At 37.8% G+C, this 72089-nt stretch overlaps 3 protein-coding genes across 3 annotated transcripts in view; 2 read left to right on the forward strand and 1 right to left on the reverse strand.

Annotated features, from left to right (window-relative positions):
- LOC145988109 (uncharacterized) overlaps positions 1-3956 on the forward strand; it is a 6288-nt gene extending 2332 nt beyond the window's left edge. Inside the window, exon 2 of the mRNA XM_083122944.1 lies at positions 3832-3956. Coding sequence (XP_082979070.1) covers positions 3832-3956 — 125 coding nt within the window. The remainder of the gene's footprint in view (positions 1-3831) is intronic.
- Positions 3957-15418: 11462 nt separating this feature from the next.
- LOC145991026 (uncharacterized) lies at positions 15419-28969 on the forward strand. Its single transcript, XM_083126700.1, has 4 exons — positions 15419-15540; positions 20508-20663; positions 26441-26611; positions 28699-28969. The coding sequence occupies exons 1-4, from the start codon at positions 15460-15462 to the stop codon at positions 28879-28881; spliced, it is 591 nt and encodes a 196-aa protein (XP_082982826.1). The 5' UTR covers positions 15419-15459; the 3' UTR covers positions 28882-28969.
- Positions 28970-35418: 6449 nt separating this feature from the next.
- LOC145991030 (uncharacterized) lies at positions 35419-54617 on the reverse strand. The gene is made up of 4 exons (XM_083126714.1): positions 54506-54617; positions 40739-40891; positions 37113-37283; positions 35419-35739 (listed from the first exon to the last, which is right to left on the reverse strand). The coding sequence occupies exons 1-4, from the start codon at positions 54554-54556 to the stop codon at positions 35521-35523; spliced, it is 594 nt and encodes a 197-aa protein (XP_082982840.1). The 5' UTR covers positions 54557-54617; the 3' UTR covers positions 35419-35520.
- Between the last annotated feature and the right edge of the window lie 17472 nt (positions 54618-72089).

Consider the following 72089-nt stretch of genomic DNA (forward strand, 5'->3'; position numbering starts at 1 on the left):
TTAGATCAAGAATTAGGAAAGCAAATGTGGCATTTATTCAGCTATATAAAGTTTGGAAAGCCAGAGAAATTTCAATAAGAACTAAGCTGCGAATTTTTAGAACTAATGTGAAGTCGGTTCTCCTTTATGGATGTGAAACTTGGAAAGTAACAAAGAAAATTACTAAAGACCTACAGACATTCATAAACAGATGCCTAAGGAAACTTCTGGGAATATATTGGCCAGATATTATCTCAAATGAAGATCTATGGAAACGTACGCAAGAGGAACCGGTGGCAATACAGATCAAAAGAAGAAAATGGAAGTGGATTGGCCACACATTGAGGAAAGATCCATCGGCAATAGAGAGACAAGCATTGAGCTGGAATCCACAAGGACAACGTAGGAGAGGAAGGCCAAGAATGAGTTGGAGAAGGACAATAGAGCAAGAAATATGTGAAGCAGGAAAGACCTGGAACGAGATAAGGAAGATGGCTGGAAACAGAGTCCGTTGGCGATGCTTCGTTGAGGCCCTATGCTCCGTAGCGGAGTAACAGGAAATAAGTCAAGTAAGTCAAGTTGCTGCGACGAACAACAGTCAACTGCCTTTCTTGTACATTTAAAAAGTTGGAGAACACGTTTCTAAGAGGTAGGGAGATAATTGATCAAGATAGATATCGGAGAAAAGAGAAAATTTGTAAGCGGAGGATAATGAAAATTTTACATTTTGAGTTCCCTATCGTGATAAACGGATCAACTTTTGCAACATTTTTTTTTCTTTGCTATCATGTCAACCATTTGCATTATCATCGGTTGGATTACAAATAATGTGGAGTTCAAAAAATGAGAAAAGGGGCATCCAGTTTTGTATCGAATAACACACTTATAACCCAAAACAAAAATACATTAGAATCTTCGATACCAGGTGTACGTCACTATAAAAACTGCATGTTCCGAACAATTCTATCAATTCATCAAGTTAAAGGATGCATAACTTTAAGTTTTCACCCTCAGTCTCCTTCGTTTCAGCCCTCCACGCTAACAATCTACTTCCGTACCACATCACGCCAAGAGTATAATTCGCTAACTGTCACAAACATTAAGAACAATCACTGGAAACTACGGGGTGTGAAAATATATTTTTTTATAATTTTCCCATAAAACTACAAAATACCATCATCGAAAAAAATGATCTGTGAAATTGCTACATGAAAAATTATAAAAAAATCTTAAAGAAGAATAATCCATTTAAAAAATAATCACGAACGAAACTATATTTTTTTTAAAAAAATAAGGATTATTGACATTATCTAACACGGAACACAAAATTTGACGGAATATTTTTTTTGTGCTTTTTACACCAACAACGGAAAAGAAAAATTATTCACCACCCTTCCACCTTGAACACACACAATATTTCTTTTTGTTGCTTCTTATGAATTGTGCGCTTCTTTTACAAATCGGTGGAAATCAAAGAAAGACGGATCTCGAACATGGACACCCTACTCCTTCATCAAAATTAATTCTCCACCAAATCTCATGAAACATCGATAAAGGATGCGCTTTCTATTGAAAATATAATTACTTATAAACGTGCAATGCGTGATATTCTCGAAAAACTCAACCCCCTCCGTCTCTTCAAGAATTCGAATCCAAGCGATATCTTAAATAGATGGAGGATCTACTTAAATGTTCATGTAGGAGATAAATCGGAAGTAAATGAAGTACACACAACAGAACCTAATTTGATTGAAGTTAAAGATGCTATTAAAAGACTTAAAAAATAAGAATGCACATATCATTGATTTTAATACCAGCTGAGTTAATTAAATATGATGGGAATTCGATAATATGTCAAATTCATAAATTAATTTGTTTAATATGGAATAAAGAAGAAATCTCTCAACAGTGGAAAGAATCCATAATTGTTCCTGTGATAAAATGAACTGCAATAATTATCGTGGAATTTCTCTACTCTCAACAACATATAAAATATTATATAACATTCTTTTAACAAGACTAACCCCATATACTAATGAAATAATATATGTGATTATCGATGTGGATTTAAACGTAACAGATTAATTTTTTTCATATCAGACAGACACTTGAGAAAAGTGGGAATATAATCAAAATGTCCCCATAAGCTATTCACTGATTTTAAAAATTAGTCGATTTAAAATACCTAAAAATCTTGTTAATATGTCTGACAAATGTACAATTCATGATAGGTTATAAAAGAAAGATGCATCATATCTATTGCTCTTTTAATTTTGCCTTAGAATATGCTATTAGGAAGGTAAAAGAAACTAACGAAGTACTAAAATTAAATATAATGTAAATACAATTAAGAATAATGCTAAAATATTTTTCAAAGCAGCTAAGGAAGTTAGTTCGTGATTATTTTTTTAAATGGATTTTTCTTGTTTAAGATTTTTTATAATTTTTCATGTAGCAATTTCACAGATCATTTTTTTTTCGATGATGTTATTTTGTAGTTTTAAGGGAAAATTATAAAAAAAATATATTTGCACACCCCGTAGTTTCCAGTGATTGTTCTTAATGTTTGTGACAGTTAGCGAATTATACTCTTGGCGTGATGTGGTACGGAAGTAGATTGTTAGCGTGGAGGGCTGAAACGAAGGAGACTGAGGGTGAAAACTTAAAGTTTTGCATCCTTTAACTTGATGAATTGATAGATTTATTCGGAACATGCAGTTTTTATAGTGACGTACACCTGGTATCGAAGATTCTAATGTATTTTTGTTTTGGGTTATAAGTGTGTTATTCGATACAAAACTGGATGCCCCTTTTCTCATTTTTTGAACTCCACATTATTTGTAATCCAACCGATGATAATGCAAATGGTTGACATGATAGGAAAGAATAAAAGAATATTGCAAAAGTTGATCCGTTTATCACGATAGGGAACTCAAAATGTAAAATTTTCATTATCCTCCGCTTACAAATTTTCTCTTTTCTCCGATATCTATCTTGATCAATTATCTCCCTACCTCTTAGAAACATGTTCTCTACCTTTTTTAAATGTACAAGAAAGGCAGTTGACTGTTGTTCGTCGCAGCAAGGGAATAATAATATTGCTCAAGGAAGGGCGTGGTGATTTAACACATACTCACAAAAAAAAAATCGTAAAATATGCTAGTGTGTGTGTCAGTTTCCAAATTCAAGTACTAACAAATGAAAAATGATATTATTTCGGAAAATGTGTGTTACTTTTTCTCTGTCTTCTGAAAGTTAAAATATATTCAAAGTATTAATTTTATCCATGGATGCAAAAAAACTTCGTTCCTTTCATTGAAAGAGGTACATACATTAAGTGTGTTTAAAAAATAAAATCATGTTGCATTTAACAAAAGAAAAAATATAAGAACAACGTTGTTGCTTGTAGAATTGTTAATAAGAATATGAAACTAGATGAGAGAGAGAGAGATAGTTAATGTAAAAGGGAAGAATAAATAAGAGAATGAATATATGTATAATATCGCAGAAACTAAAATTCATATATTATATATACATAAAATCCTAAGAAGTTGGAAGTTTGTGTCTCCTAACAGATCTAAAGGGGGAGACAATAATATAACCAACTAATAATATAACGAAAACTCACATGGAAAAATCTTATCCTCTTTACATCGCAACGTTGAGGATAAATAATGATGGTCAATTCAAATGTTGCTGAGCGATCTTTTTCTTTTTTCAGATGCCGGAATCAACTTTTTTCCTCCCATCAGACGAGAAAACTTTAGTTATCACACATTCCATTCATCCATGTTAATTAACCAAGAATATGCTGTTTTTCGTTAGGTTTTATTTTTTCCCATACACGTCCAGCGAAGAGGATACAGGTGGTGGTCAACGATCGCACCAACATCAAGATCGTGTGCGAATTTCACAATGCACTGCCCGACGACACCGTGTGCATCGTCATCCTAAGGTCGCCGAGATGTCCTTCGTAAAAGATGTGAAGAACGAAAGGGTGACGGAACAGTTCTAACGCATCAAAATTTGTGAGGGTAACATAACACACGCACAACCTTTGAAAATTTTACAAGTCCAGCGTTAAAAATTGCAAATATCTCGAAAACGGTATGAGATAGCGCGAAAATAAATCGAAAAAATCTCCCCCGTTGACCCCCTCGTCGATTTTGGTGATGCGGGTACGAAATTTGGAGGTCCAAGGGTGGGCCAATTGCCGATCGTTCGTAACTTCGAAGGTTGTGCATTGACATGTTCGTGTCCTCCCTGACTGGAAATTCAAAAAATAACGTAGGCTCTGAAAATTTTCCAAGTCCAGCGTTAAAAATTGCAAATATCTCGAAAACGGTGAGAGATAGAGCGAAAATAAATCGAAAAATCTCCCCAAACACCATCCCTTGTCGATTTTGGGGATGTAGAGTACGTATGCCAAAGTTTGGTGGTTCTGAGTTCAAGGGCAAGGGGTGTTTGCAAACCCCCTCCCAAAACTTTGATCGCTCGTAACTTCCGATAGGATCATCGTAGAGGGGTCTGGGGTTTAGTGTGTTGGTCGCGTCTCGGTATCCGGCGTCCTCCCATACCAAAAATTTAGTATAGGTCATCATCATAGAACCAAATTTTCATCAATCGAAAATTTTCCAAGTCCAGCAGCCTCTCTGTCAACAGGTGGTGGTGTGTCAAACAAGCAATTTGGGCCAGGGAATACAAAAAAAACAACAACAAAAAAAAAAAACATTTGGTTTACAACTCGCAATAAAGAAATAAGAGAGGCTGGGGGGAACATTAGGTTTACAAAGATCACGATATGGAAACCTCTAATGTTCCGAAATAGGAGGTGCGAACAGTAGGTTTACAAAGGTCACGGTATAGAAACATGAGGAAAACAACATTAGGTTTACAAAGCTCACGATATAGAAACATGTCTATGTTTTAGAAAGTTACAACGCTGGAGCGTGCGTACTTGAAAGTATGAGTTTGACACTCACTTTTCAGAGCCTTTTTGTCGCTCTTTTAGTTCGTCACTGTAATAAAAGAGCCGCGAAACGTAGAGAGAAAGTGAGTTCGTGCACTAAAATGACAGGTTTTTGAAGGGTATAAGTTGGACTTGATCTCAAATGCACATTTCTGCCCTACTAATGTTAATAAATGATACATGATATTTAGTATTTTGCAATCTTAACAATTACTCTTATTTAGTTAATTTTTAGTCTTAGGTAATATTTAGTCTAATATTTCTAATTATTATTATTATTATTATTATTATTATTATTATTTCATATCAAATCAAGCTTTCAACGCATACAAACATTGATAACGTAAATCCTTTCATGTGGCTGCGATTTCACTCGGGATCTCGCAGCCGTGTCTGTCTGCACGGACATTGACCCTTGCATTGTCGCTCAGCGAAGATCGCTGTTTCAGCTGGCGCGTGCTTCCTATCGTATATGCCGAATGCCTTACCGACGAGCAGTGACGAGCAGTGACGGCGCCAGTCTTAAATAAAAGGGAAGGGGCTACACATTTCGGAGTCAAATTCTCGGGAGGCTAACTAATACCGACTAAAAAGTACTACTTCATACTTTTAGGATATTATTTTACCGCTTGCATATTTTGCAATCACAACTCAAGATAAATCGATGAGATGTTGCATTTTGTTCCATCATATACAAAAGTACTTTTAGGCATGAATCTTTTATGTCAAATAAAATGCAATAACTATATTGTTTCTTTTTCTAAGCCATTATTGAGTGGAATAATATCAGAGTTTTACTATTCATGTGAATAGTACAAAATACACCATGGAAACTACACTCATTACATTATCAACTCGCTGGATATTCGTATAAATACTACGCGTAACACTATTTCTATGTAAACAGTGTGACTAACTTGTTGCTAAAATGAGAAAATGAGCCACAGCAAGAAACTACGATAAGATACGTCTGTTTTATGAGCAGCAACCAGGCCCGTACCCTGGATTTTTGTGAAGGAGGGGCCAAAACCGAAAATGTGCTGATATATTCATGTTTTATCTTTATTTTGTGTATGTTGCTAAGGCTTGTACCCAGGGTTCCTTTAAGGGGAAAATTGTAGATTCGAATATATAGAGTTGAGTTGGTGTTTTAAGTCCACTTTATGCACAGTAAGGCTAATCGGGACTGGACCTACAGTTTAAAGTGGGATCCGAACCACTTGTGCCTCCACCGGGTATCGAACCCGGGACCCCTTGATTACAAGGCGGCGACGATGGCACTGCGCTATCGGGGAGGCCTCCCGAATATATGGAACAAAGAGATCAGAAATGCTGTGAGGTTGATTGAATTAGAATTTCCTTTAACTGATTTTCTTATACCAACAAATGTTGCGTATTAACAATTGTTATTAACAATAAAGAGAATGTCTAAATGTAAGTAAACAAAAATAAGATACATCTTTGCATCACGACTGCAGCTCGAAAAAGTCGGAACAGGAATGGAAAGTAATGGACTGTCCCGACTGAATCTAAAACTACGTCTGGTAGCCTTGCATCAATGACTACAAAACTAACTACCAAATATTGCAGACTACATACTTCTACATAACAAACATTCATTTATGTAGGAATAAAATTGAATTTTTTGCAAATTTAAAAAGTCGTCCATGATGTTGTCGTCGCTTTTATAGGTTCACATTTAAATATGCCATGGTTCGAGGGGGGGCATGGCTCCCATGGCCCCTCCCCTGGGTACGGGCCTGGAAGCCACAACCTTTTTTAAATCCAAAGATTTTGCAAGCTTTTCAAAGGACAGAACAGATAGAGCACTCAACCTGTCGTCACCAATTAGATTTCGAAGGTTTGTCGCAAGCAACCGTTGATGGATATGAACATTTCAATAACACAAAGCTTATAAAATTCGTAAATGGAAATTTTGAATGTTTCAATCATTGCAAGCAGCTGCTAAAGGTCTTTATTTTGACTTCCATTCTGCCTCATAATTTGCCACGACTCTAAACTGTGCAAATCACAAGAGTAGAGAGCGTATAAATATTGTAGCTTTCATGCTTCAGAAAAGTGGCACTAACTTAATAAAGTAGGCATCAAATAAGCGGAAAACACCCTTGAATAGAAACTGTTTAATGATACCATTTTCTCTTCCATGATGAAATATCTTACTTTTCTTGTTCAACGACTGGAATTCAGAACTTAGGGCTAAAAATGAGGAGGATGTGAGAAATATCGTCCACTTTGGACGAACAACTCTCAAGGAACAAAAATATTTTCACTACAAATCCACTTCCAATACGAGACAAATATATTGGCATAAAATCAATGAATATATGTAGTTGCAACTCTTACACTGGGCATTTTGGTTAGAGAAGTGACTGCTGAAGATTATAATTCTATTTCAGAATATATTATGCTCTGAATATTGATCAGAATTGGATCAATAGTTATATGAGATGTGCTTCAAAGATTGATTCTTCTACACGGAATCAACTTTGGCCACTTTGACGGCACTGCAGAAATTATTTTCTAACATCACAAATAATAATTAATTAGCATGTAGGCCTAGGCCTGCGAAGAATGAAATTTGCCCAAGCGTGCTGATTTTTGCATAGTATGCAGAAATGTTTACTTGATTGGATTTGTATTAAGATCCACTATATACACAGAAGCTAATTGGGACGAGACCTACAGCTTATTGTTGAATCCGAGACACTTAATGATATGTGCCTCCACCGGGGATTGAACCCGGGACCCCTTAATTTCTCAAGGCAGCAGTATTGTTGCTAGATAACCAGGGCGGGGAGGTCCAATTTCAATATTTCTAATTCTTAACATTTAAGAATTACTTTGTGTACTCTTTGATTTATTAACGTTCTATTTCTCCCTCTTGAATATTTGCAACGATAAGGATAGATATAACAATGAAAACAATGAGAGAACATCGATAACACTTATACCATTGTCGATACTCGAATGAGGAACTAACAAACAGAAAATAACATTGACGGCTCTTTAGATGTTGAACGTTGACCTACTTAAAAAAATCATTTTACACAGCTGTTAGATTTATTCAGAAAATAGCAATACGATTTATGGAGCCTAATAATGTACACTTTTAGCTGCATATGCCGACAATTAAAGCACAATCGCGCAGCTACTGAATACGTCGTCCACTTATGAGGCAGGTAACAGATTTTGTAGCAAGTTTGGCTGGCACTTATGATTGGCCCATTACGTAGTATCAAATGGTAGCCACTGCTATCCAAGCATATCTGCATATACCCCCTCCCCTTGATTTTAGAACACATCGTATTGAAAGTAACTTTGCGATCTAAATGAACTAGAAAATGTACTTGAACATTGTACTTGCCTCAATGGAATTTTAATAATGGAAAAATAATAACTTAAACTTTTTACGTTTCCGGTCAAAATGCGCCTACCGTACTACAAAAATCTTGGGGGGGCTGCAGGGAAGCTGAGGCCGGTTTTGGGGGCTTCAGCCGCCCATAGCCCCCCTGTAGCGCCGTCCCTGCCGACGAGGAATGCTGACGCCGATATCTTTCGGAAGCGCAACCTCATGAAACCTAATCTGGAAATCAGACTGGGTACTATCGTCCGTGCAGAATAATCAAAGCCAATTCCTGGAAGAAGTTTCTATAAAATAACCCACATCTAAACCCTCACCCCCCACAACGCTATCATCTTAACCACTTAAACCATTAACATTAGAAAATAAACCAATTTTAAACTACATTACTAATATCTAATACATTACTAATTATCAAACATTCTAAAATCCTTAAATAATAATAATAATAATAATAATAATAATAATAATAATAATAATAATAATAAAAACATACTTTGTACTTTGCCAAAAACCTGTTCTGGTTACCAGAATGGGTCAATACAATAATATAAATTTGAAGGTTTTCTAATTTTATTCTCTATTTTTTGCGTATTAAATTGATAATAAAGATGCAATGAAGGAGAAAAAAGGCGGGGAATGTTAAATTCAGAAAACTGACGTCCTGGTTTATTTAAAGGTACGTACCAGGACTTTAAGCGTATACCCGCTAAAGTATGCGGGTGGAAGCGGGCTTACTTCGGGGGTTCTCCCCCTTTAGATATGTATATGTGTCTCAAAATGTATTATCTTATATTAACTCAACATGTTCTGTACTACTGTATTTCTCATGCTCTAATTTAAGTATTGTATTACGATTCATTCCGTGAACTAGTGTATCTTGTACATCAAATAAACTCATAAGGAAAAGTTTCTAATGAGATGTAGTGAAAATGTGGTCCAATGGAATGTATGATAAAGTTATGAATGTATACATTCTAAAGGTCAATAAATAGTTAACGTTGTCCAGCTTTGGAACTTATTTTAAGAGGGAAGCATACACTATAAGGGTGAAATCCTTACGTTCATGTCCATATGCGTATTTTTGCCCGTCCGCTTGGCGGGGGTGGGGGGTGGGGTAGCTGGGGCTAACTTTATTCATGCTTTTATCCGTTTCAAAAATCATCACAGGCATTCTCCTTGGGAGACAGGTGATCCCCACATAATCTTATACAAAAGAAATGGAATTGATAAATGGAATAAATACGCTATTAAGTTATGGTTGTAAATTTATTAAAGAACACATTTCTTCTTTAGAATAAAGAAGGTATAATTTTACTTGTGGTAATATTACTGGGTAATCAAATGCACATGGTACTGAGCAAATTATAATCCTGTAAGGCATTTAAAAGCACAATTTACATAGGTAATGGAATAGTAAAAATTTCAATTTCCTTAATTTCTATACAACGAGACTTGGCATTTTCCTTATTTTGCTAGAACTGAGAACCACTTGCGAATAGATTCATGAAGAAAACTTTAAGATGAACATAGATAGGAGAGAGGGGATGAACTTAGTTGGTTTGCCATCTTAATAATCTTATAAATATTTGCAAAGAGCTTCCCAGAATACTATTTAGTAGGCTGCAATTAGTTTCCATTTATTTAAACCTCACATGCAGATTTCTTTATTTGCTTAATCATGGCCACCCGCAAAATATTTCTCGGGGGGGGGGGCAGAGGAACTTTAAGTGGAGAAAAGGTGGGGTGATGCATTTCCCCAGTTTAGAGAATTCTCATATAGCATCCGCACCACTAGAATAATTTGCATAAGCACTTAATCTGCTGCCTTTCACCGCACCCCTCGTCCATGTTTTCACGCTACAATTTCAAAATTTGAATTGTATGAAGTGTTTCCAGATATCTCCACCCCCCCTCTGCAGGCACCCTTGTACTTAATATCTAATCGAACAAACAGAAACCAATGCCCCAATGCCATTCTAAATTTCTTAAATTCAGATTACAGTCCAGTACCGCCTATTGGTAAATCGGAAACCAAGTAAGAATGAACAGCAACGTATAAGTTTTGCCAACATTTAATGAGCAGCGACGTATCTTTAGGAAATGCTTAATGAAATAATCATTATTTTTATATGTAAATACATATGGGACTCTGAAATTAAGTGTACTAAACTGGAACACTATAAGATTATGACGCTTTCTAATCTTAAGAAATGTCTATTGAAGAAGTGAATTAAGGAAACGAAGAATTACGAACTATTACAAAATTACGAACCTCGCAAGTTACTGAATTAAAGGGAAAGGTGCACTATTCTTGGTATCTATGTAGGCTTAATGATAAATTCAATTTTTTTATTAAAAGAATTACCATTCGTGCCTGAAAACAAATTCTGAATGAAACAAATTATATAGAAAAGGATATACACTAATAAGTAATGGCATGACGGATGTAGAAAGTTGCTATCTATAGGCGAAATATTATTTAATTATCCTGAAAACTAGGCTTTTAAATGAGGATCGTCGACCAAATAACATTTATATAACCCTGGCCAAGTGACTTCAAATGAAAAACGATTATGACATTTGAAGCAGGTTTTACTGATCACTTTGCCTATGGATTCTTTAATTTCTTTTTCTGAAATTCAATAGTCTAAGCTTGTTTGATCGACGTCTGACTTTTACTATTAATAAACTCTCTATTAAAAGGAATAATCATTCTGTCATCTGTGTCTTAATTTCACTAACAGTACGAGCACAACATCAAATAATGATTTTCCGATAATTTCCAATCTCCAAAAGAAAATTAAGATTTCTTGCTGTTGTTCAACCAGCATAAGCACGTGCCCTTCCACGATAATCTTCCTGTGGGTTACTCGAAACATCAAATAAGTTTCTTCTTACCTCCAGAAGAATGAATCTATCCCGAGACTCCAAGAGATACCTGAGATTCCTAGAGCAGCATCCCTAGAAGTGATCCACAAGATTCGCCCGTCACCAGGAGAGTTGAACGCAACTTTCAACTGCACCGCCTTCGTGCAATCAAAAATCCAAATAAACCTGGCACATCTGCATGCATACTGGTGACGCGGTGCAACTCACACAAAAGACTTGGAAAAGAGTGATTTCACCAATGAACTGTAGTGATCACCACTTAACAAAACAATTACGCACGATTCAATCGTTTCTGCAGGATTGCGACACATTCATGCGACATTTGAGCGTACCTCCGTACCTCTTTAAATGTACCCCCCCCCCTCCCACGATACAAATCCACAGAAACTAAATTCACTTCTTTGAATTAACGACTTTTCCTTATCAAAACTACTATTCTATTTAAGTCTCTACAATGACGGCTTTTATTTCTCATGTTAACAAAACACAATAGCAGAAACTCATTGTTGAAAGGCTATATTTATATAAACTGGTTGCAACGCCACTATTTTTGGAATGTAACAATACCTAACGCTCCAAGGTGGAAGATAAAAAAAAAAAATAATGGGGATATATATTCTTTGAAATCTTGTTTCGGAACATATGGTTCCCGTAAAGAGGCCCACGCACATCAACTTTATTGTACATCAGGACATAATTTGAAATTCTTTCCTGAACTGTGACTGCCACACCACAAGAGCAATACGTGAAAGTTTCATGAGAATTATCTAATTTCTGTGTGCTGTTTCTCTTTCCTTAATTATTTTATGCATATGTCACATGCATTTGGGGGGGGGGCTAATGGCTGGTTCCGGGGGAGCTTAGCCCCCCCATAGCCCCTGCCTAACTACGCCTATGTTCATGTCGTGGATATAAGCTACCTCTACAACGGTTGTATAATAATAATAATAAAAATAAAATCCATTCGTGTTATCCATGACAGTATTGTGCTTTTACTTCTCTGTGCTGTTAATATTGCCTGTGGCTGTATCTAGCACTATCCCTGTATCTGAGACAAGTCTGTGCTTCAATGAGTATCATTGTCATAGGCGTAGCTACGGGGTGTGCCGGGTGTGCCTAGGCACACCCTAATGGGCTGCTTTATCAAAGAGAATTAAAGACAGATATTTCAATAAGAGAGAAAATAAGCGGCAGTTTGTAAGAAGTTGAAAATGTCATTACTTAGTACAAACGTGTGCATTGTCGCTGATGAAATGGGTGTCTATAGATTTTCCATTTTTTGATGTCACTGGAGAAAGAAGATATTTACTGCATTCTACTCTGTACTGCAGCGCCTTTCTTCTATACCTGTCACAAGCTGCACGTGTGAGAGAGCTTTCTCCAAGCTTACCCAAGTTAAAACTAAATTAAGAGCAACTCAGATGCAGGGTAGATTGGAAGCCCTACTCTTGCTATTTGTGGAACAGGAAAAAGCTTCGTCTATTGATGTAAATGAAGTTATTGATGAGTTTAAGAACATTGTACCTTTTGACAGACGTCTCTTGTTATAGATTACGTGTATTTTGATGTATTTGTTTGTAACATTTATGAACATTTTGTGTGTGTGTAATTTCTATGCAATTTGATTTTTTTCTACTACATATATTCAGAAATTTTCAACACTGTCATTTAGTGAATTTATATTCCTTTACAAACATCAGTGCAGTTAAAGAGCCAAGTGATTGTGTTGCAAAATATGCTATTAAAAAGGTACAAGACCTCATTTTTTTTCTTTGTGCACACCCAGATATAAAGTTCTAGCTACGCCTATGATCATTGTTCACTACTGAGCAATATTCTGTTATTGTTAATAACTATTAAATAAATACATCATCATTTTTTTATTCATTTCTCTTTAAAACGTGTCATCATCTATTTATATATTTCTAATATCTAGGATTTTCTGTCTCTTTTGGAGCAGGAACGATGATCATGAATAATGGATATGAATAAAAGGAACACCAATGTTCAGAGAAGGCTTGAACCCGGAACTTTCAGCGATGAGATAGTGAGGCGAGCTCGCTGTACCAATGTACTCATACGTACAACAATCCGATACTTGAAATTCAAAAACGATTTAATATAATGACCTCCATTTTATTTCAATTGATTTACTGATTGGTTTATTTAGTTCGCATTTATGCCACTTTTGACTAATCGCGAGGTTAAGTGATGATGATGAAACTGATAAAGGGATATTCACAATGAATACCCATACTCAGGTCGGGACTCGAACACGGGGTCCCTGCCGTTTGTAACCACTCCTCCACGGAGGTCAGTCCAATTTCTTTCAATGGTATGCTGCTAAAAATGCTAATTTATGTCACCATTGGCCTCATTTTTGTTATTTTTTATTTTGTGATTTTCTTTTGTTCTTTTAATTATTGACTATTCCAACCTAAAATGACCACTTTGTTCTTACCTGAACATTTTCTCAATGGATAATTAAAATGAGTATATAAAAATACGTGACGAACGCAAAGTAACCCAACGGAAAGTACATATTTATTCTGTAGAAAGCATCTGGTTAGTGTGTGTAGTCAGTTTTTCTGGGGGCCTCTACATTGATGTCGATGTTATTTTTTATTTTTATTTTATTTTATCTAAAGTTTCAGATACAGTACTCAATGACCATTTTACACTGAAACAGTAACAGCAGGAAAACAATAATAACAACAACAAAATGGAGTACAAGATGGCGCTGAAAACAAATCAAAATTATACATATATCGTTAACAATTTTCTAAAACTTTGTTCTGGCAAGAATATGTCCACATTTGGAGGCAGGTTATTATATGAGTGCGGAAGCCTGTAGAAAAGAGACATGGTAGAAAATTATCGATCATGTTTTTTCAAATACGTAATTATTTCAGTCTGCATAAGCAACCTCCCCCCCCCCCCCCATAAAACAAAGATCACGCGATTTGACGCCGCTGCTTAAAGTGAAAAGTAATATGAACGCTAACAATCCCACAACCACCGATGACCTCAAAAAATACATTTGACGCCTCATTGGCAAGACCGAGCTGAAATTACATTAAAATGCCATCGCAAACCTAGACAAAAGTTGACTTCATGCCAAAGGAACCATGACAACCACTTGTCTTGCATGCTTAATTATAAATAATCCATCATATAATAAGTTGAAATCACAGTCACACTTCTACTGTGAATTTTTACCCACAAAACATCCGATGGATCCAGTAGTTCGGAATTTCTCCGTTAACTCATTGTCGCATGTGCCGCGACACTATAGGAATACGATAACTACAGATAGCTTGTTACTCATGTGGTATTGGTGAATTGATTGTACACGTTAAGCAGTAAATGTAGAACATGAATGATCGACAACAAAATATTTGTATGTTAAGGAAAAAAAAAATTGAAATAAATTTTTCCGAGCTATTTATATTCTTATTAATGGCATAACCTGTCACAAACATATCCTAGGAATTTTATTATTGAGCTGCTGGTGTTTTAAATACATTTTATGCACAGTAAGGCTAATCGGGACTTGACCTACAGTTAGAAGTGGGATCCGAACCACTATATGCTTCCATCGGGTATCGAACCCGTGACCCCTTGATTACAAGGCCACAACGCTATCAATGCGCCATCGGGGAGGCCCTAGGGATTTCATTAGAGGGGCTGCCTTGACACAACCTTGTACTTCACAACCCGGTAAAATAGACACACACTGTATATTCGTTTTTAAATATAGATGAAACTCTAATCGCCTTGTAACCAAGGGACCTATGGTTCGGATTCCACTTTAAACTGCAGGTCCTGTCCCGATTAGCTTTTCTGTGTATAAAGCGGACTTAAAACCAAATTGAAACTCAAATAGATGAAGATATAAAATCAAAACACGTTGCTAACACATATAAGGAACGAAATTTGCCACGAATATCCTGAACGGAACGGAAAAAAATTGGCAGTGATTAGAGCCCCGTTGTCCCTTTCTTTGCATAAAGTGTACTGCTTGGATGAACAAACAAAGAAGGTTAATGCTGAGTTGGACGGAAATGGAACATTTATACACCCTGTTACGTTATTTATGTTGCAGAGTAAAAACAGAATTGAAACTTTACAGTTTCCTGTGTTGGGGGCAGATAGAGATGATAAAATCCTTAGCTCTTGTCACAACGTCACACTTTAGCTTATTCTTTCAGCCGATCGTCATTGAGTAAGGTTAAGTATGAAAAGCTGTAGTGTTTTAGCTCTGTCGTTTGTACTTTTGAACGTACAACAAATACTCCAAGATGTAAATGGAAAAGAAGTAAGTATTGTGTAGCCTAATGACATAAAATACGAACATGGGTTATTACCAAAGGCAAACTTATTCAATTTAGAAACGGAACTACAACTACAACATAATCCCAGAAATCATATTTTTCCGTCTCTCTTCCAAGTTTCTTAGTTTTCTGATTCTTATTTAGTTTTTGTGTGATTTAAATTTTCAGAGCTCTCTTAGTTTAGGAGAAACTATTTTTTTCAGAAATTTGAATACTATAGCAGTTATGGAAATGAGAGGAATATTTGAAAACAACTTTGCCGCCGTAGGCAAAAGATCCAGCGCGTCTTTAAATGTTCAGAATTCGATTGATTTTTTGATTTGATTTGATTTAGTTTATTTTACTTCGCGTTTTGTGCCTCTTGGCTAATTTGCGAAGATGGGGATGAGTGATGAAATGATGAAATTGATGAATGGACATTCACAAACAACCAAGCCCGACCGGGATTCGAACCCGGGACCCTTGGTCCAGAATTCGAATTTCAAAGATCGTAGTAAAGGAAAATTATTGTTAAATTACGTTTATATTTAGGCTGCTTGACTTACGGAGCATAACATCATTATGTCAATATACAGAGTTCATTATAGTGCACTTAATAGGAGTTATCTAGCCCAAGAGTTATAACTTTATTAGAACAGAATATGAATTTGGATTTAAGGCGAGGAGATAGAATTACGCACCAATTGTGCATTTATTTCAGTATCGCCCGAATGGGCACTGCTACTAAAACAAAACCTGGGAGTATCCAAGAGTATGGATTTCTCTCCATGTAGCAAGTGCAAATATTTTGTTATGTTGATTATTAAGCTGGACACGATGTTTAAAAAATATGATGAATAATTTTCGGAATCCCATGTATTCCTTATGGGGAATGACCTTCAACATCAAGTTACGGCTAATCAAATGAAAGTTTCGACTTTTCCGATGGTGAAATTCATTTTCAAACTGCCCTCTTCCCGTTGACATCTCTTTCTATTCCATCGGAAGTTTTATATTCACAAGAGAATGAATCAAATCATGCTCCCATATGATTAATGCTTTTTCCCTTGCCTCCTGGCAGTGTTGCCAAACCTAATGGGCATAAAAGAACTAAATTTCACCTTAAATGGAGTTAAAACTAACTCTCATGGAACTAGATTTACGATGGCTGGATAAAGTGCCTTCTAGGGTAATGTTAGTTGTCAAAGGGATGGGCACTGCTATAACTCTAAATTCATGACAATTTATTCTTAGTTTTCAACATCTAGATCCGGCGGTATCGCCCATCTCAATAATCCACCGATGGTGGTATGAAATCGAAAGTAAAGAATTCCCTGACGACAATATTATGTCAATTTAACGTCTAACATTGCGCTATATATATAGCTGGGGAGATAAGGGAGAGTGGGGCGACGCAGCCAATATAACAATATGACGTCACGTGCAAAATGTATAATTATGACGAAAGGTGGTCTATATGGGTCGGAACCAGAGATGGCATCATAGTGGAGCACGGTGTGGAGGGGGTCCCAGTTCACAGCCGAACGAGTGCACGAAAGATTGATTGATTGATTTAGTTTATTTTACTTCGCGTTTTGTGCCTCTTGGCTAATTTGTGAAGATGGGGATGAGTGATGAAATTGGTGAATGGACATTCGCAAACAACCAAGCCCGAGCGGGATTCGAACCCGGGACCCTTGGCGTCGCAGCGCGATGTGCTAACAACTCGGCCACAGGGTTCGGCTAGAGTGCACGAAAGAGCCAGATCTGGCTCCAAGAGAGCTAAGTTGGCACACTGACATGGACGGAAGGGCTTGGGAAGACTCCCGTGGAAATTGTATGCCATGCCCTTAAAATAGCTTTAAATAAAATACCCTTTTTTCACATTTCACGTTTATTAGCCACAAATGTCTCCAAATGCATAATAATATTTGTAAAATACTCTCAATTTCTTATTTTTAGATTTGTTTGCTTTAGTAATGAATACATTAATTTGCGAAGTTTCTCTATTATTACTTACAGTGAAATGATACTAATCGCTTTCCTAGAAGAGCAGCAACTCTCTTTCACCAATGCCAGCGCATGCGATTTAGCTTTATTGAATTGGTCTAGTTACTTGAAACTGAATAGAATCATGTACGCGAGGGCTATTTTTTAACAAGGTCCGATCGGTCGCGAAATAAAAACACAGTGAAATCAAAAATGTTTTTATTTGCAACATTTAGCTACACCTTCCAGCTACTTCTCTACATAGTATTTAGACATTTGTCGTAGCGTGGTACCAACTTTCCAATACCCTCGTCATAGAAGGCAGCCGCCTGTGCTTTCAACCAATTCTCTACGCTGGTCTGCAGCTGGTTGTCTGCGCATTTCATGTGCGTAAAGATGAAAATCTGAGGGAGCCAAGTCCGGGCTGTAAGGTGGGTGATCAAACACCTCCCATTGAAAACGCTGCAGGAGCGTCTGTGTTGCAGCTGCAGTGTGCTGCCGAGCAATGTCATGAAGAAGGACAATGCCTGATGACAACATTCCTCTTCGCTTGTTCTGAATTGCCCTTCATAGAAGTTGAAGCGTCACGCTGTATGAGGCTGCAGTGATGGTCGTGCCACGTTCCATAAATTCCACCATCAACACTCCTTTTCTGTCCCAGAACACAGAAGCCATTCACTCACGATGGTATAGAGAGCTGACCTTGAAATTTCTGGAAACGACTCACTCAACACAGAAATTGTGAGCCGACGATTTTCTCGAATCGCCTGATCCGCTCGCTGAACAAGATCATCGGTTGACACTCGGTTCCTTCCCTGACCGCCTGCATCATGAACGTCTGTACGTCCTGTTTCAAAGTTTCTGCACCATTGCTGTCACTCATGAAAGTTTCACCGTACACTGCACTCATTCGTCGATGAATTTCGGTTGCATTGCACCCCTTAGCATGGAGAAATCGAATGACTGCACGCAATTCACACTTGGCGTGCGACTCTAATGTTATAGGCATGTTTCCGTGCTCACTGCGCGCTCCGAACTGACACGTGCGATGTGATGCGATCAACGGGCATACTAGAGACACTGCGCAACACATTCGCGCACAGCTTCATCGGATTTTCAATGTGGTTTTTATTTCGCGACCGATCGGACCTTGATAAAAAAAAAATAGCCCTCGTATGTATGTAGAGGAATCCGGAGCAGAAGGGGTACTTAATTTATAACATTATTTAAAACAACACCATTAAATTTACAACTTTAGAAAGTTACAGATATCTTGTAAATATCTTTATTAACTATAATACAATGAACAACTTTAGTAATAAAGTACATAATTGTAATTATTCTTTAAAATATATCAAATAATTCAAATCACTTCGTTGTTTTGTGAGAATGGTATAAACGGGTGCTTTGTAAAATACAAGATTTATGCATTACAAAATTCACGAATTAGTACTGCTTCATCGTTCTCACTGTCTATACTAGCCACAATTTGAATACTATGAAAACCCTTCACAAAGAGTTCTGCATTTATCCATTCAGTGTCACCAACTTCAGCCAAAGAACCTGGTCGCAAACAGACTTGAAATTCCTGCTTTACACTCTTCGTTGTAAATATTAACATTGGAGGGATGTAAGAGCCTGCTACTGAAGAGCACAATTCCACAGTGTGAGTACTCCAATGCAATTTCTCCACGTTCTGCAGCTGCTAGTACTCCAATTTCATGCTTTGAAATTTCAGTTGATATGATATAAAAGCTTCATCGCAATTGAATATTTGTGAAGCTGTCAGTTTATATTTGTCAATAATTCCTTGAAACAAACCAACTGTGGTACTGACGCTTTGTTAAATCGCATTGCTCTTGAACCTGATGTTGTTGATAAATCAACAATCTGTTTTCTCATGATCAAACCGAGTATAGTTTTTCCATTGTTTTTAATGAATGAAGAAGCTCTAATCTATGAACTTCTGCAAGAAAAAGGCTTTAACTTGTCCAATGAACTGATTTTTTGTATTCCGCTCTCGTTTTCTGCACATATCTCTTGAGGTTTTCTGACAGCTGACAGCTGACTGCGACAGCCATAGCAACTTGAATATATGTGTTATCAAAAGTCAAACCTATTCATGTATGTATCTAATAGTAGAATTAAACATGTGGGTAGGTTAGGTAGGTTAGGTTTAGTGCTATTAGCGTAGCTTACACAGTAGACAACAAATACTTGACTTCATAACAGTCACTGTGCCAGTATATTTCCTATATGCTATAGCTGCCGATTGTCTTTTTGTAGTCCATTTTTCCAACACTAACTGCATTGACAGTTTCAGTCATTGCTTCCGTACACCAATCTTGATGGTTGTCTTTAATACATAATGACGAACCATCTGTGAAGAGAGGGAATGACGAAATCATGTCATTTTTTTGTAGAAACTTGTCTTAAGAGATAGGGTGGTATAGGGTACCCTATTCCGTTCTGCCCCACCTCACTCTGCTAGAGTGTTGTTGTTTGCTTTTAGTAAATAAAAACCAGTGATATATTTACTAACAACTATCTTAATATACAGCTAAGACTCTTGCTATTTGCTATGCAGATAAAGGAACACAATTTGGTTCATCTTCAAGAAGATAGCAATCAAAATATCTTCGGGGAGAGTAATTAAGACTATACTCTATCCCTGGAATCAGAACACCGCTGCGAAGGCTTGTAACTGCAGTCGCTTTCTTCCCCTCCAAGCAATCCCGTTCTCTCTCACGCGTTCGTTGGTGGAGCCGTCTCGCGTATCTACTTGCGCCGCTGAGACTTGCTTTCGTTCGCCTGCTCCAGAAATATCCGGGATAGAGTATAACAAATTTTCTCGTACCATGCAAGAGGGGGGAGGGGGGAGGAGAATTCCATGCAGGAGACGTCTCCGAGTGAACTGTATTGTCTTACCCATGTTCTTGTAAGAAATGCACAAAGAATATAATCAAATTTTACTTCCTTTCAGGATTTGAAATTCACATTGCATGAGTTTGAACCCTGCGAGGACCACGAAGACAGTAAATTTGTCATTAAAGATGTGGACTGGACGAAGGTGAATAAAACCACAACACAGATTAACTCCACGATTGTCTTGAAAGATGACTTGGATGATTCCTTCACGGTAAGTAAATATGATCTTTCGTTGCAATGTCATAACACGGAGTAGTCAAACCATAAATTTTCATGTACATATGCATATATATATATATATATATATATATATATATATATATATATAAAATAAACACACACACAGTGACGGCGATTGGGTTCCAAAACTGGGGAGGGGCAGCAAGGACAGTTTGCTTTACTTTCCTTTGCTAGATAAGATTTAACATATTGCGGAGGCAAAAGTTGGGGGAACTTTCCCCTAATCGTCGTCGCCTATGTCTCTGTGTGTGTGTGTATATATATATATATATATCTCCAGGTTTCATCACCAGCAATCATCAGAAACGCGTCTGGAGTTTTCTTTGTCGAATGTAGCCATAGGCGCCAATTTCTTCCGATATTTTTTTTGGGAGGGGGTCAAAGCTAAGCAAAGCATAAATACTGACTTTCTTTCGTTTGTGTGTGTGTATGTGTGGGGAGAGTCAATAGTAACGACACACTTGTAAAAAACCTTTCAAAAATTGTAATTACAAGCTCCGAAAACACAATAAGGGTACATCAAACTTTTATTAGCTGGACAAAAATTGACTATATTTTGATTATATAATTACACAAAACTAACGAGATTGATTGAAAATTTGATTATCTTGTTCGGTATATAATACCTATCCCCTCTATTCTTTTTTGCAGTTTAATATCTTCACCCATGCTCAAGCACACACACACACACGTATTTTTTCAAACGTTGGTTTCATATCGTATAAATATATGACACTACAACTTCCAGCCACAGCAACGGAGTATTAAGTAGCACACGCATGTTTACGGGTATAATTTAAAAAAAACAACCTAATTCTGATGAAATAAAACAGTGATATATCTAAACACAGAATATTCTCAACTTCTACTTGAATTTTCTATCACAACTTTCAATGAAATCTTTTACGATCTCTTTAGTGTCAATATTATCCAGTTTTCCTTATGTACTTGACACCGTGGCAGAGAATTGAGGCGCTTTTGGGTCATTGTACTCCGTAAATAGTTCTTCTCTTGAGGAGAAACAAAGTACTGAAACAGTTAACAGCCCTTGTGGGACGGGAAGTGCCAGCTTCACTCCCACATGGCAGTTACGGGGTAGCGTGTGGTCAGCACGATGAACTATCGGTCGTTGTTGCAGGTTTTCACGAACGGTTACATTACTACCGTAGGACTTAGACCGCCTTAGACCAGACGTTTATATAAATACCAGACAGATATATGTAAAGCAAAGTTGATAACCGAATGCATTGAGTAAACTACTCACGTTCTCGCTTCGATATGTTCTTCATTCCAGTCCGGGTATGAGTGGGCATGAGTTTTCCTTTCATCAATTTAACGTCATCATTGTTCATCCTCATTGCTGTGATTAATCGATATAGGTGGAAAAGCGATTTAAAATGAGAAAATAAAAGTAAGTAATTACACACTTGGGTTTTTATGAATTGCAACATCGTCAAGAAGCAACAAATGATGAAATACTAAATGAACTGAACATTGTCATTAAACTCAATATCTTTTTAATATAAATTTATAATATGGAAATTTGTTCCACAAAATTGATATAATATTTTAGCATGCATCAGGGCACATGTTATTTATTTGCCTAACAGTCTGAGCGAATGTTGAATATTCATACTGAGGTTTGAACTTCCAAAGTTGAATAGACAGCATACGCTGATTAATTTCGCCCAGTTAGGAACATATCAGGACTCGGCGGCAAGCTGCCCGGCATCAGCGCATGTCTTTCACGGTGAACGGGTCAGCGACAGTCGCTAGAATCGGCTATTAAAATTACAGTTTTCATATTGTGTACTAACCTTGACTACAGAAGGTGTTGAAAATGATGTCCCTCTGCTGCAACACATTCCTGGCATCTCCGAAGGAAATTGGCATTTACACGTGCAAGTTCGTCTACTGTAATTCTCCCGAATTTTCGTACAATACTCTCTTTTAACTCACGGATGGTATGCGGATTGTCTTTGTATACTTTATTTCCCCATTTTCTTTCCACTTTTATTCAGAACTGACCCTGTTACTCTAAACTTTTTTACGAGGTTTAATATAAGCGACTTTTGCGGACCCGTTCACCGGGAAAGACAAGCGCTGATGCCGGACCGCTTGCCGCCGAGTCTAGTAGCGAATGTCAGGGAATGCTCTGTGGTATGATGGATAGTGAAAATGTGATCAATATATAAAAAAAAATCCTCCCTAGCGTAGCGTATGTCATAGAAATCTAATGAAAGAGGTAATGTTAATGGAACTTTGTTTACCAAAATTGCAGACATAAATTCAGAGTTCCTGAAATTGGTTTATTTTACTTCGCATTTCTGATACTTTTGGTTAATCGTGAAGATGAGGATGAGTTAAAATTCACAAAGAACACACATGTCCAGGCCGGTATTCGAACCCGTGGCCCCATCTTTCGTACCATGCTGTGAACGGAGGTCGGCCAGAGTTTCTAAGAAATATGTGCGACTATTAAACTTTCGATGTTGTCAGCGTTACCACTTTTTTGAATATAATTGATGTTTAAATCTGGCGTGAGATGGCCAAGTTGATTAACTCCTAATTTAGTATCCTATGGTACCATGGAAAACGATGTATGCAATTATACACTAATCTGACTCATCTTCATTCACTCAGACACTTTCACTTCACTAAAGACTGAACAATTAGAGACACCGAGTCGAACACGATATTCTCGCCTTTCTTTCTTTATAATTCTGCAACTCCAACACGGCAGACGGTACATCAACAACCTGTGTTACCAACCACTAACATACGTATGATTATTTGCTAAATGAAATGTGGATCTAAAATTATTAAAATTCAATGTACGAAATTGAATTGTATCTTGAAGTGAAATTCATACTGACAGATTTTCCGTGAGATATTTTAAAATATATAAAGGTGATGCGAGTTTTCTTTGGCACTTAAACAATTCCTTTTTACAGAAAATGTCTAGAATATTATCAACGTCAGTTGCAACACATGTGTGTCTGAGTGCGTGAGAGCAAGGTATATGTCTTTTCTTGAGGAAGAAATCGATAACAAAAAAGTCTGGATGGCTCTTTAGACGCATCTATTTAAATAGTTATGTAAATTTGGTAAGTTATTTTACGTTCGTTCTTCCTAAGTAGGCAGGAAATTTTCTTCTCGTGAATTACTTCTTAAACGAGTACTACAAATCAGTCAGGATTAGCGACTACTCTCTGAAGTTTGCAACTACGTCAACGCAATGCGAAAGCTCTCGCGTTATGCCAGCTGAAATTTGGCTCGGCTGGTGTCCTGTGGCCAGCATAGCTACCCCCTACTACCCTGTTTCCCGCCGAGACTTTTTCAAGCCTCTGCGCATGCGTCATCGTATGGGCCAAGGCTTGCTTACGGGGGGGGGGGGGGCAAGGAAATAGCAGTTGCCCCCCCTAATACTCCCATTTAGAAATTTAGTGTAGGACTAGAGGAATCTTATCACCGTTACAAGCTTACCGTCGAAAGTTACAAGCAACTACAGAGGGAAAAGTGCATTATTTCCTATGAAACTGAAATATCAAGCTTTGTTTGTTAGTTGTGTTACATGTATGTGCTTGCAGAATAACTTACCCATGCATTGGAAATCAATAGCGGCGATTGGTTGAGAAAAGTGGGGAGGGGGAAAGGACAGTTTAGTTTTTCTTTGTAGACAAGTCTTTATATTAAGAGGCCATAGTGTGGGGACAAGAAGTAGCAAAAAGTGTGGAGGTAACTGTCAACCACGCCTCTCTAATCATCAATACAATGAAACAGTGAGATGAAATGGGGTTTGCTTACTCCGATTCAACTTTCATGAAGCTTTTTACCCCCCCCCCCCTAATCAGAGGGTCTGCGCACGCTTATAGGCCTCACTGTACTAGTTTCGAAGCAAGTGAGAGCAAGCTGGGTATGCGGCGTCATACAGCTGCAGGGAATGAGGCAGACGTAAGCTTGAACGCTTGCGAAATTCGAATCTCCTTGTTCGTAAATGTACTAGGTAAATCAAAAACTAAAGGCAATTTTGTGTTTTCGCAAGACTAAACGAAGACTGGGTGTGTCTGACGTCACCACGTGGAAAAGTGATATGTGTAGTTCTTCTTCTCGTGTGGAAATAAAGATGTTATGTGAAAATTGCCTTTACTTTTTGATTCACCCTGTACCTGGGGGAAACCCTGGGGGGTAAAGGCGGTCAGGGGCGTAATGCTGATCACATCACCCCCACTCACGACCGGATCAAGAAAGTGTGGGGCGTTACCCCCACACCCCCTATACGCCTTCATGGCGTGGTGCTATGTACAGGGGAGCACTTTACCTTTTACCTAATATTACGTAATTTAATATAATTGGCCGAAGCATGTACTTTTTCTGAGAGTAGAGCCATGGCACGGCGGCTCTCCCCTTAGAGCTCTCCCCACCGAAAAATTGTAACTTTGGAAGGAGAAAGGTAACGCAAAGCTTGTTGCAATCGCTCAAAGCTTCGGGAGTAGTTTAACCCACTTTTTAAATATTTGAAAATCATCCCGCGGAAATTCTCTCTTCCCAGCTCCACAGCTGCAGGTGATTGACGCCACGCGGACGGAAGCAAACGAAACCCTGTGAGCAACACTGATAAGCCTAACAGATTGAAACTTGCATGGGTGAATCAGCAAAGATGTCGCTACTTACCATATTTTTTTTGGAAGCGAGACAATGAATCATAACACAGCCTGTCTCAAAACTTTCGTAGTGTTCCTCGTAACACATAGACAGGTGCAAAATCGGCACATTTTAAAGAGAGATACTGGAGGAATCCGTATCCTGTTAAAAAAAATAACATTGAAGTACGAGTAATTTTGAATATTCTATTCGAATGCTGAAATTTTAATTTTGAAAGGATATAAAGAAAATATTTTTTAAGGAACGAAATCTGTGATGTGTGGTTTTAGCTGCTAAAATTTTAAATTATCTTGCTAATTTTTAACACCTTAAGCGGGCCATTTGAAAATGCAAATGTAATTCAAAAATTACAATTCCTCATTAGTCCCCAAAAGTGCATCTTCTATACTCAAAGGTTGATTTGAATCACCGTGGAAAATTTCAAAATTCAGGAAAGTAGGTCCCAGTTTCGAATTCCCGCCCAGACAAGGGTGTTTTTTTAGTGTCCCTTCATCAATTTTGTAATGCCATCATCATTCACTCCTCATCAATTCCATTATATTTTACATTTTGTAGTATTAAGATTTATCTGACATTCGGGAAATTTTTGTGCTGCGTTTAAGAAAGAAAAAAAATGAAAATTCCATGTGACGTTCCTTCTATGGTATCATATGGAATAACGGATAATGTCGCAATATGGGCAAAAATTTAAAATCTAGTAATACTCTGGAAACTAAATCAATGCATCATTATCAACTCAAGCCTTCTTCCATTTTATACTATTTTTCTGCATGTCGCCCATTTTATTATTCCATAACATCATGCATTTGGCAAAAAAGTGTCTGTTCATCTTGGAAGTAATGAAAAAAAAACTTTTCCCACGAAGCTTTGAATCATTTAGCCCCATAAAATTTCAAAATAAGATAATTTTCCGTAAGTGCTTCGAGAATTACAAGTTAACTTTGACACTGCTCTTACAATTACTTATTGACTCCATGTTGATATAAGTTCTTTTGTGACTGAATTCTAATAAAAATATTATATCTTACTTGACGATCACTATGCTATACTTTTCTAAATGATACAAATACAACACTTTTTCAGGTTGAAATTAAGTTGACTACGTGTCCTGAAGGTACCATGAACAACTGTGAAGAAAATCCTCCCATATATATAAAGGATGGATGTGGGGAACTGATAGGACAAGACAAAATATTTTCTGCAATTTTTGAAAACGCCGAAGGTCTTGAAGATAAGAAGTGTCCTATACCAAAGGTAAGTGCCTGAAAAAGAAGTACAATTTTACATATGGTTATTATAAATGATTGACCCGATTTCATAAATTCACTGTAGCTTTATTATTTGACATATTGTCAAAAAACTTCGCAGACGTCTAGAAAAACTCAAAAAGTTTTTTTGTGACATATTACACGTGCTCTATATGTTCCCCCCTAGCAATTCTGCAAATATCAATCAAGTTCTTTCCACACTCGGTGCAGCATGTCCCTATCAAGGCTTCTGCTTCAATCGTTTCCGTAAGATCTTCCAAATGGTAGGCTGTGGAATGTTCAGCTCTCTGCTTGCTTTGTTTGTCGACTTCTGTGGGCTTCGTGCAAAACTCGCTCGCACGCGTTCAACCGTTTCTTCAGTCACTGTAGGCCGACCAGTTGATTTCCCCTTACAGAAGCATCGCCGAATGGACTTGGCAGTTGGTGGATCTTTGTTGAACTTCGTTCGGAAGTGTCGTTGCACTGTTACGACAGACTGATGTGAATGAAACTCGAGCACAACATAAGCTTTCTCTCTCCCTGTCGCCATATTGAATAAATGCTCACTGCTGCACTCTCGTGGCAGAAATCAGAAGCGAACTTGCAACAAAAAAAAACTTTTTGAGTTTTTCTACAAGTCTGCAAGGTTTCTTGACAATATATCAAATAATAAAGCTACAGTGAATTTATGGAATTGGGTCAATCATTTATAATAACCCTAAAGGTTCCATATATTGCTAGGAGACGCATTTAAAATGTCCATTAAATTCAAATGAAATAAGACAAGCATAACATAAACAATACCAATTAATTAGTTACTATGTAGATCAGAATCCCGCACCGTGGTCGTGCTGTGAAAGCCGTCTTGCTTTGGGCTACCGCCACGGGACGCGCGCAGGTTAGAGCGTCCTGGGGAAGTGAGATTTCGGCCTGTGTATGGGACCGGTGGTCACCCACCATTGATTGTGAGGAAATTGGGGAGCTACGAATAAGTAACGTAACCCAGCCATGGAAGCCTACAACAACTTCTGGGGGTTCATCGTGTTGACCACACGTCACCCCGTAACTGGTTGAATGATCTCCCACCTCGGGTGAGCGAGTAAGATCAGTTGGGAGTGAGGCCTGTAGTCCGTAGGTAGACCAGGGCCCTCAATGGGCTGTTGGGCCACGGGTTAAAAATAGATCAGAAGTAAAAGGAATTGTTATGCTAATGTAGAAATCGTAAAACATCATTGAATATCATCTACCATAATTAAATGAAGAGAAACACTTACATACGAAAGAGCGCTTTATAATAAATTTGTTTTTAACTCATATCTACGTTCGTAGACATTTGAACTACACGAGTATTTCCGATACAGTAGAGAATCGATTATCCGAATATCGACCAACCGAAACATCGGTTAACCGAAAGCGTTCCAGTCGGCAAATTCAAATGTAGTTCCGCTAGCGGCCGCTAGTGCTGTGGTGCTGCAGCGCTTTCCACCTCCCTGCCAACCGGCGTACGTGACCAACTTCGCGTCGTCACTCGACAGATCCTGCTGTAGTTGTTATGCCGTTTGCAATGGCGACTAAAGAGGTAGAGCCTAGCGACGACGACCGTGCTACCATCCAGTGAAGAAGCTTTTCATTGCCTTGACACGGCTATGAAGTGGTTTGAAGAACAAGAAGAATGTGATGCTGTCCAATTGCTGTCTTTAAAACATGTGCGAGCTTTAGCGGCAAAAAAAACGAGACTCAGCTCTGAAGCAAAAGACAATTTTGGACTTCTTTTCCTAAACTGTAGGCCTACTTCACTGTACTACTTTATGTAAGGTATGTATTTGTAAGACGTGTGATAAAATATATACAAAATGTGTTTAATATCACTGTTTCTTTGTTTTATATTGCTCCTCTGACACTGGCACAACTTTTTTCGTAAATGATTGGTTATCCGAAAAATCAGTTATGCGAACACCCCCAGTTCCGAATTGTTTCGGATAATCGATGCTCTACTGTATTAAGAATTAACTTTCATAATTTGATTCGAGGATTTTTCCAATAATTTTACAGAGTTGGTTAAAATATATTAATTAATTATGTATTTACTTTCAGGGAACGTATACTTCTTCTGGCACTTACAATACTTTGGAAAGTCCAAGTTCAGCCTCGAAGCTCATATGTGATGAAGGACATTACCAAATAGATGTGAAATACTACCTTGATAAGGAGGTGATAGGTTGCCAGCACATTGAGGCTATACTAGAACCCGATTCAAGGAAATCAAAGAAACATTGATTCTGAGTAAATAGCATAGTGTTAATAGCTTTGACCATACATATTTATAAAAATTGTATTATTAATAAATTATCTGTTGATGAACGTACAGATTCTTTATATATGACAAAAAATATTATCTCTTCCCAGCGGCGGTCTGGCCAACGCGAGAAAGGAGGAACCTGCACAAGCATAATGGGCCTGGTCAAAACAAACTATTGTAAGTGACAGCAGACCTGTTGTGCCCCCACGCTTTTGATCGGCAATTGTTCTCCCATTGGAAACGTGCTGCTATTACATTAAATTGCAAGTTTAATATCATCTTAACCTCAGAAATGATGTCTGAACATGATAGTTGAATAATCAGTGCTGGAAAAGTAAGACTTTTGAAAATACGATCGTCAACAACAGAAAAGATATCAGAACTCAAAAAAGCCTTAAAATTTGCACAGCACTTTTTTACGTCACTTGCAAGTTTTACAATTTAAGTGATCTATTGTTGAGAATCCGGTAAAGAATAATGCACAATAATTACGCGCAACTAAAACTTTTATTTTTATAGTTGTTTTTAATAACTGACTTTATTTTCACGTGATATTATACTTTTCCACGTAGCTAGTAAATATGGCCCTTTGTTTTATATATACACATTTATCGTCAGGAATAGTTATTACAAAAAAAAAATCTTCTGTTTCATGTCTCGCAACCTCTAGGGCTATCTTATTTACAGGAATTATAATCTTAAAATTGTTGTTACCAAGAAAAAGAAGGACGCAAATACGAGGGGAGAATATCTGCTTAATACAATGAAAACATACGTTAATATTAAATTTTCGGATAGGGCATAATGTCAGTCATAGTGTATAATAATATACAAGGTGTCATTTTAAAGGCGCCCACGGACCACGGAAACGTAAACAGGACATCAAAACAAACAACTTTTCTCAGTAACATTTTTCTCGTTGGTGCATCATTTCAGCGCTACAGTCGTTAAAAAAGCCAGTTTTGCCGCCTGCATGCTGGCAACCACAACACAACATTTGATTGAATTTGTGACGTCATATCCCGTCGTGAAGCGATGTGTTCCAGGGTTGCCAGGAATACACATATTCTATGAAAAATGACATAGCTACAATCAGCCACATTATGTACCGTAAAACAAAACGAGAAAACATGTTCTGTAACCTAACAGGAAGTAAACAAACAATACGAAAAATGGTAGAAACAAAATAGAATTCAAGTGGAAGTGGTCATATCGAATTTTGTCTCAGCTTACATGTAAAATCTTTGCAATTCTAGTTACTAATTTGGCATCTACAATTTAGTCTATCGACTTCGTCCTTCTGATACTAGTTGCCTGTGACACACAGAACAGATGACAAAATAGATATGAAAGAACTCAAAATTCCAAAGGTAAGCAACACATAATATAATCTATATTCAGGGCATTATGAGGCAAGTGGCAAAAATGGTTGAAAATACAGGGATATAAGTCGTTAATATAGCAATACAGGCTCTCCGACGACTGTGTTTATCTACGCACCGGATACACATGTAATAGTTTGCAACTGTGAACAGGGCAGTATATTCGCTACTGATTCATCATTAGATTGTTACTGTGGTTGTACGTGTTTTAGCCGTAATGCAACCACGTGAACCTCGGATACTTCCGTTATCAGCACAAATGTACCACAAGGTATCTGGACACAAACCTGTAGGTATCAACCTTGCAACGAGAATTGCAAATATTTGACATGTAGGTGGGCGTAAACAGCCACATGTAAGCTGCAAGTCAAATAAAATTTATTGTTGTTGATATTTGACATGTAGGCTGAGACAATATCCAATATTGACACTTCACTTGGAATACGTTTTTTACCATTCTCATATCGTTGGTTCACTTCCCCCTTCTCCTGAGATGACTGCTGATATTCCGGCTGGTAGGCTATGATGTTCGGTCTACTGGACGCGTTTCTCTTTTCGTTTTACAGCTAATAATGGGGTTGGTAGTTTGTAATTTTTCACATTATTTGTGTGTTCCTTGCAACCCTGCCGTGAGCCGTTTCGAGGCAGGAAATGACGTCACAGATGCGATCAAATATTGTGTTGGGTTGCCAGCATCCAGGCGGCAAAACGGTCTTTTTTGAACGGCTGTAGCGTCGAATCGACGCACCAACGAGAAAAGTGTTACTGAGAAAAGTTGTTTGTTTTGATATCCTCTATACGAATCTGTGGTCTATGGGCGCCATTAAAATGATACCCTGTATATCATACGTTTACGCACTTAATACATTTTTCTTTATAAATTTGCAAGTTTCTTCGATTCTTACCCGCCGTTGAATTACACATGCTCGCAACCAGAAAAAAGCAAAGCATAGTGTAAAAATTTAAATTTTTGTATTATTGAACCATGGCAGCTATAGACGACCCAAATGACGTCAAGTTTAGTGTTCTTTGTGCATAAACGTACTATATTTATCTCATTTTTGCAACTATTCCATTGCGCTTTAATATATTAATTCTTAGGATCAGGAGAATGTAATTTTCGGAAACTTATGACTGGCTACATATGCTTTAATCTTTGTAAAACACATTTTTATTGTCGGTTTACACGAGAAATTCTTACCTTAATTGAAAATAACGTTTCAATAGCCATCCCTTCGTGCTCCAATGTAAAGCTTAGGGGGGCCTGCCTCCCCGATGGCGCAGTGGTAGCGTCGTCGCCTTGTAGTCAAGGGGTCCCGGGTTCGATACCCGGTGGAGGCAAATGGCACAGTGGTTCGGATCCCACTTTAAACCGTAGGTCCAGTCCCGCTTAGCCTTACTGTGCATAAAGTGGACTTAAAACACCAACTCAAAACCAAAAACCAAAGTAAAGCTTAGGGCAACCAAATGACGAACGAAATTATTTAGGGACACAACAGGGGTGGCGCCGCCTCCGGAAAAGTTTGGCAATGAACAGACTCTTTCCTTCCGAGGCCGAAATATTCCATTATCTAGCTTACCATTTTCTGAACTTATTTTTTGGAGAGATTTTGTCATGCGTGTGTTGGAGAGTGGTGTTTTCAATTGGGATCGTTCACACTCAGTGCGAGAATTTAATTCTGGGAGGGGCTCATCCCTTATAACAGCCGTCATCTAAAGGCGAAAAACTGGGAGGGGGTGTAGAAGTCCTGAAGGCGAATTTCTCAGTATGTTACAACTTATTACAAAAGATGTTGAATCCTGCTAAGAATGTAAATTAATTACTGCTATACACTATTAAAAATAGATATTTGAAGGATTTTGGGCACCCGAGCCCTCCCCATGGCTACGTGCCGTTTACAATAGATCTGCTACTGTAAACAGGGTGACAAGGCATTCGACTGGTGTTTACACGGCACCTGCAAAGCTGGTAGAAACATTTACAAGCTACTGCCATCCTTTACAACGAAAAAATAATAGAACAATTTTATCAGGTTAATTGTGGCCATTTGTGCATAATGGTTGCATGAAAGCATTCAGTCAATGCATTTTTATTAAATTTTTCACATTCAAATAATGCCAGTTTACACTAAATGAATATGTATATTTTGATATTAAAATGGAAACACTACAAGGATATTTTCCTTACTTGGGAACAATCATTAACTTCTTTGAGGAAAAAGTATTCATATTACGACATCTTTAATCACAATTTTTCTTCTAAGGAGGTACCAGTGAGGAAATAGGGAATCTTAATTTCTTTATAATATCATTTCTCAACACACTTTAAGTTGAATCAAAATTCCATTTATCTTCGGGGAAAGTGCAGGTACATGAAGACAATAAGCTATAAATTTGTTTCCTAGCTCATGAAACATTCCTACCAACAAAATAATAAAAATACAGTAATAATAATTCAATAATAAGCTTATAATCTCAATACTATATTCCTTCAACGTTTAAATTAATGATAATAACTGAAATGAAGCAATTAATGAAATGTTTATTCTCTCTACACACAAAAGCTAACTATCGACACATTTAGTTTCATCTACCTTTTAAGCTAATATATAATGCTACCTGTCGTTTACGTTCTACCAGAGTAGGCCAGATGACGTCACATCAACTTCAGCAGTGGTGAAACGTATAGATCTACTAATAGGCCGAAATATACAGGTTTTTTATAAGTCAGTTCTACTACTAGACTGTCTCCCAACAAAAAAGAATACATGATCTACCAGTATACCTGATACAATTCGTATCGTTCTACAGCGTAGTCCGAAAATAGTACTTCTTTGTACGGGGTAGGCCGCACCCAAGGAAGTTTTACCTCATACAATGCATATGGTTCTACCAATAGGCCTCACAAAGAGTACGTATCACTCTACAGGTAGCCCACACCTTAGAAGGCTTTATTTAGGTTCCCGTGTGCTTGCTAGACTAGCAGAGCACGGCCATGAGTCGCTGGTAGAACAACACAGACTGAATTCCGCTCGCTCGCTCTCCTATCTGGCTGATGGTGTGAGAAGTGTCGTTGCCATGACTTCCATCTGGGTTATATCATGTAGTGGCTTACTTCTGCAACTGTTGCTTGAAGTTCGACCATAGTTCCTGGTTTGTGGTCCTTAGAAGGGCAGACTTTGTGGTCCTTAGAAGTGCTAGGCCGCTGTTGCATTGGTGGGTGAGCTGCTGCCTGCCATGACTTTGCCCTACAAGCTGGATCTCTTTGGCTCTTCTAGTAACTGCCTTCTGGGAGTTAATCTGGAGTGAAACATCTGGCTGGTCATCTGAATCTTGCGTGTGTCGTACAGAAACCAGCATCTGCGATGAAGTCGAGTAAGGTGTCCATCATGACGTGCAGCTTGGCAGTTGGGATCGTGGACCTGCCGGAGTTTTGTTCTGACCCGTCTTATATGGCCAAGGACACGTCCATTTCCATGCAAAACTTCTTATTCATTGCTCCCTTCCCCGGACTTGGTGATGGCTGCTGTTTCTTGGGCGATGCTCTCGTTATATGTGGTGTTGTCTACGCAGGCTGATGCTGTTGTTGCTTCTCTTCTCTCTCAGCTTTTGCCTTTGGAGACGGGCCAGTGGTTTCCATCTGAAGGACAGTGTGGAAAGTTCGGTATCCCGATAGTTAGCCGGATAGTCTACTGCGAAGATGCAGCACCTGGCTGGAAGACGGCGATCTTGTTTGCTATAATAGGTTGTCATGTGTAGACCTGGGATTTTTTATGTAACATCCAAGTACAAAATATGTAAATTAATTTGTAACAATAACTGATAAAATGTGTATCAAAATATGTATTATTCAAAAGGATATGTAGCTAAATATGCACTTGTAGTATCAAAGAATATGTAAGATTACTACTAATCAAGTATCCAAGCAATTTCAAGAATTCGGTAGGAATTTATTTTATTTGAACATATTCAACATAATTGTAAGGACATAAGTTGTTCAAATTCAAAGCTGTATCTAATTTCTCAAAAGTGCAGCAAGGTGTACATATTTAAGAAATTTCCCACTGCATTGAGCAAGGAGAGCTCTTTGGAACTATCGAAACAATTTTTTTTAATAAAAGAAACATCTACAGAAAGAACAATCGAATGAAAATACATAGCTACTCTTGCACTTTTTGGACAAGGAAACATATTGCGTAACTAGTTACGTACAGAAAATTAGCTTTCTTGTCCACCAATGCCAAGTTTCTACGTGCTTTGCCTAAACCTAAAAGCGAAACGAAAAATATGTAACCAGAAAGGGGGGGGGGGAGAAACTCCAGCATCTTTGATAAATAACAGTTCCTGTATTTTTAATTTATTTGGTCTTCAGCCTGTCTTCACAGCTCATTTTAGGTGACCGTAAGCACGACGCATCTCATTGATTAGAAAATATGACATCACATGAGCTACTATTTTCTACATCATGTTTCAGGGATCGAAAATATAGGAGAAGGGATCAAGATAGGATAGAAATACCGAAATATGTTGTTTTATGTACAGTAAATTAGCAAATATATAAAATATGTAATATCCTGGCAAATATGTAAAAATAAGTAACATAAAACTTGTGCAAAATCATGTCAGTTAAATAATTCGTTGATATTTTCTTGTTCAAGGTATGTATCTAGAAAGGAATAGAATATGTAATTACATACAAATCGGGGTTCTAAACATGTGGTTGTCAGCACACTTCACGCAGAGTGTTGAAGCTTGACAGTGCTTCCTGGAGTGGCCGATTCTCCGGCAGTAGTGACATAGAGGAACAACAAGACATAATAATATTTGTTAATGCAATGAGAGATAGCCGGACAGGTCATGTGAAAAAGTGGGAAATAAATTACCACGTTAAGCATTTTACAAAAAAGAGAGAATCTTTTCATCAACAAGAAGAGAACGGCCCAAAATAATATGATTGAATGATGTCCCAATAATCTTCTATGAATGACAGTTAGATGGTGGACATGGATGGCAAGAAATAGAGATGCATTGAGGCTATTTGTGGAGGTGGCAAAATATAGCGCAGAGCTATAACAGAAGTTGGTTAGGTAATATAGAAAGGAAATGCGTATATAAGTAGTATATTCACAGCAGAATTTATTAATCCGATACAGTTTTTCAATATGCTGTTTGGGAGTTATTTCTTCTTTTGTAACATAATATGCATGTGTACCAAAATATATGAATACAAATCAGTTAGAAATAAGAAAAAAAGAATTTCATAAGTTCATCCAACATTTGCTGCTCCGTTTTGTAAGGTCTAACTGCTGCCGTAATGTACTGACAACCAACTTCATTGTTACCAAGATAGTAGTATATCTTAAAGTAATAGTCTGATTCGTTGTTACTCACTAACTTCCAATTTGATTCTGAGGTCTCCAAAATATTAAAATAGCTAGTAGAATAGTACTCATCCTGAAAATAAAAGGGGAATATTATGTTTTTGTTTATATTATTAGCATTGAAATAAAAATATTATATACGTACCCTTAAGTGCAAATATAGTGAGCAGGCTCGGTGACCGAAATGTTAAGCGTTTTTTTTTATCTCGCTACCGAAATTTCCGGGTTCGAATCATGGCCTAATCATGGATGTTTATTGTCAATGTCCTTCATAAGTCACGAGTAGCCAAACGTGGATGAAATGCAACGTAAAATAACAAAAATGCAATACAATAAAATTGAGTGGAACCTACTTCAATGAAACTATTAAACTTAAATTAAGTTAAAATTAATAAATAAATTAAATTAAAATAAATTAAATTTTGTTATGAATAGATTTGATTTCCTTTCCTCGAACATTCTGGCGATTCACTTTTTGTTAGTAATTTTGATGAAGACAAGATCGTGATAAAAATCCTGATCCATGTATTAGTGAACAAGATATCAGTGCTTCCTTGTACATTGCATTATTGCCAGGGGGCTATTTGCCACTAGGCTATCCTAAGCTAAGGAAAACGTTTCTAGCGTTTAAGTAACTTCTTACATCATAACACCATTTTCAGTACTCTATTTTATCTAGAGTGCAAGTCTGTATGAAGATTGCAAATGCAGCCGCCCGAAGTCACCTACCAGTGCTCGAATGTAAACAATTGTTCATCGAAGAAACGAATGTAAATATTTTGAAGGCAAAAATTGAAAGTGAAGTGGTTGATGTTGATGGTTGAAATCAACATCGCAGTTTCTCAGTTTTGCGGCCAGTGTGGCTACCGTAATGTAGTATCGGTATCCTTTCCTTTGATGCGTGTGCTGTATTAGTATTGTGTGGCGAAATGCATTGTGTAATTGACGCTTATGAATTAAAAGTTAAGAAAGAAAAATAAACTCATATTTCGGAAAATCTAAAGAATGTACTTAATTATTAAATTCATTATTCTGTTCGGAAAGTCTGTCTTGTTGAAATGAACTTCGAGTCTTTCATTCATCAATTTGATACCGTGAAAGCTGAAAGGAAACAGTTTTAGGTGAGTGTTCTCTTGTTAAATCTAACAGTATTGTTGTATGGAAGTTTAATAAATAATTGTTAATCAGATGTGTCTATATTTGAAAGTTTGCCAGTGTTATATATGCAAAGCATGCAATTACAGGAAGTGAAGTACCATGATAACAAAATTGTTAATAACTTTAATAATATTAATAATAATAATGATGATAATGTCAACAGGCAAAAAGAAAGGATTGCCTAGGGGCATGCATTTTACAGAAACTTTATAGTAGATATAAGTTCAGTGCTACGGCAACAGATGAATGTTCACTTGTGAAACCATAATGTCAGTCTTAGGTACATACCTCTGGAATAGGGCAGTTCTTATTTTCAAGATCCTCGATGTTTTGAAAAATTGAGGAGTATATTTTATCTTCTTTCAACAGTTTGTTGCATGCATCCTCGATCCATAAATCAGGATGTGTTTTGCAGCCCTTCCGAAATTTAGGTGGACACTCCTCTAACTCCACTTTAACCTAAAAAGATTTTTCTGAGTCAGGAAATTAATACGCAATGAATACGCTTCAAGCAAAGCAAAATACCATTAGTTGCAAGTCACCCAGATTAAAACATGCATGAAGATGCTATATATGCTTTTTTATGTGATTTAGATTATTTTACTTCGCTTTCTGCCACTTTTTGGCTAATCGCGGAGATGAGGATGAATGATGATATGATTGATTGATTGATTTAGTTTATTTTACTTCGCGTTTTGTGCTTCTTGGCTAATTTGCGAAGATGGGGATGAGTGATGAAATGATGAAATTGATGAATGGACATTCACAAACAACCAAGCCTTAGCGGAATTCGAACCCGGGACCCTTGGCGTCGCAGCGGGTTGTGATAACCACTCGGCCACAATGATGATATGATGAAATTGATAAAGGACACTCACATAAAGCACCCATGTCCAGACCGGTATTCAACCCGGGATCCATGTCGTAAATGTATACGAGAACATGGAACTGACTGAAATCTGAAGCTGCAAGGTCCGGCGAATAAGGCAATGGGGAATTTTCTGCTGACACTAGACCTTCACCGTGAATGTCTGGCTCGTTGGAGTCAATTCAAGATGGATGATACCACGCATATCCCACCAAACACAGAACATCACTGTGTGGGTGGAGCTCTTGTTTTGCCACTGTTCCCACCACACCTTCTTTAGGCACCCACTGACGTTTGCTCTTAATGTTGTAAATGATCCACTTTTCATCTCCCGTCAACATTCTGACCAAAAATGACTCCCTTCCGTAACAGGTCAGTTGGGTACTGCAAATGTCCACACGCTGCTGCCCCAGCTGTGGTGTAAATTCTAGAGGTACAGATTTTCCCAGTTTGGACACATAACCAATATCCTGTAGATGGCGGTGAACAGGTGAACGGTTGAATGGGTTCAACCATCTGACGTGGATTTTCCTCAACAGTTGTTCAAACGGCGCTGTCCTGCTCGATGGGTCTCCCCTACTCTGACATATCCGTGAGGCTAGTGTTTCCACACCGAAATTTTGCGAACCATCTTTAACATTTGCGGACATCAAGGGTCCCATGACTATACACGGCTTTGACGTGTTTTGCCGGTACGGTTGCTGAATGTCTCAAATGGAACTCATAAAGAAAGCATAGCCGAATAAGGTAATTCCGGAAGAAATGCGCCAGTTATCGTAGTTCCCACAGTAGCCACTATCGATAAGTGCATCACATCACTCTGAGGCAAAGAAGCTACAGTGGAAGTTTTGTCCTGTTGAGTTAATATTTATGTATTACAAGGTCATTTAGAGGTATTGTCAGTATTTTTCTCACTTGTTATAAGACATAGGCTTAAACTTATACACGGGATTTGTGTGTTTGGGTCTATATTCTTGTCCCATCACACATTCATTGGTGTTTCTTTGCAACTCGTTTTGCATTGTCAGCTATATTTGTTAGCGTTGGGTTGGTAATCGCTACTGGGGCATCTCTCCTGTACAAAAGGATAGATGCCCCACCGAATATATAGAGATTTGTACAATTTAGTGTTCTTTTTTTCTTATAATGTACGAATGAAATAAGTTTATATTTTGAAGAAGTACTGATTCGTGATGATCATATAAACATATGATTTCTAAACCTAACAGCTTCCTCGGTGGCCTAGTGAGTTGGATGTTCGACTTATGATTTCATAACCGAAGGTTCTGGTTTCGAATTCCGGTCTGCGCATAGGTATAAAACTCCCTTCATTAATTTCATCAGATTACTCTTCATCCTCATTAACCATTAACCAATAGTGGGGGAGAGTGACGTAAAGTAAGCAAAATATAAATCTAATGAAAACTTTCTAAAATGTTTTTAAAGCTTTTATTTTTTAAACTTTTAAAAAATATCTTCAACATCCAACTGATGATGCCAGCGACGAGAGCAACTCCAAGGAGGAAGATGATAACTGCATCAAATGCTATGAAAATTATTACTGAACAATAGTAAAGTAAAGTAAAGAGAAGAGAAGAGCTTATTTTGCAGGAAGTGGTTGCACGAATCCTGCACAATAGCCTATATGGGAACAAGTGCAAACGTGTTTGGTAGCGAAGAAAGAAGATCTAAGAATAGGAAAATACCTTATGTGAAGGTTTTTTGTCACTTATAATTAGGGAACGGAACTTTATGTGCTAAAAAACTCTGAAATATTTATTATCTTATGTGTCATAAATGTTGAAAATATGTGATAAAAACAGGAAAATATGTGACAAAAATGAAAAACATTTGGTAACAAGAACAAAATATTACATGCATTTTAACAGCTGAAATCAGTTTCTAAATGCTTACCTCCTAGCGAGCTATTTTTTGGAAGAATTTAATTGAATCACCATAGTTTTTCCAAATTCTCCGCCTTAAATCTGTGACGATTATCTCTAAAAAGCATCTTATATTGTGAGAAAGACCGCTCCACGTCACAAGAAACAATTCTTGCATATTTGAAGCACGAAATGCCACTAACGCTGAAGTTTTCCAAAGCTTCCTCTTCCTCTACTTCAGCTTCCAAAACACGTGCAATTTGGCACAAAGTTTGAAAACCTTGTTTTTTCCCAAAAAAAAAATCTGTATATTTTGACATTAGCACTTGTGCGTTAGATCCAGTGGTGGGGGTAATATTTTCCCCCAATAGGATCGTAGGCGAGACGCCAGAAGTCTGCCAGCGAGCGTGTTCAAAGACAAAACAAACCTAGAAATCTCGATATGAAAGAGGTGCGGAGAATAAACATTTTTCCTTCGAGGATTTCGAGGTAGATGAAGCCAATGAGCGATTTTATGTATTTAAAATAAAAATTCGCAAAATATGTATTTACATACGGAAAACTGGAAAATATGTGTTTTTATGTAAAATAAAATTTGCTGTGTTGACATATAAGGCTATGATCAGAATTTTGGCATAAACGAGGGTCTCTATCTTATCGCAGAAAAAAAACATTTAATTACCTAAAGTTCCGTTCCCTACTTATAATACGTTTATTTATTATGTAAGGTAATATGTAGCTAAGGCATCTCTCACGAACGTGGGGCGTCTGTTCCGACAAGTTGGAACATCTCAACTGGACACTCAAGAGAGATGGCCAAAAGTACAGGGGTTACATTTTTACCTTTCAAACTAAGGCATTTAATATTTCAAGACACAGATATTTGTAACAGTAAAATTGAATCAATTTCCCATATTTTCATGTAATTTAAGGTAGATTTTTAAACAATTTTACAACCAATCTTTCTAGTAACTTGTAGTTATTTCTCAAACCGGACTTCAACCGCACATTGAGAAACCGACCCTTAGTCAATGCAATAGTCAATTTATCACTTTGCCAAACTTTTCATATTCAATATTAAAGTAATAAAAATTGACACTTTGATAAGTATGTATGAGTACTGTGTGAATGAAATGGAAACACTTCAATAATTTTTCCCTTACTCTAAAAGAATCGTCGAGTTCTACTTCCAGAATAATTGTGGCTTCTATCTCCATTGATGCATCATTAACCATTCTAGGGTAGACATCATTAATCACAAACTTGCTATCTTCGTATCCATTGCATGGTTCGAATTCCCTCAAGAGAAGCATATTCTGAAAATAAGTAAGAGTTGATTATAGTCGTGGATAAATTATCTAATAGACTAACGTTTAAATTGCTTTCATAGAGAAATCAGTGTTCGAATGTAGATTTTACGCCTACGTTTCACTTTATCCTTGACTTGCTTTTGCAAGACTCAAGAGATTTATATTCAATATAAATATTATTTAATACATCATTAAATGTATTATATATATATTATTACATGAAAATAATTAAAAACTTGTAACAGATTGTTTACAGAACGTTCCGGGAAGAAAGAAGCAAAAGGAATCGAAACACCCCTTTTTGAGATAATAGACTGAGTCCGGTACACAAAGGGAAGTAAGCGCTCGTGGATTTGCGCGCGGAGTAGTTGAAGCAGTTGGCGCGGAGATTTTGACTGGAAGGTGGTCGCGCAATTTAGTGCTAGGTCTGTTGAGTTTTGCATACCTCCGGTGAAATTTTCTTCTGGCGAAGTGGTAAAGTAGTCTCTTCAGTCGAAAGACCACGCTAGTCCGCCGTTGTTTGCAGAGGCACAAGAAACGTTAAATCGGCATTAAGGCTCTCCGGAAAAGAGATCGTGCAGGAGTGAACTCTATCTGCAGCAGTCTAGCAGATTTTCATTCAGTGAAGCCGAGATTGCAGATAAGGATTTTCTCCAGCGACAAGACATCAAGGATCGTCGGAAAAAGAAGACAGAACAACGAGGATTTTAGTGAAGTGGTCCCTAGTGTCGAGAGCTCTCTTGTTTTAACCCCCACAAGCTTGATCTTCTGATGAAAAAATCCCACTAAAGTTTGAAAAGCGCTAATTCTTTCTAAAGGCCGGCCATGTAATCGTGAGTAAAAAGGTTAAATTTGTTATTTTTATAAATATATGTGAGAGTGATTTTTTCTTATATTTCTTTTACCAAGATAATGTAAAGTCAACTCTTGTATTGGGTTTACTCATGTAAACCAAGAACCACCAGCGAATCAGTGTGAACCTTTAATTATATTTTTTGTGAAGTTAATTCTTAGTTTTCTTCTGTAATAAAAGAAAGTAAAGGTAATTGTTATTCTTTCATTCAAACATTAAAATCTATAATAATATTTGAAATCAGTTTATCTCAACCGAACTGTAGTTAAAAAGCAAAGCTAAGTCTAATACTAATAATAATAACAACGATAAAATCACGTTTTATCGTTATAAACTAAGTAACTAAATTACCCAAGTAACTAACATCAACAAGAACTAAAATACTCTTAATGCATAGTAATCAAAGGGGGTGTATATTTTGTGAACTTTTCTTGTGCACATTTTTCGTAATATCACGCATATATTGTTTGATGAACAAGAAGTGTTTGAAAACAAGAAATGGAATAATAAAACAGAATTTCCTATAGGAGTATTTACACAACCTCAGTTGAACAAAAATAGACCATAATGGTTGACCAAGTGTTGTGGACACTGCTGTCGTCTCTGTACATCAAATCATTTGCAAATACTTAAGGCGCAGAGGTGGTACAAGCTCAAGGTAACTAAATATATAAGGTATCGCCATCCGAAAATTGCCGATCATGCACGAGCGCGTGACGTCAGGTGGGAGGATCGGTTATGCTCGGTGCCCCTTCGGTTATGTTCGTTCAGGGCTTGGCCGAAGCAAACGGCCGCTTTCATTTCTATGCGAGTTTCAGAGAGTAAAAGTGTTTCATTACTTTGAGGGGTAAATATTAATTATAATACTTCGGGATGGTATTGAGGTATTCCTTTAAAACATGCTACTTTTAAAAGAGGGAAAATTGCGCATGCAAAAGTATTGTAAAAATTCATGTTTCTGAAACCTGATCGATATATTACAAAGAAGGTTGTCCGTGTTCTCATTAGCATTTCAGATTTCATCATTTCATAAATCGTATTATGATTTTAATAAAAAACGTTGCATGCTAAAGAAGAATTGCATAGTGAAAGAGTTACAAAGAAAGAATTGATTGACAGATTTGGTTTATTTTTGCTTTTCTGTCTTTTTTTAAATATGAAAGGAAAACCTATAAGAGGTAGCCCCCCCGTCGTTCTCTTTCTTTGTTTCCACAAGCCGGCCTCCTTGGCGTAGTGGTTTGCACATCGCGCTTCAACGCCAGAGGTCCGGGTTCGAATCCAGGCCTGGGCATGGATGTTTGTGAGTGTTCATTCATCAATTGCATAATTTCATCACTCAACCCTATCTTCGCAAATTAGCCAGAAGTGGCACAAGAAGGGAAGTAAAGTAAAGCAAATCAATCAATAAATCTTTGTTTCCACATATACTATCACATTTACTAAATTCTCAATTTTCTCTTTAAGGACAAATCATGTCTTGCCCGATTGGATTCGAACCCGGGACCCCTGGCATCGTAGTGCGCTGTTCTAACAAGTCCCCCACGGAGATCGTCAGAGGCCTCCGAGGTACTACGGGCCTCACAGAACGTCACAGGAGTACTATCGGATTATAAATTATGGATATTAGAGTTTGGATAATAAATAAATAAAATATATAATATATAATCTATAAATAAAAAAACTGTTTTTTATTTATAGAATTTCAAAGAGAGCGATAGTTTGCCAAACTAAAAGAAATCCTTTTTTGTTCTCACGACGATAAAAATAGAAGGCATAATAAAAAAATTGGTAACTATAGTAGATTAACACAAAATTGAATAAGCTGAATTTTGATGTAACTCGTTTTTATGTGGTTCTACTGGTTAACTTTTAATTGAGTCCAAACTTGAATATCCCTAATTTTTAATCCGATAGTAGTCCGGTATAATCAATTTACAACATTTAACACAACGCAGTACAAAAACCTAATATTTAGTTTTCTAACTGAATCGTTCCTTCTTATTCATTCAGAACGTTGCAATCATTTCCAAGAACATTTCAAATTTTACACAACATCAGAAAGTATTAACATTATACTGATATACTTAAAACCAATCTTTACCGTTCTCCATAATGTAACTTTATTTTTCAAATTATCAAGTGAAAGATGCAATATACAATCTAAATCTAGATATAATTTTACTCTGCATTTGAAACTTACTCTGAATTCGAAAGAATCCTCAACCTTCTTCATATATTTATTTACTGTACAATAATTTACTGATCAAAATTCCACATGCAATTTTTTTTGGAAAGTTTTATGTGGAGGAAGAATGACGAAATAGTTTGTAAGATAGTAGTTTCAGACTTTGAAAACGCAATTCCAGTTTGTAATTTGCAGATATTTTAAATTTCTCTGGTTCAAATTTGGCTGCAAGTTATCGTTGCCATAGTTCTGAAAAGTATTGTTTCGTATTAAGAACTTTACATACAAACGCATGCAGAAGACGAGACAAAGTGTAGAAGTACTAATTTAACTAAGTTAACCTACTCTAAATACTTGATGAGTACTAGGAACATCAAACTTAATTCAAGCCTATAGAAATAGATTTATGATCACACGGTAAATGAAACGCTTTGAGAATATCGATGAAAATATCTTAGTTTAATTAAACAATAAAGGAGAAAAGTTACATTAACTCACAATGATTGACCGTGCAACTGTACGAATCATTATTCGTTAAAGGACTTTGTCCGCAGATTTTCCATTTTCATTTCCATGTGAGTCTGAGTTCTATAACCGGAAAATATACTCCAAGGCTGATATGCGACACACATTTGTACATTAACGAAGTAACTTGCATTACACTAATCTTAGATCTTGCTCTTTTTGACAGAAATGTACTACAAAGAAATAACGTAACATCCAATGGTTTATATTGAGTACAAGGGTACAAAATTATTTACAATGTATTTGTGAAATACCAAAATTGCAAAAATTTTAATGATGGGTGTAATATTCACTCATGCAATATTTACCATCGTGCATACAACTCTATGTAACTCGGATTGAAGATGTACTAAGTGAATTTAATTTCCAATAGTAGCGTGAAAGTTAGTACGCGATCTTCGAAACGCACATTTTCGACAACGTTTTTCACAATAATGTGAACATACAAATCACAATCAACATCGGTTTGTGTTAAATAAATGAATTTGTTAGTAATTATAAATCCGACTTACATAAAATGTACATAACAAATCAGTTAGGCTCACTACGTACTTCTCACTAGTTGAACACATTTTCAAGATATTGATGACTTTTCTTGTGGTACTGTCGGTTAGGTTACGTTTTAGATTTTGAACTTCTTTATTTAGTTAAAGCAGGTTGATAGAGGTTGTTTGTAATCTTTAATTTATTTGCTTCTGAATGCAGACGTGTGTTTCTCCTTTGTAGACGATCGAATATGTTTTCCAACTACGAAACATTGCTTGCAGTTTGTGTATATATCTTCGTCTATATATTTTTCTCTTTTCTGACAGCATAGTCTTTAGATTGTATAGGGCACGTCTTCCTCGGTTTTTTGGTACTAAAGTAGGTAAATTTCTTAAATTGGGTGTAATTTTAGCGATGGCACTGCAGTTGGCTTCAGCACGTTCTTTGGTGGAAAATACAGAAATTCTGTTTTTAGATCTCGCACATAGTCTTCTTCACAATAATTGGCACTGCACACTTGCATTTTTTACATTTCATCTACAAGCATGAATCCACTGTTTACTTACGAAATTATCGACTGGAAATCTATGATGTTTTATGTCAGTTCCTTTAGTTTTCTGGTTATAGTTTTCATAGCTTGCTACAGCACAATTAGACATGATTGCAGTCTACAAGTACAAAAATACAATAAACATAAATCGAACGCTACAAAATCAACAACCTGCTTGTTCCGATTTTTGCGACGTGTTAGTAGCTAAATGTACCCCGCACCAAACTTACTGCACATAGCAACGAGCACCGTCAAACCCGATCCTCCCAGATGACGTAATGCATACGTACTTCACATAGCAACGAGAACCCCTTGGTACAAGCTATGTTTTTTGAAACAAAAGTGTGGACAAGAGATGGTATCATTCTAAACTTAAAGATACGATACGAATGAACACTGCATACCTACTTTCTGTAGCAGTTTAACTTCTAAATAGTTGACAACGTTTCCTATCATCGAAGAAGAAAGAAAATATTAAAGTAGATCTTACTGTTTTGTTTTAGCTTTAATCTTAAATTGTGTTTGTGAAAAAAGTCGTGGAAGGGAACAATATCGTACTTAACTTACACACACAAGAAAAGGCTACATTTATCACGAAGCCTACAATGCGCCTGGATCATCCATCATGCCAACTTGAAAATCATCTTCGGATTGAATTTTTCGGAGTTCCGTTATTAATAATGTCACAGCAGAAGTTGTGGTCTATCTTCTCCAAAATGCAGTCTCTTAACGTCGCATTCTTTGGTTTACCACATTCGGTGGAGTGAGGGTGATCTTCGGTACCATCGTCGAAGAATCTGGTCTAGATTTACAATCAGTGTTCCTTCTCTACTATTTCATTGTTAATTCTCCACCGTCACGATTTATCAGGTTAAGCGACGTTAAATAAAAAAATACAAGAAGACAATAATAGTATAATTACGTGGCGTTCTCGTTGAATGTGCCGATTTTGCTTTTCTCAGGCAGACTTTTGATCTTCCAAACTGTTTGTCATCCCTGTTGGGAGATAACAACAGTGTTTTATCCAATGTTTTTAGCTTTTTGCGAAGAGCTGGTGTCTTCCACCGTCTGTGAGAAAATTTGTAGAACGTTCTTACTTTTTAATGTGCTTGTCTAGTGCAGGTCCCTTTATAACCTTGCACTATTAGCTTTTCCTAAGGGACTTTTTACACACCTTGTTTTAACATTTTCAGTAAGAATTTTAGATACGGGGATATTTTCCCGCATACATTGAGGGGTTCAAATTGGCCTAATGTGCCGACACACCCAATAATTTTAATTCATACTTTCATTTATTTTGCCTGTACGTTTAATAACTCAAATACAGTCCCCATATGACACTATCTCAGTGATTTATAAACACATATACTGATCTTTAGTAAATCCTTGCTTTATCTCTCCTACAGATTAATTAATTTCGGGAAAGTATAAATGTCTGTGTAACACTTTAGAATTTACTCTCCACTCTGAAAAGTGAAATTGGTTTTCTTACCAGTGATTTAACCTCATCCATTCTATATTCTAGATTTTTGCAACATCTCAGGTTTTTAAAAATGTCTATAATATGTTCATTTTTGATGAATTTCCCTTTTCAGGCCCGTATGAAGGGGAATGGAAGGGGCTGAAGGCTATAGCGCCATGCACAGAGGGCGCCAAACAAAGCTTTTCTAAGACAAAAAGACTATGAAACTAAAAAAATTACATTTGGCAAAGGTAAGGGGAATAGGTAAAAAGACAAGGCGTTACTCGACGCTTTTCTCATTGAAGATTTTCAAGTGATGAAGTGACCTATAGATACTTCTTTTGGGAGGCGTCACCACATGAAAATATGTAGATGTCACTATTCGACTCGGTACATGACGTTCCCTGTTCGACCACGTCACGAAAACATCTCGATGATAAATCCTTTTCGATTTTGAGGTTGATACGAAGTTTCAGAAGTTTCCCTCTCTGAAAAATAAAATTCTCAATATTATCCATTGGAAAGGAAATTGCAAGACTTGTCAATCCTGAAAGGATAGTTGGCGAGTTTGTTTCACTGAAAGTAGAAAAAATATATTTTAATGATCTTCTCTTTGAGACATCATCGGGTTGTAAATTTTACTTAGAATAATATGCACTACACACTTTATAACAGTGTTATTTATTTCAAGCAGAGTTGAATAATTTTAAATTACAATTTTCTACTGAAAACATACTGCACACTGTATTATTTACTTTGATTATTATTCTCAACTTTTTTCATCGTTTACAAGTAATCTGGTACATTCGCGGGTTTAGCGGGAGAGGCACGGGGGCATATCCCTCCCAAAAGAAAATACTAAATGTCTTGGAAAAATAATGATTTTGCTATATCACAACAAACAAAAAATGTTTGATTAACGCAGGGTACTAATAGAATCCTTTTCCTCGGTATAATATTCTTTACCAGACAGCCAAAGAAAAAAACAATGTTTAGCATAAATAAGCTAATTGGAAATGAATTTGATGGAAACTAAAATTCTCGCCAACATCGGTAAAATCGAATCTTGGGCGTCTTGATTACAAAACGATGAAGCAGAAATATCTAGGTCACAGACACACATACAGGTCTTTGCGATATTCATAGCAGTTTTGCTCTAGAAAGTAAATTCTCAATTTTCATTCCTTTTCTTTTCAAATTGTTAATAAACTGTTTGCGCTTCACAGAAACGGCTAACACTGTCGATTATTAATCAAGAGGTCCCATGTTCGATTTCCAGTGGGGGTACACAACTTCTCAGATGGCATATTGGTAACGTCGTAGGCTTGAAATATGCAAGTCAAAACTCTATTAGGATATCTGAAAGCAAAGTGGGTCGGAAACAAAGTTTTTGCTTAAAAAAAAGCCTCGCGATACAGCATAGTATTGTTGCATTTAATATGTAGTAATCTACTAATCTACACCTTATACGAGGGCTGATGGAAAAGTTTCTGCAATCAATATGAAAAAAAGACATGTGTAATTCTGGGAAAGGCTTTATTGTTTTTCAAAGTATTCACCCTTAAGATCGATACACTTTTGCATACGCTCAAACCAATTTTCAAAGCATTTTTTCCACTCTGAAGCTGATACCTCAGAAACAGCTGTTTGGAATGCTTCCAACAGCTGCTTCAGGTGACACAAATCACTCATCACGCATCTTATTTTTCATGTATGGGAACAAAAAGAAGTCATTAGGTGATACATCACGTGAGTACGGACAATGAGTCATTAATTCGACATTTTTACTGGACAAAAATCAAGAGTTTGGTGTGCCGAGTGAGAACTGGCGTTGTCGTGGTGAAGAATAATGCGACGATTTGGTTTTGTTTTACGCAATTCATTGATGACCTGTGGCAAACAAATTGTTGTATACCACTCAGCATTTACAGTCCTTTGATCTTCTAAAGCTATTTTGCCACATGTTGGGTATAACCGAAGAAACAAGCAATCATTTGCTTGGCAGCACTCCTCAAACGAACAACTTTTGTTGGTTTCGGCTCACTTTGAAACACCCAAACAGTGGATTGCTATTTAGTTTTGGGTTCGTATGAATAGATCCAAGTTTCTTTCCCTGTAACGACAAATTTGACTGGCCTCGGTTGACTTTCTTGAGCATATCTTTACACCAATTTACAAGAGCCTGTTTTTGAGCTTCGGCCAAGTTGTGTGGGATCCAACGGCTTTAAAGTTTCCGTACGTTCAGATGACCATACAAAATCGTATGTATTGCTTTCATATCAATGTTCAAGAATGCCTGAATCTCACGGTATGTCACATGCCGATCTCTCTCAATCATTTCACGCACATCAACATTACTGGCAACAACAGACGTGGATGGACGACCTTCACGAAATTCATCACTGAAAATGTGCGACCACGTTGGAATTCGGAAAACCAATTGTACCTAGGTACACAGTCCTATTGGATGGTGCTTCATCCCCAAAAGCCAAATGAAGTCGCTCGATGCATTGTTTCGGTGTTAAACTACATTTGAAATCATACAAAATCATTGCCCGAAAGTGTTCACGAGAAATTTCCATTTCTCACACGAAACTGCTTCTTCAAACTGCTGTTAAAAATAAACGAATAGGCTTAGACAAACAATCAAAGATAATTTAAACATAAAAAAGTTCTATTCTTCCGATTTTTATAATAGCGGAACACCGGCGTCACTGTTGGTGGTAGTTTGCAGAAACTTTTCCAGCAACCCTCGTATTTCCAAGGCTATATCCTATGATACACGGTACTTATTCTGGACTTATGGATGTTCTGTGCCCCTCCCAGAGAATAATCATGGATCCGCCTATTGTCTGGTAACACAGTGATGGAATTTTCTGTTTCCCAAAAGCGTAGTAATAGTACGTTATTGAAGATGTTTCTCAGAAGCTAAGATATAACTGAGGTATTCTCAAAAAAATGCATGTGTCCTGGTGCACACTGTAACACGACGTTGAAGGGTCATTGAGAAGATGGAAGGAACTGTAAGTTAACCACAATAACCAGCGACCCTAATATTAGACCAGGGGCGCAACCACGAATTTTTGTCTGGGGGGGAAGTCCCAGGGTAAACGTATCAGTAATAGTGATAATAATAATAATAATAACAATAATACTGATAATAATGATAACGACATTACTACTACTATTATTATTACTAGTGGTGGTAGTAGTAGTAGTAGCCTAGTAGTATCAAAGACGTTATTATCCTCATAAATTACGCAAAACGGGAGTAGAAGTCGGCTAAAGCATTTGTTTGGAACAAACGATAAGAAATATTTTTCGACATGTTCCATCTACTGTGTATGTCGACATGATTATCCGAACGTGTGAAAAAATCGATTATCTTCTTGACATTCTCCGTGCGACAAAATGAACACACATCGAAGTGTACTGATACAAGACATAAAACGTTTTGAGTTTATTTATCTGTCGTTGCCCCCAGTTTATTTGTATCTTCATTAGTTCCTGATTTATTAATAATTAAAGTGTGTCAGACACTTTGTGTACACCCTATATAATAACATAATCCTAAATACACGATTTGATTTCAATAGAAGCAGACAACAGAAGTTCTGTTGCCGTGTTTCACAGCGTCTCAGTGGGTGTTAGGATTTAGTGTCATTGTGGTAATAGTAACATATCACTCTACCGAATTAAAGGACTGCACCCGTTCGTGTCGAAACCAAGCTAGAAATTCGGCGACTGCGGCGGGAGAGCGCTGAAGAGAGAAGCGGGGAGATATTTGATCTCGAAGCTCGTGTTTCCGTATCCCGCATTATAGTGCAATACGAGACGCCATTTCCGCCAACCGAAAACTAAGCGTGCAAAATCTGCAAAACGTCTTGAAGTTGTTTGGCTCGCCGAAAGCACCTCTTTGCAAGCATTCAGGCGGCAAAGCTGCCACTTTTGAACGTTAGTAGCGCCGAAAGAGCGCACAAACGACAAAAATGGCACTGAGAGCAAATGTTTGTTTTGATATCCTGCATACGTTTCTGTGGTCTCCGGGTGCAATTTTAATGACACCCATTACCTGCTACTTAAATTAATTTTTCTTTGATAAACATTTTAAGCAAGAAACCAAATAATTTGTTTCGATTTCCACGTGTTTATAAAAAACATAATTAAAGTGAAATAAATTTTATTATTAAATATACCAGGTATTTTTACTAATTCATGCTTATATTTGCTAGACTGTTTATTTAATACATTACCACTGTGTAAGAAATGCAACATTTAAATCCGAACAATTACAACATTTAAGGTAACAATACAATTTGTAAATTGTAGTAAATGTCGAATTAGATTCTTCTTGCACGTGTTTTATCCTCTGCTTTTGGATGGTGATGCTCGGCGGTTGCCCTGTGTGTGTGTGTGTGTGTCTGCAAAACTGTTTTGCTTGCAAATATTTATTATCTAACATAATTACCATCAGGTCTGATATGTACCATTGGTATCGAACAACTCTTAACTATACGATTTTCAGCGTTCATGAGAATGGTTGACCATATGTTGCCTACTTAAATCATGTTATCAGGCAGGTTTTTATCCACACCACAGGATAATCTTCACATTCAGTTTGGGTGCCATCAGGACACCTTTTGAACATCACTTTTTCCTGTAAAGAGATTTGTTTCAATTACCCAATGGTGAAGAACAATTTATCGAAATTGAAAATATACATATCAACCTGTAAGACAACCGAGACAAAATGATAACAAATAAAAGCGGTGGTGAAATAGTAGAATAGTTGAATTCTTTCTAATATAAATGCATTGAAAATATTTTTTTTTGGTCGAAAATTCCAAAATGCGATGAAAAATATACAAGATACATTACGCATAAGATTTATAACATCGAATAACAAATACATAAATAATGAAGTGAAAGAAGCATCCAATTAACAGTCAGTCTTAATTTTTAAAAAAGAGCACAGAATCAAAGCACAGGAATATTTCTGTGTGTGTGAGCGTGTACTTATGTAATGAGAGGAACCAAGGAGATAGACCAAACAGGCATACTGTTAAATTTCAACAGTAGAATATTGTGAAATGTACGTAAACTTCTGATAGTGTATGTGAACAAAATATTCCTAACAATCGTACATTTCTTCTTTAATCTTATAAAAAGGAAATCGTAAATACTAAAACTTATACCGAAAAGTAGGAAGAAGCAGTAAAGAGAAAGGTATAAGCAAAAAATCTTACCCGCCAGGATTCGTTGAGATTCACACCGAACTCGGCGGTTGATGATATCTTTGTGGTTCTTGTATCCAACCTCGAAATTTCTGCGTCTTTGAAGACAATTGTGCTATCTTTGTCCGTCACAAAGTCAAAACTCGCTGTAATCGATTCTCATTTGCTGTAATAAGGAATTGGGATATTTATAATCGTAATGTATAATAGGAAAAATAAAGTAGGAATTGTAGCTTTTCTGGAGACGTGATTCGAACAGGTGTTCTTTGGTTATCAGATGGTTATTGCGATGCTAGCGTCCAACGTTTTGAGCGCTATGTAATGTCAAGGGCACTTTCACACCTCGTTTAATATTCACTTCATACAGGCACAAAGACGGGCACTTGAGCACAAGGGTTTTCACTGAAAGGAGCGCAGACACACCCTGAGGTCGGTCTCCAGAAAGAGACACTATGTGCACTCAATTGACATTCGTTCGGTGCACCGGCTACAAGTAGTGCTCACTCTGCCAGCCAAGGACGATGCTGATACACATAGTAGCACATGGCTGGCTACAATGCTTACGACGCTAAATCGTAGTTATCAATCTTATGTTTCTGCAATGAATATTTATTATGTGACTCTTTCATGAACTTCGAGCACAAGTTTTTTAAAAACGTTGAGGTGATCAGATCCCTTGAGAGTCATAGAGCACATTCGGTGGAGATGACTACATTCTTGGCGGAGTGTAAGGGGTGCTCCTTCCACGTAGTGCACCCAATAGTCAACCTCACTTCCACGTAGTACACCCTGGACTGCAGACTAACTCGGCTCTGGCGACTGGCCCCATGGCCAGTATAATTTTGTTTGTGTTGACCTGTGTTTTGTCCTTATTTGTGCTGAGTGCTCCTTTACAGCCTCAGCTTTTAACGACAGTCAGAATACTTTATGATTTTAGTTATGCAACGTTAGAGTTGTTATGTGTAACGATAAGGGGCTGGACCCCGTATTATGTGACGGGTGCAAAATAGCCTTAGTACTGACGCACCCAAAATTTTAAATTCAAATTCAAATTCAAAAATTCAACTATATTCTAGGCGTGTTATTCTTATGGGAAAAATGAAAACGCATGGGGCATGGCCGAAAAGTATCGTTCAAGTCGCAAACTTCGTTCGGGGCGATTTAGGTTCATTGCCACCCAGCTTGGGAGGGGGGGGGGGACTTGCAAAAATCTCACTTTTTTGGAATTTTGAACCAAGCTCGGGATGCATGCTCACAGTCCAGTGTCAAATGCTTTTGTAGATGGGTAGGGTATGACTTCCATTTCAAGTGTAATACTCCTGTACTTTACTATGTTTTCATGCATCTGATATGACTTTCCGGAAAACTTAGGTTATTATAACTTGATCATTCTCGTCCCCTTGTCGTAGCAACATGTGAGTAATTGTAAATATCCAGTTGAAAATGATTTGAAAAAATATAAGTTATGCAGAACACAACAAGCTTCTGGCTGAATATTTCTCAATGAAGTGATAATTTTTGCATTTTTGGAATGAAAACTGATATTTGAAAGAAAAAAATTCAACACGAATAGTGGAGAAATTTCGAGAATTTCAGAGCTTTTAATACGCTATCACTAAGAATTGTAGATTGTATCGACTATCTGTATTACGTATTTAATTGCGACGCGGAGATTTTTCAGAAGCTTATGAGGTGTTGTCCTAAGTGCATAGCTGATATAATTTTGTGTTTTAAGCGTGCTTCTTTCCCGAAGTTTTCTGCGCAATAAGAATCTGGCTTTACTCGAAAAAATCAGTATTTCTTATCTCCAGAAATGTGTGAAGAGTCACTTCAAAGATAAAAATGTGTTCATTTGGAGATTTCAATGCCTGGAAATCCTCGGCATTTCTCACTTCGAAAATGATGAACATTTCCAATCCCGAACGTCGAGATTCTTTTTTAGACTTCCCGACTGAAATATTTCTATGCAGCATATTGCTGATTCCAGTCACAATCTGCTTGTTGTCGGAAAGTTCTTCAAAGCATCTATGACATTAATTATAACTTGTTTAAAGTAAAGAGGCACACAGTTCTACACTCAGTTGTATCCAGTGATACCAGATTCTACATTGGTTGAGCATTCTTCGATACTCAGAAATTTACTACGAGCTGTTTGCAAGAATGAAATTGACTTTCAAAAATTCATTTGAAGAATGTTATATTTAAAGCATCCCCCCTTAATTCGAAGCGTCACTGGATGCAATTGAAAGTCAATTAGCTAAGGGGATGCAATCCCCCCGCACTGAGAGCACTGATATAGTTATAATGAAAGTTTAAACAACTTACTGCCGAAGCGTATGCTATTTGCAGAAACGCCATGACAAAGTGAGTCCTCATTTTTCGTTTGTTACGTGCCCCTTGTACTTCCTGGTTTCCTGTCTCCTCTTTCGAAAGTGAGCTGACTTCTTCACTTGGCAGCTGTTTTGTACCACCATCAATTTATGATTACACACGTGTCAGAGCCAAGCTGCAACTATTGCACATACGTATTCACTCACAATTGGCTCTAAATTAGTCTTTATTGAGGTAATGAAGATAACGTCCTTTAGCGAACATCGAGTGGTGTATTTGAAAGTACGCTGTAACACCGATGCAAATACAACTGAGTGAAGCTTATTACTGTCTGATTGATTCAATTGCAGTCAACGATATTCAAAGGCCTGCGAGTTTAAGGTGCGGATTCGTATGCAGGCAATGGGAGCAGATTTAAGCCGTGAACGAACCAATTCAGGATCCATAATGAAGTTTTATTGATGTAACTTGTAAACGCACATGTACAGAGATTTTATATCACTGATAAAATACTTCGTCGGTCGGTAGGATGTCTAATTGTCACACAGGAAACCGTGTTAGATCATCGTCGGTAGGTACTAATTATTGGGGAGGGGGGATACAAGAAATTGAAACCATACAATGAAAGAAGTAAGTTTATGTAACAGATGTTTAATTAATATACACTTGCGTGAAAAGAAATAGACCCACCTCACACTTTCGACATGATACGTTTTGAGAAAAAAATAATTAGAAGAAATTTGGATGGACGAACGCAGAGTTTACTAGCGCCTCCAAACAGTTGGAAGAAAAAGTAAGAAGAAGTAAACATTTTATGTCAAAAGTGTCAGGTGGGTCTATTTCTTTGCACGCAAGTGTATATGACCAATACGGTAAACTAACTGATTAATATGAAATGAACCATTATTCAATATTTCTCTCTTGATTGGTTAATGTTACTCACTGGGACTACAAATATTACAATATTTGCTAATGACTCTATCAATATTATCAAAGTTGTAAATAATGTCTCAAAACATATGTTAATTAAAGTAACTCTACGAGTGATTTCAGGACTGCTTATAAATGTAATACAAACTTTTTTCAATTCACTAACCATTGTTGAACAAAGCTCATACTATTACATCCTTAACATGTTGAATTACATAAAGGACCAGGACCCTAATATTTTTTCTTCTGAAATCGTTAATGGATACAAACGTTTCTGCTATTTCATGCAGATTAATTCTGTCCAATTCACTTTGATGAGTGTAACACACAGCTATGTTGTTTAAGCGCTTCTGTGTCATTGATGCTCGTAGGTATGCCTTTAACCTTCGAAGACGGCTGAAGCTCCTTTCCGCCTCACAGAAAGATGTTGGGATCACTAGAAGCAATCTCACCAGCACTTCAACATTTTTGAATAATGCCATTGTTTCAGATGACATATTCAATCTCTCAATCTCTACCAAAGGTCGCTTCATCGGTGAAGAGGACTGACGACAGAAAACCCTATATGGTGGTGGCTTTTTGCAAAAACCAGCGACAAAACCGTTCCCTTGGAGGAAATTCCGCCGGTGATAATCCCTGCACACGTTGCAGGTGATAGGGATAGTAGCGGTTTTCATGCAGGATACACAACACTGTCGCTTGGGCTGGCCACTTGCCTGGAGCTCGTACTGGGGTTGTTCTCAATATCGTGTAGCACATGTTCCTCCAGATCTGGTGTACGCACATGCCGCGGCCGCCCTCCATGTTCGCCTGTATTAAAGGCCCCAGTGGTGCTGTCTGTCCGGGTACGTGGCTCGATAAATCCGTGCGGCCTCTCGACCGTTTCCATCTACTTGACCGTATACGAAAACCATCTCGGCTTGTTCCTGGTATGAATAACGGACCATGGTGCTTCGACGTAGCTCTAATCACACAATCTATAACACAAAAGAGCACACTGTGAGTGTTGTTATGAAAGGATGATGTCGTTCTTCAGTGCCATCTACTTTGGCAAATATGCGTTTCCGGACATATGTTGATATGCACTTTTTGTTCCTTTTTCTGTCAGAAATCACCTCCTATAGTTTCTGTTCACCCGGTATATAGATTTTTGCGTGAGCCCAAAAGACTTAAATAATTAAATTAGGAAATTACAGTCAGCTTAATCTTTAATACATACATATATATGTATACGGTACTAATGCATATATATATATCATTTATGCTTGTCCTTTTATACTGAGGTTCTCATTGTTTGATAGTTAATGAACGTATGCCGTTGAGCTTTACCTGTCCAATAATGTTATAATAAATAGGGCTAATGTTAAAAAGAGATCCCGTTGAGTTGCGTATAATTATTTCAGCTAACAGTTACCTTCATTTCAAGTGGTTTGTATAATAGGTCAGTGTGAATGTTGGGAATTGAGTGTGTTCATATCACGTCTCACGAAAGTCGCTAAAACAGGGCACTAGACGAAGCCTAAAGTTTTGGCTACCTCCGGTACGCAAACCTGTGCGTTTGGGACCTGTACGTGCTTAACACTTATATATATATTTTGAATCTTTTTCGACGGACCTCATTTTAGCAGCTCGTAACGATCTATAGTAGTGAATGATTTACAGGGACGTCGTTAGGGGGGGCCTGGGGGGGCTTTGGCCCCGGCAGTTGTAACTCTGGCCCCCGCAAACAAAATTTTGATCGATTAAAAATTATCCTAAATTAATACTACATATTATTTTCTGGTAAATTTGTAGCAGAGTTGGAAACACTGTTCCGAAGAAAATCTTCGGAAGCAAATGTAGGACAGCAAAATTCCACCCTTTCCTTGCTTACCAGATTATAACCAAGGTCATAAAATCTGCCTGCTTAGAGGTTATTACCCTTGCCCTAAGTTCCTGGAAACCAGAGATCCGAGCCTTTTGTTGCAAATGACCCTTCCAATACAGATGGAATCAAAGACTCCGCCGTGGCCGAGCGGTCAACAGTAGGTGGTCGAGCGACATAGCCTATGGAGAGAATTCTCCAGTACTGACATTGTTCTGAGATTTAAAATTGCTCTATGCTTCAGCTTCAGAGCCACAGATTAGCTTTGTGTTCTTGCTTGCGAGGAAGGTCTGCTATCGGGTTCCTACGGTCACTGTGTATTTGTTCGTGTGTGGGAATAGTTCTAGCGTTGTTGTGCATTTCCATCTTGAATGGATAAATTTATCAAAACCGGATATTTTAAAACTATCTCAAAACATGTGGAAGATGACGGCAATGAAGAGGGTGTTGGTCCAAGTTCTGATGTTCCAAAGTTAGTCAAAACAAGTGAATGTACTAATGTGAAAACAATTACTGATCTTGGGGTAGATAATCCTAGGCAACCACTTTTGCAAAACTATCCAAATACTACGTTCAGAAAGCGAAAGCGGTCATTTCAAAAACACTGGTTTGCAGCTGCGAGGTGGCTAGAATATAGTGTGGAACTTGACGCATGCTTTTGTTTTCCATGCCGTAAATTTGGCACAGATTCAGGATATGCAGAACCAAATTTCAGGAAAATAGGGATGCGCAACTGGAAGAAAGCATGTGAAAAAATCAAGGAACACAAAGGAACGTCATACCATCTAAAATGCATGGAACTGTGGGCGAATTACAAAGTGAGTACCAATTAGTTTTGTAAAACAATTATATATATATATATGTGTGTGTGTGTGTGTGTGTGTGTGTGTGTGTGTGTGTGTGTGTGTGTGTGTATGTTCGTAGATTAAATTTAAAAAATGAAATATGTGTATGTCTGTATCCAGTGTTCAAATTGAAAAAATGGTGAGGGAAAAATTTCACAGATTCCCTATTCTAATTTTGAGAATTGTACCTGATAGAAAGCCAACTGCGTTGGGCAGAAATTTCTCTAGGGGAGGGGTTTCAAGAATCCCGTATCTAAAACATACGGACTGATTTATATAAATTTCTAGGGTTTTAAGTAAATAACACAGATTTTCCAATTAGTGTACAAGGTTTCAGTAATCACTGATCTCGTCTCAGTGGACTTTTATTTAATATCAGAATTATTTTTCTTAGACGAAGGCAAATTAATCAGGAAATATTTTCTCATTAAATATATTGTAATTTGCAAACCAACAACAGTATTAATTTTAATGTAAAATTTAGTTCAGAAACTGACAATATATATGTTGATATTAATGTAACATTTACTTGAAATTGAAAGAAATGATTGCGTCAAATTCTGAGCAATGGCAAAATATGATCTAGAATATACTTATGAGGGTAAATTCTTTACATGGTCAGGAGTTAAATTAAAAACTCCCCCCCCCCACATTTTAATTCGAACACTGGATGTACTTTGATTTTCGTCAAAGATATGCAACGGTGATACAAGAAATTAATGAATGGACAGTAACAGAAGACACGCCTGCCTGTCCAGGGGAGGACATCGCGTAGTGGTAATGTCGTCACCATATAATTCCATATATATCCTTGGTTCGATATCTAGTGGACGCACATAGTGGTTCGGATCAAACTTTAAACTGTACGTCCAGTCCCGATTGGCCTCCTATTTGTGCATGAAGAGGACATAGAACATTTGGGGACAAAATCGTAATTCGGGAGCTAACGTGCTCAGCCACTGAGGCGGCTAAAATTCAATAGGTTTCCATTTTGGCTATTTTACCTTTTTTCCTACCTCGTAGGTTAATTTTTACGACAAGTCGATGTGGATTGATGAATGATGGACGGATGGAAAAGTGATGGGAGCATAGACAAACAGAATGAGTCACCAATGGCTGGTGGAGGTTTGAACATGGGATCTCTGATTTCGTAGCCCTTTACGCTTACCACTCCGCCACGAACACTGGAATAAATTAAATAAGTAATGCCATGGTTTAGAATGAATGTCGGAGAGAGTGTAAACCGAGATAATAACATGTACACTAATGCATTGTTGGCATTGCTATAGTGGAACCACAAGGAAAGAAACCTGCGCAGACCCCATCGCGCTGGCGGGTGGGGGAAAAATACAGAGGGAAGGAGCCTTCAGCCCGGCTCACGTTAGTGTTGCCAGACCTATTGATTTCTCGCGAGAATTCCTTAATAAACTATTGCTATGGAACATCCAACGGCCTGCTAAAAAACACATTTCCTTCTCATCTTACTTGAACATGGAGGGGAGAGATAGAGTGGAACTCCACCAGGACATGAAAAGTGCTGTTTGAACTGTGAAATTATGCCAAACGATACTCAATTGTGCTAGGACATTATTATTATTTTATTACTATTACTACATTACTATTTTTAGATGGTTGTATTTTATCCCACCCGAAAATCTATTTCTATTTTAGTTATTTTACGTCGCTTTTGTGTGTCTACGGGTAAGTGAAAAACTGATGAAATGGAAGTGACACAAACACAGTGAAACGTCCTTGCCTTACTAGGTAGAAACACTGACATCGTAGCGTGGGAAAATTATTTTATACATGTATGTGTGTGTGTGTGTATGTGTATATATACATATATATATAATTTGTATTTGTATTTATCCGCCCTTCTGGCACCATTTCTGAACCTATTCATGTATATATATATATATATATATATATATATATATATATATATATAATGTATATATATTGAATATAGCAACATAGAGGCAGCATAACTGACGAATAAAGCTTGTGAGTGTTAATAACAAGAAATTTGCTAGAGAAACTTTCATCGGCTTGAAAATACTTAATTTTCTATCCTTAATATACTATTCTTAAATACTTAATTTTCTACAAAATTATATAGCGGTATGGACGTCCAGAAGGAAGTGCAAGGATGGTCGCCACCCCCTCCCTTTCTGGAAAATGAATGTTGACATAAAAGTACCTATTATTTCACATGTATGAGTTGATTTCAGTCACAGTAATTTATATCCATTATTATAATAAGGATGTAGGGACGTGGTAATTTCAAACTCAAGTGGCGTTTTCTGAGAGGGCAACATTATACGGGGTAATATGCCTCGTTTACCCGCCTGATAAAAATACATTGTTTCCCCCTCGCTAGAAAAAAATTGCAGACATCCCCTTGCCCCCCAGTGACCACTCCTATGCCGCCCCCGAAAAGGTCATTCATCCGCTATTTTATATCATCGGGTTTTGTAGCAGATCTTCTGGTTTCCCAAGGAACAATCTCCCGGTTTTTTTAAGTCTGACCTGGCAACACTGCCCCGAGCACCGATAACGGCAGGAAAGATGCGCGAACGCTTTTGAGGCAAGGGATTTTTTTCCTTGTGGTCGAGCTATAGCAGATGTTAACGGTCTACCGATACCTCGCAGAACGGAGAAATAATTTTTACCTATATTTGCATTGTTTTAAAAAATATATACAGCACTGACGAACGAAGGAACAAAGCTAATCTCCACTGTCTAGAGCAGGGGTTCCCAAACATTTTCGTTTCACGGCGCCCTTCGTGTTTCAAGATTTTTCCACAGCGCGTACGTCATGAATGTAGGCCTATCTAGTACTTGCTTTGATTGACTGAATTGATGTTTTAAGTCCATGCATAGTAAGGCTAATTGGGACTGGACCTACAGTTTAAAGTGGGATCCGAACCACTATGTGACTCCACCGGGTAACGAACCCGGGACCTCTTAATTACAAGGTGGCGAACTCAAACACTACGCCACCGGGGAGGCCCTATCTAACACTTGTAACGCTCTGTTAGTGTGCTTACGTTGCTTGCCTTAAGTTAAAAAATAAATATATTTAAAATTCAGAAACATTTTTTATGTAACAAGTACAAAATAAGAACATGTATTTGGAACAATCATATCGATGACTGAATTTCATTGAAAATATTGGAACATCACGCGGCGGCCCCGTAAGCCTACCAGGCGCCGCGGCACACACTTTGGGAACCACTGGTCTAGAGATTACAATTTCTGTAAAACTGAGTCCTAGGTTTGAATCCTGAAGGAGATATTATTTTCTTTCATTATTACAATAACTTGTCATCGTAATCAAAAATAGTTTAAAGTCCATTTTATGCTCAAATATATTAATTGGAACTGGATTTATAATGTCAATTGGACTCAGACCCATTGTGTAATGTGCCTCCATCGGGACTTGAACCTGGCACTCTTTGGTTATAAGGGAACGTGATAAACCACACCTGGGAGGTCCGCCGTAGTGAACGTGTCGTTATAAGAAATATGCAATATAAAGCAAAAATGTGAATTTATTCTTGAGAATGTTAAAAAACAACAAGAAAAAACAATATTTGAGTCGCTAATAATATTCTGCATATCACATATAATTGTGATGGCCGGTTGCGAGTTTTCCTTCATTAATTGCCATTCATAATCGTCAACATTGCGATTAACTAAAAGTAACAAAAAAGCGGTACAAAATTTGAAAAATAAAATATACATAGAATAAAAGTAAATGGCAATTAATGAAGGAAAACTCACAAATGAACTGAAAAGAAAGGTAATAACAAGTTGATATTTACTACCTACTTTTGGTCTTTTTGAAGTTGTCATTTTTGGCGCCAATTTACCTGTCTATTTAGCATGGTTTGTGGCTATTATAAACGCGCTCCCTACTGATAACACGAACTGAGACAGAAATAAACAAAGTGTGAAAATACCTAAGTCAGTATCTTCATGACACTTGTACAAACCACCAACGTCGTTTTGCGATAATGCAGGGTGAAAGTTTAGAGGTGCACAATTTTCGAAACAAAAGTGGCACGCGTCCTATTTTTCCTATTACATCTCGAGGCATTGGTGTACACATGGGGGAGCTGATGAGGCTACAACTCTCCCGAAACTTTGAGAAAAACAAAATTTTGAAATGAAATCTGTAAAGAACTCGGGGGAAAAAACAAATTGGTAAGTGCAACCCCCACACCCCCTAAAATGACCCTAGATACCATTTCTCTCTTTGAACAACTTTAAAAAGGAATCCCAAAAGTGGTAATTGCCAAATATTTTATATTGTCTCTCTCCACCTCCCCTCCGAAAGAAAATCCTGCGTACGTTTGTGTCTGGAGGAGAGTTACATTGATTGATTGATTGATTTAGTTTATTTTACTTCGCGTTTTGTGCCTCTTGGCTAATTTGCGAAGATGGGGATGAGTGATGAAATGATGAAATGGATGAAAATGGACATTCACAAACAACCATACCCGACCGGGATACGAACCCGGGACAGGAGAGTTACAAATCACTCGCGTAATGTAAAGTGCTGCTTGCGCTGGAATACTGCTAGAATATAAATTTGAAAATAATTTCAATGTTAAAGGCGTCATCATTATTACTATTATTAATATGATTTTGTAACGTCCTATTATTGTTATCATTACGTCCCTGCCTAAATTCGCAGCCAGAAATACGATTGATTGATTGAGTTATTGTTTTAAGTCCACTTTATGCACAGTAAGGCTAATGGGGACTGGACCTACAGTTTAAAGTGGGGTTCGTACCACTATGTGCCTCCACCGGGTATCGAACCCGGGACCCCTTAATTACAAGGCAATGACGCTACCACTGCGCCATCGAGGAGGCCCAGAAATACGAATAAAACGCGATCTTCTATCTTCAGGAAAGCAACGTCTTGACAAGGCACAAGGCGGTCCTAAGACCAGCACAAATCTTGAATGGAGACAATACAACAAGTTGTTCAACAAATGTTGGCGCGAAGGTTGCGGACAACCAAAGGCGGCACTGCGTCCCAAATACTCTCTGAACTGCCTGTCATAAAATATTCCTGCGAGAGGACAGTCGTCACCTGTCGAACCTGACAAATTGCAAGGAGCGGTCTTTCTTGCTTTAAGGGAACAAGGGAAAGATGGAGAAGATAAAGGGAAGGAAATGACAATCAAATGGTAGAGAAGACTTATCCCTGGGTTGTACCCCTGCTGTTTGAGAGCACAGTTTCTGAAAGGCAATACGCAAATATGGTTAAATTTTCCCTTCCCCAGTAAATCTTTGTTTCCGATTCATTTTGTTCATTCTGCTAGATTTTGCCAGAACGGTCCAATGACCTCGGTGCCCTCGAGCAAGGAATAACTTGAGTGAGGAGGCAGGAGGGCTTTGGGGGAGGGAGGCGGGGCAGATGAAAGAGGCCGAAGAAAATGTAGCAGTTTACTTACATGATGACTCGTGAAAGTAAAATTGTTATTGCTTGCTTGAAAGAATGAATCGTTGTACTGATTTTTGCATGTCTCAGCAGAGAGGAATTTTCAAAAACATCTCTCCTCTGAAAGTGCTAAGCAGATTTCGTAAATTCTGAAAAATGAATATGTGTAAGATTTCATCTGTAGGTTTGTTTGTTTGATTTGTTGTCTTCACTTTATGCACAGAAAGGCTAATCAGGACTGGACCTATAGTTTAAAGTGGGATCCGAACCACTGTGCCATTATCTCCACCGGATATCGAACCCGGGACCCCTTGATTACAAGGCGACGACCTTACCACTACACCATCGGCGAGGCCCTTTCACCTGTAGGTTTGGAAGAATCCTCATGATGGTTGCATTTGTAGCTGTGTTGAAAATAAAAGAGTAGTTTTGTCTTTCCGGAAACTTAATATCAAATATCTTGACAGACAATAATGCAATCCACAGGAGGATTCTCCAGAATAGCTAAATAGGAAAAATCCTGCACAGAATAATTTATCAGATGTCAAGAAATCAGCTTAGCACTTCCACAGTAGTTTCGATAAAAAAGAAGTAGTTGTCATTGAGACAGGCAGAAAGTAAAATACGTTAAGAAAACTGTAAAGTAATAGTTTAATAGTAGTACTTTCATAAATTGATTTCTGAAAATTCTTCAACTCTAATGTTTATTTGACCTCCAGTATTCACATATATATTATATACACTTCGTAGTAGTTTTATATACCAATGCACTATATATGGAGCAATATTATAATGTAATATAATGTACATATAAAACATTATATATATATTATATATATATATGTGTGTGTGTGTGTGTGTGATGGTGTGTGTGTGTGTGTGTGTGTGTGTGTGTGTGTGTGTGCGCGCGCGCGCGCGCATCACACAGAGTTGTTAACTTTACTGTCTGGTAATATTTGCATAGGAACAAATTTTAGATTTGGCCCCCCCGAACTGATCAACCTAGCTACGTCCCTGATGATTTAGGTTGCCGCTTCCTTTGTTTTGAAAAACCAAACCCTTCACTGAGATGATACAACGAGGGAATACCATATCAATTACAAATCGCTATTGTAGCATAGTCATTGTAATCACCCCTTGTTGCAAAAGACGGTAGTCTATCTTTGAGACCACACTGCCGTTACAAGATATTAAGGATATATGGTCGCATTTTTTTGTTAATGTCCGCAGAGGCAGCCATCTGGAATGTATGACGTCACACAGGCCATACTCCACAATAGTAGGCATCAACAAAATATCACAGGCAGTAACTTTTCCCCCTTATATGCCAGAATGTCAAGTAAAGTGTAAATAACTCTTAGGATCCTTGCAGAAAAGGGCACGAAATAGTTTCACTGGATATATCTCCATAACATTATGAGTTATAAAAAGAACTGTAAGAATTAATTTTGTTCCTTTTCAACTCTGAACAAAAAAATGTCTCTATAAAAATGTGTCAAAAACCACTCGTAAAGGTGTCATGATGGATTTTCTTTGTTAGTGCATGAAGTGGCAGCCATCTTGGATTTATGACGTCACACAAGCCATATCGTATCGTAATGTTAAAACTGCAATGGGATCGAACCAAGAAGCTTTAGATTGAGTTGAATGATGTTCATTCATCTTTCAGATGGTTATCACTCGCTTGGCCTAAATGTGATATATGCAAGAGGTTACATTTAAAGGAATGGCGATAGATTTAACTTAAGATAGATATGGGTTTTGTACTCTCCATGACTAACCGATATGAATATTGGTAAGTATAGGGTAATACTTGCCTCACAAATAGATGAAGGTTATTCCCACATTTGTCCTCTCAATTGTCACTTGTCTGACCTTCCTGGCAGAATTCAATCTGTTCACACCCCATTGTCCAATAATAGCTCCCCACTTCCCTTCTCTCTCTCACACAATCCGCAGTCCTTACTCTTTCTTGTATTCTCGTCAACTGATATCGCTCCCTCGCGATTTCAACGCTCATTCCATAGCCGTCTTTCAAGTCACTAACCTAACGTTTGTCTAATTGCTTATTCCGCTTTCCTTTCTCTGTTTCCTACTATGCTAAGAATAACTTAACACTTGTAACTTCTTACTCATGACACGGTCGTGCCAGAGTGAACCATATGATATTATTAATAGTCATAAGAATATATTTATCTCAATACAAATTGAGAATGAGCAACATGAGACTATATTTTGGTATACGCGTGATACCTCCCAGGGCACGGGAAAACATTAAGATTTGCAGCAAATAGACAGAAAAACACAGAACTTACGTTTTAACATATGAATTCAGAATCTATTTATCTTGATTATGCAATTTAAAAAGAACCAAAGTTGTACATCATAACGAAACTCACAAAAAGAAATCGCAGTAACAGCACAATCTCTCTCTCATGCACTTCCATTAATCTCCTCACTTCCCTCCAAGATTCATATCTATCAGGCGGGATGGTGTACTTCAACAGTCGGTTCATACGTCCGGGAAGGACATGTCAATCGCCCCCTCCATTGAGTAACAAAATCGACGACGACTCGTGGAAGCACTCACAGTCTAGGAGATTTTGGATTCAACCTTCTAAAAGTATTTTCCTCATGTCTGGAGAACAATTAAAAATCTTCAGATTGTCGAAATTCACCTTGCACACTTCCTTGCGAGTTTTTGTGTCCAATAACACTGCCGTGTTGAATTTCACTTGGGTAGCTATGAACGGTCCTGTCCACAAATAAAACAACTTGGAAAAGGTTCGGTTAACAGCTGAACTTGGACGATGACTTCTTAGCAGCACCAGGTCATCCTCCTTCAACTGCAAAGCATGGCACTTCTGCTTCAGTTTCCGCCTCTGCACAGCATATCGTTCCCTTAACTGCACTTGAACAACCTTACTCTGCCAGTCTTTCTCACCATCTTCGGATTTGGGCTGGAAATTTAGTACAATCTTGGATTGAACTGCACGTACAAAAACAATTTGTAATTGTTATTAACCAGTGAGGCAATGTTGAAGAGCATTTTGAGCAATATCAGGTAGACACACTGGCAATACACGTGAAGAAAACGTAAGAATTTGTGCAACTCAACTGGATAAAGTCTTTGACTCACTGGAACGTCACTGGAGAAATGAATATCACAAACTAAGTTCTTGGCAGTGCCAGGCCTCTCTGAAAACACCTTACTATGTGCAATAAATATCTCGAACAATTAGGCTCTTTGTTCCTTAGCCAATAATTCACTGGAGTCAATCTTCTCCCTTATATCCTCTAGCGGTGTAGACAATTTATCGTAGCTAGCTTCAATCCTCCGGACGCTCATCTGCTTATCAACGGAATCATCATCATCTAGCTTTTGCTCAATTGGCTCTCCATCCACCATTAGATACAACTTTTTATGCTTGAGATTGATCTCTGCTTCATATTTCTGCAGGAACGAATAACCCAATAATAAGTCTTAAGGCAAATCCTTCACAACAAAAATTTCTAAAGGTATGGTGCTCTCAGCAATTTCCAGCACGATTCTGCGCTTTCCCACAACTCGAGTTCGACTTTTTCCAGCGAAATCAATAAGTCGTACCTCTGGAGTAGCTTGTAACATGGCCCCTGGTAAATTTTGCTTTATTTTCTTCCAAATCTCGAGACTCAGAACAGATATTTCAGCTGCAGTGTCCACTATACAAGTGATATCAACATTTGCTACACGTGCCTTGAACTCAGGCGCTCTTCCAAAGTTTTTAGACTGACTAGCCTGACACAAATTGTAAAGAAACTCATTCTCTTCATGATTAATAACAAACACCAGCTTCAGATCATTACTTACAGACTGGGAATTATTTTCTGCAGGCCCCAGTTCTATCCGAGACCGCCAGACATCAGAAGGGGACTTTTCTATGTCAGGCGTGGGGTAAAATCCCGCACCTGGTCGAGATTTGCTCCATTCTCCCAGCAAAAATTTCTGGTCAGCTCAACGCTCTGTTGCTGCTCGTTACTAGGGTACGACACTGCAGCATCTGTTTGTAAGCCACTGCTCGCCGCTTGCAATCGTGGAGAGGTATGACCTTCCCTCAAAGGTTCACTGTGCTCCGGTGAAGATAAGCGGTTCTCAGTTCGTGGTCTTTAACAAGGTTCGTATCTGGCAGCAGCATACTCACGTCTCTGCCTATTTTGGCTTTGTTGACGATAACGATTGCCGTTTCTATATGGACCTGCAGAGCGATTTTCACGGTAATTATTCTGCCTCTGGACCATACGAACCCTTGGGTTTCTGTTTGCCGAGTTGCCTGGAATATCTCGGTTGTTCTGGTGAGTAGGATTTCCTTCCTCCACGCAGTTCGCCAAGCATCCTGCTCTTCCGCTTGCTCGTATCTCTTAACAAAATCTGCAAGCAAATCAACAGTTACGGGAGCGTGGGCCATACACAATTGCTTCACTCTATAAGGCAATTGGCCGATTATGAGGTTTACCACCTCCTGCTCTGTGTAGTGGCTACTCAGGTTTCTGTAAGCAGAGTATACAGACCAAACATATTCTTCCAAACTATTGTCATTGTTTTTGTTGTACCGTTTGGCCCTAACAGATGCCAACTCCCTTTCTTTTGCCTCTGAAGACGCAAAACGCCTCTTAAACGCCCTACGGAAATCTGAATATGTGTGGAAATCATTCTTATGAGAGTAGAACCAATGATAAGCCATGCCCGTTAGCAAACGAGGAATAATCTGCAGCCTGTATCTATGCGGGATCTGAAGGATCTCAAGGTTGGTATCTAATTCTTTGAGATAAATCTCAGCCGAAGTGGCTATAATATTTCCGTCGAATTTCCGCATGGAATTCAGGTCAGCAATCAGGGGAGTCATCCCACAACGCGTAGCATTGGTTCGAGATTTTTTTTCTTTTCTCTTTTCCGAGAAAGTCGACTCGCTGCCTGAAGAACTGGAAACGATCTCTCTGTGGCGTCTTTTCTTTACATGTGTACGGTTTCAGGTCAGCAATCAGGGGAGTCATCCCACAACGCGTAGCATTGGTTCGAGATTTTTTTTCTTTTCTCTTTTCCGAGAAAGTCGACTCGCTGCCTGAAGAACTGGAAACGATCTCTCTGTGGCGTCTTTTCTTTACATGTGTACGGTTTCAGGTCAGCAATCAGGGGAGTCATCCCACAACGCGTAGCATTGGTTCGAGATTTTTTTTCTTTTCTCTTTTCCGAGAAAGTCGACTCGCTGCCTGAAGAACTGGAAACGATCTCTCTGTGGCGTCTTTTCTTTACATGTGTACGGTTTCGTTGCCCCGAAGAGACCTCAGAACGACTAGGAGACAGTAACCTTCGAAAAGGCGCGCCCAGCTGGTCCACCGCGGTAACTCTGGTTCACCGGAGAGTGGCAACTTGCTTAAAGTGGTTGAAATTTGAGCCACTTCGTCACAAAGATTACGCATGTCTGAAGAAAGCTTCCCTTGTTTGGATTCCATATCATTTTTCCACTCTTCAGCATTCTCTCTAGGACCCTCCGTGCTGCATTTAAGGTTTTCTGCCACCGTCTCTACAACTCGCAAGTTCAGGTTTTCTCTCAGCTGATATGCCATATTGGTCACCTGGTTGTCCAACTCTCTGGACATTTCTTCTCTGAAACCGCACTGCGTTTCACTGATTTCCTTTCGGAACTCCTCCTTGGTCTGCTCAGCTTCTTCCCTCAACAGAACAACTGTTTCATGGAGTTTAGATTCCAGCTGCTGAGAATTTGACTGACATGCTTGACGTAAGCTCATCATCTCAATTTCAAGACTTTCCTTCAATTTCTGCTGTCCCTCAGACATTTGCAGAGTCAGTTGTTCGATCCTCCGTCCCATCTCTGAATTGGACGCAGCGAGTTGTGAACAACTATGGGCCAGTTTCTCCTCCATCCTTGCTTCTAGCCGGCACTCAAGAGTTCTACTACTTTCTTCTAGTCTTAGTTGTAAACTGTGCTCCAAGATATTCATATTTTCCTGAAGTTTATCCTCTAACCTCCTAGAGTTCTCATGTAACTTAGCCTCCAAGCTATCAGAGTGTTCCCGCATTCTAGATTCTAGATTATTAGCATTTTCCGTAATCCTTTCCTGGATTCTAAGTTCTAGATTACTAGAATTTTCAGTAATTCTTTCCTGTATTTTAAGTTCTAGATTACTAGTATTTTCAGTAATCCTTTCCTGGATTCTAAGTTCTAGATTACTAGAATTTTCAGTAATTCTTTCCTGTATTCTAAGTTCTAGATTACTAGAATTTTCTGCCATTTTAGCTTCCAGATTGCTGGAATTTGCCTCCAGCATTCGCTGCAACGACGCGAGCAAATCAGTAGTAACAGGAACAACAGGAACTGCAAGTTTTTCTTTGCATGCGAGACATGTTAATTCACAAGGAGAATTACTTTCCTTTGGTGACTTTAGCTTTGCACAATTTAAATGAAAAGTATTGTGACACTCAGTGCAAACAAACGTATCATCAAGCCTTGATGTAGTCTCACAGCAAAACACATGAACTGTGCTTTCGTCAACATTTGAAGCTTTGCTTCCACTTCTTAATATTTTCTTTTCCATTGTTGCGCATCAAAAGTTCTGAGTCAACTGCAAATCTAAAACACATTACCAAAGATTAACGTAACTAATGCACAATGTGTTCGTGGCCCCACGTTCTGTGCGCCAAATTATTGACACGGTCGTGCCAGAGTGAACCATATGATATTATTAATAGTCATAAGAATATATTTATCTCAATACAAATTGAGAATGAGCAACATGAGACTATATTTTGGTATATACGTGATACTTCCCAGGACACGGGAAAACATTAAGATTTGCAGCAAATAGACAGAAAAACACAGAACTTACGTTTTAACATATGAATTCAGAATCTATTTATCTTGATTATGCAATTTAAAAAGAACCAAAGTTGTACATCATAACGAAACTCACAAAAAGAAATCACAGTAACAGCACAATCTCTCTCTCATGCACTTCCATTAATCTCCTCACTTCCCTCCAAGATTCATATCTATCAGGCGGGATGGTGTACTTCAACAGTCGGTTCATACGTCCGGGAAGGACATGTCACTTAATACCTTAGGTACCTTACGATATACCATAATTGCGGACAAAACACCTGGTAGCAGTGGCGGAGCGTGACCTTTCCAACAGTGTAAGCCTAGCATGACGAAGGCTATTTCCCGTTGTGCTTATTTTTGGGCTGACATGGTTAGTGATTTATCCACACACATCGACCCCCGCCCCCCCCCCCCGAATTTTTTCAGAACACTTCCCTGGAATTTTTCTCCAAATTAAAAATTCTGGATATCTGATAATTAAGTCAGTGTTATTCCTATCACAATGAGTAACGTAACGATAAAAAATATGCAAAGTTAGATAAAATTAATAATAATAATAATAAACAAACGAAAACAGAAGGAAACAGAAAAGTGCTGAATACTTTTTACAACCGCATAACCAAGTATCAGCTCCGTATCATGAATCGCAAAATCGGCGCACTTTATTTTTCGTTTCTGTTACTATGTCTGCTAGAGAAGGAAGGGGTGGGCCTACCTATATCCACAAGTTTCTTCTTGGCAGCAAAATCCTTGCTGGACAACGGCGTCTTCAACAAGTTCTCCACCCCACCGCACAATCACACTCATTTTATTCCATAATGCACTTCACTACTGTATTACACCACAGCACAGGGACGACAGTCCGCTTTTCAATAGATGGAATTCGCAAAAGCAATACCTCGAGACTTTAACAAACACACAGCAAGAAGGGGAAAACAAAAGGAAACCAGATCCAAAATCGGTCACTGCTCAAAGCAGTGATCTTTCGGACTGTGAGGGGAATATCCCTTTCGGATATAAATAAATTCCCTCTCTTGCCTTAAAATTCCCTATATTTAGTAAAAAAAAAATACAATATAAAATATAAAAGAAATGCTCACAAATTGTAGAGATATATCCAGAAATTTCTATCAAAGGACATGTAAGTGTTTTCTTAGGATAGTGTAAAAGCAAATCTAGCACCTAAAAGATCATAAACAGGCTTTTCGTACGTTGTTCGAAGAGTGTTTGAATCACGGACTATGTAATTAATAATATTTGGTTCACATTTGACATCAAATTTGTAAAATTGGTTCAATCTTCAGTTTTCATTAACATTTATTTATTTCACTTTTTAGCTCAATTATTACCAGCTGAGTTCATACATAAACGGAAAACAGAGTCTTAATATGTCTAATGTTTATGCTCTCCTCCAAGCGAAAAACAGAAACAACAAGAATTTAGCACATCAATGTGTATCTAGTTTTCCCGTATCCCGCTCATTTCTAGGTTTCTCCTTTTTCCCCTTCCTGTTAGTTTTTTGCTTCAGAATTCCCTGTTCCTGGAAAAAAAAAAACTCCTTGAAGCACCACCGGCTCAAATTTCCTTTACAGTCAACCATTCA

The sequence above is a fragment of the Lepisma saccharinum genome, chromosome 1 (assembly GCF_977018435.1).
Source record: "Lepisma saccharinum chromosome 1, izLepSacc3.1, whole genome shotgun sequence".
Lineage (NCBI taxonomy): Eukaryota > Metazoa > Arthropoda > Insecta > Zygentoma > Lepismatidae > Lepisma > Lepisma saccharinum.

Excerpts from the sequence above, each read along its gene's own strand:
- LOC145991026 (XM_083126700.1), top strand. The coding sequence starts at position 15,460 with ATGAAAAGCTGTAGTGTTTTAGCTCTGTCGTTTGTACTTTTGAACGTA. Across the intron at positions 15,541-20,507 it reads AAGATGTAAATGGAAAAGAA|GATTTGAAATTCACATTGCA; the intron begins GTAAGTATTGTG and ends ACTTCCTTTCAG. Across the intron at positions 26,612-28,698 it reads AGAAGTGTCCTATACCAAAG|GGAACGTATACTTCTTCTGG; the intron begins GTAAGTGCCTGA and ends ATTTACTTTCAG.
- LOC145991030 (XM_083126714.1), bottom strand. The coding sequence starts at position 54,556 with ATGAGGACTCACTTTGTCATGGCGTTTCTGCAAATAGCATACGCTTCG. Across the intron at positions 40,892-54,505 it reads AAATAGCATACGCTTCGGCA|AATATGCTTCTCTTGAGGGA; the intron begins GTAAGTTGTTTA and ends ACTTATTTTCAG. Across the intron at positions 35,740-37,112 it reads AGAACTGCCCTATTCCAGAG|GATGAGTACTATTCTACTAG; the intron begins GTATGTACCTAA and ends TTTTATTTTCAG.